The sequence below is a fragment of the Dasypus novemcinctus genome, chromosome 2 (genome assembly GCF_030445035.2).
Source record: "Dasypus novemcinctus isolate mDasNov1 chromosome 2, mDasNov1.1.hap2, whole genome shotgun sequence".
In the NCBI taxonomy this organism is placed as follows: Eukaryota; Metazoa; Chordata; class Mammalia; order Cingulata; family Dasypodidae; genus Dasypus; species Dasypus novemcinctus.
Genome location: NC_080674.1, coordinates 19,685,898 through 19,757,986, shown reverse-complemented (window position 1 = coordinate 19,757,986; position 72,089 = coordinate 19,685,898).

Below are 72,089 nucleotides of genomic sequence, written 5' to 3'. Positions count from 1 at the left end.
ATGTCCCATAGTGAAATACAATGAAATTAATTTGGCAAGGTTTAAATGATTATGTAGGTAGGGACCCCTGATCAAAATGTGATTCTAGGAATAAGTTCTTGAAAAACAATGGAGAAGAGAATTAAAAAAGGAAAACAGTAGTAAAATGAAGAGGAATCAAAGTTTTGAAACAGATATACTAGAAAAAAGTGATTTTAAAGTTTATAGATATATAAAAGAACTATGAGAATATTTATTCAAAAGGAAAAAATAAAAGATTTAATAACTAGTTTTATGATAGATTGTTGAGTATTACTTTGTATTTGATTGGAGGATAATACTATGCATATGTGTATACATTGTGAAATAAATGCTTTGAATCAACACATGGGTATTACAGAAATAATATTTCAGTGGTTTATTTAATACATTCTACAAAGCATGCTTTCAAGAATGCTGCCTAAAGCTTGATTCCATAAGATTAGTCTTCTAATCTTGACCACATACATTACTGCTGAGCCTTCATTTCAGAGAAAATATAGTCATGGTTAATATTTGACTAATATATTTCCTTAAATGTTTTTGCCTCATAACTTTTCATAGCAGTATTTTATATCATTCATAATGATACACCAATTATGAACACTACAACACTAATGTTCCTTACGGTTCCTTAAATGTACAAGATCAGTTACTGAACACTTTTACTAAGGGCAGAAACTGAACTTCACTTCTATACAGGATAATATTACTTACCAATTTGGAATCCTGATTCCCATAAATTTACTTTAACCATCAGTATGTCACATTTCAAATTTACACATTCTTTTCCTTACCAAGGATATCACTGAACCTTCAAGTTTTATTCTACTTCATAAAGTATCGGTCCTGTGTCACCTTGCTTTAGAGGTACTCCTGCATGAATGATAAAGCAAATACAAACTGTCAATGGAACCAATGTGAGGATGATGAAAGTGCCATGGTGATTCCAATTTAATGATACAACATATTAATTACTTCAAGCTGCTGTAGTGTATATTAAATAATATAAATCATCATAGTTTTAATAATCATTTGTGCTTTTATTATAAGTAGTAATTTATCAGTACTAATAGAAATGATATTTATTACAGCATTTTAAGTTAAATTACTTATGTCCATTTTTAAGAGCTTAATTATCTTCCTTATTACTATTAGTAGGAGGGAATGAACATAAATTTGAAGGAGCCTTTCTGGCTAACTTTTATATCCCTTAATATTGATACTGTTTTGTCTTCTTCATCAAATGCTGTTACCAATTCAATGAAAGACAAAGAAAACTCAGAGAGTTGAATCTTAAATTCTATGTAATTTCTAATATTCAATACTGCTTTTTGAATTTTATGCCTCTAACTTGACCAAAGTTATAAATATAGTGGCCATTAGACAATATGATTTTATGAACATAGACAGGTATTGTATATATATTACAAGACTTTATCATAAGTTACTTCTGTTCATATATGTTAGGATTTAGTAAGGATTTGGAAGACAGAGAAAACACAAAGTGAATTGCATTATAAAGCAAAAAAGCAAAAGGGAAAAAAATGCACCCAGAATCCCAGATTACAATATGATTTCATTTATGTAAAAATATATAGGTGTCTGTGTAGATATAAATAAGTAAGAAATAAAACATGCTACATTATACCTGAAAGGACCTGGTTGGAAAATAGAAAGCACAACAAGCATTTCACTGAAAAGATTTAATATAGGGAATTGTTTACACAAGTATTGAAGTACTAAATGAACAAAAGAAACATTGTGATAACCCGGAGATAGTGAATGACAGAAGTACCTACCACAACTTGTACTGAGGAATCAAAAGGTTAAAGTGTTCTAAAAACCTATAGGGAGATGCCCCAAAGATTTGGCATGTTGACCTCTGAGCTGGATACAATCAGGCTGATGCTGGTATCACAGAAGGGGCTCCAAAAAGCTGTTTATGGGATTGTAGAAAGATGTCAGTAGTTAAACACAATAGCACCACCCTACTTCTATCTTCTATACAGCTCCCATTTCAAATAGTTATAATGCTAAATCATTAACTTATATAGTACCAAGCTTTCTAATAACAGCTTTGTTCCTCCATCAAGATTGCTTTTACAATTCCTCACATTTCACTCAGTGTTGGATATCATTGGGACCTCCAGCTGATTGACTAGTCTTCTCTCATCGTAATAAAAATAAATAAATAAAAGTTATAAACTATTTCTTACTTGCCAGCTACTGTTTAACATTCCTTAGTACTACAGTCCTGTTAACTTTTGCAAAGTAATATGAAGTTAATATTCTTACTAGCCTCATGTTACACTTACGAGAACACAAATTGAAATTTTCATAGCACATATATGATGTCAGAGCTGAGATTTTAACTCAGTGAGTCTTCTTCAAATTTCCCATTGTTGAACTCTATATTACCCCTTCTTTATTTACCTTCTTCTGTCCATGTCCCTTTTTATAGTTTAAGTGCCATCATTTCAATGTTCCTTTAATCACTACTAACTTAACCTTGTCTGCACTATTGCAATGACTCCTAGTTTATCTACCCACATACATTCTTGTCCATATGTACTCTTCATATAGAATCCAGAATGAGACTTTAACCATCTCTGTTCTATGGCATTCCTCTTGGCCTTCCATCTCAATCCGATTAAAATCTCAAATTGTTTCAATGTCCTACTAGATCCTAAATATCTGATCTTCAATTAACTCCTCTTTTATCCCTTTCCTCCCTTATTCTGGCTCATTCTTCTTGAGCCGTACTGGTCTCCTTTACACATCACACAACACTTACATCAGACTTTTACACCTGCTGTCCTTTGCTTCCTCCTCTTTCTTTCCTTTACATGCATGATTTGTTCTCATACGTCATCCAAAATTTCTCCTCGAACTCTGCCTTACAGAGGCCATTCCTGAACACTCTCAATAAAATATAATTCCAACCATCCATTTCTTATCTTGTTTTATTTTGATTTGTGGCTTTTATTCCCATCTAAAATAGCCTGCCTAAACATTTTTGTCTGTCTCAATCTGTTAAAATTTGAGCACCATAAGAAGAAAAGTCTGTATTTTCATTTTTATCTATGTAATTTATAAGTTTTCCTGGCACATGGCAGGTGTCCAATTACTATATATTTATCAAGTTTATGTTGAATAAATTTATCCACTAAATCCATCACACCTTTCCCATAATGCAAATAAATCATTATATTCTCCATGACTACCACCAAGGAGCCAGGTTCTACCAGATCAAGTTTCCTCTATACATTTATGGTACTTAATTAGAAATATAAACATCAGATGAAAAATGTTTCACCAACCCACATCTGAAAACATCATATAACCCACATCTGAAAACATCATATAACTCTTTCATTCTATTACAATATTGTAGCTCCTAACACTTAAATAATCCAAAACTTCCTACTAGTATTTTAATTCTTTTCCTCCCATCTTATGATGAACCAACTATCAATTATTCCTTTTCTCACTCCGAGATTCAACCATTCCTTCTCAGTTGGACATTTCTGTTACTTTTAAATGTGTTTCCTTTAAAAAAAAAATACACGCCAAAATACCAAAAGAATCCCCACTCAGCTGCTAAGCTACCACTAGCTAAAAACTTACTCTGTTTTACCCATTACAACCCACTCAAAAATAATTCTTATATATGCTGTCTCTGTTTTGTCAAACCACTTCATTCTGGCATCTGGTCTCAGCATTCAACAGTAACCAGAAAATTCTCACTGAAATGAACCATTATGTATCTATCTGTAAATCCAGACTTTGTTTTATCTTATTGCATTTGAAATTTCAACAGCATCTGCCACTGCTAATTGCTCCCTCCCAGAAACTGCCAATTCCATTGACACATCCTGACACATCCTTTTTCTGTATACTTTCTCTCACATTCTCTTCTTCTTAGTCTGCTCTGCAGAATCATTCTCCTCTATTACCCTAAGGTGCTCTCCTGAGCTTCATGCTTAAGCCTCTTCTGACCCTCTGATATATCCCTGGTGGGCTATGCCAGTGACAATTCTGAACTTCAATACCATCTACGCACAACTGATTTCACATTTATCTTGAAATTTTAACTTAAATCTGAATATTAAGTTTAACTCTCCTTTCAACTCCATCCACACTCATTGCTTTGCTGTTGGTAAAATTCATCAAGTTCTTTCCTGCTGGGGCATTAGTACTTGCTGTTCCTATGGCCAGACTAGCTCTCACAGTGTAGCTGGTGTATTCTCCTTTTCAGATTTCACTTTAAACAATGGTCACATGGAACAGATGATTCTTGCATGTACTCTTTATTACATCACACTGTCCCAAGATATTTATTTCAAAGCACCTACCACAATCTGTAATAACCACATAATATGTTTGTTGGTAATTGTTCTTGTTCTCCACTGAAATATAAGTTCCACAAGGAAGAGTACTTTATAATTCATTGTTGTTACCATAGAATACTTTAGACCCTGAAACATAGTGGGAAGAAAAAGAATAGCTAACAATATTTATGCACTTACTATGTGCTAGGCATAGATATAAGTATAGTTATATAATTAAATACACTTCACAGCAACTCTATGAAGTAGATGCTAAGTTTACAAATGAGGAAACAGGTTAACTAAATAGCTCGATGTCATACTATAAGTGTATACTAGGAGACAAATGATTAAAAATCACCAAACATTTTATGAAAACTGAGACTGAGAACATAAGGCATCAAACTGAACAAAGAACTGATTCCCAAGGAAAGAAGATAATGAAGCAACCAGAAAATGATATGATTTTCATGATGATGGTGATTTCAGGAATGACAGACATTTCTGTACCAGACCAAGTAGCAACACAGGCCATAATTTTTAGTGATATTTCTGTATTTAAAATGGAATTTTGAAATTGATATCTCTGTGAATTATATAGATATGTATTTTCTTACTTGTTGGGAGTTTAAACTGTCCTGTTAGTTATATTTCATTTAACCATATCTGATTTTCAGTATTAAAAGTTTGTGTATCTATTTATACATTTTAATAGTAGTTTTTTTAAAAAATAGGCATAGAGAGACAAAATATTTGAAACATTCTGCTTGAAGTAAAAATTACCAAAAAGAATTGATAAAAGAATTGAATGGGGAATTTTAAAATGGAGAGCATTGTGGTTAATTGCTATTCAAGGAATATATCAAAACTGAAAATATGAATTATTTAGATATGATTATACAACAAAAGTTCAGACACACAATGGTCTAAGATTTACTGTGAAGAAAATTTCTCTCTTTAATGCATTAATTAGAATAAATCCAAATTCAAAATTAATTATCCAAGAATTTTAAAAATATTAAAAAATGCTCTCCCCTAAAATAACAAAAAATAATTTTCTAAAGTTTAAAGCACATATTAAGAAGAAAACTACGCATGCATTAAGTAAAAAAGATAGCTGGTTTTTAAGTGGCCAGTATTAGACATTAACTTGCATGTTTTGCCATAAAGAAATAGAAAACATTTTTTTAAAAAGAAAAAAAGAAAACATTGTAAGGAAAAAGGTATAAAGAACATTTGCAAAAATTAAAAAGAACCCTATGTGAAATGTTCTTCAGATAAAATTTGACAAGATAAAATGTATTATATATCTGAAAATTCAAAATTAGAAACCACTTCACCTAAATTTTTTAAATTAAAAATTAGCTCTTCTTATATAGCTCCAATTAAACTATTAAACTCTGCTTGATATTGTTCCGCTGAACACTGAGGTGAAGCTCATTAATTTTTCAGGTATATTTTTGTGTTTTTTGTCATAGATTGGATTATTGCCTTTATTATGTCTCTAAGTTTACAGACCTTTATTTCTATAATCTACTACCTATTGTTAAAACCAACTAATTATTATTTTTTAAAATTTCATATATATTTTGATTTTGTATATTCATATTTTGGAGAAGTTTATTTTTTATAGATATTCTTTTTCTCTTTAATGTATTCAATATTTGCTTTAAATCTCTAATCCTACCTATAGTAGTGATTTAAAAATCTTGGTCTATAATTGCATTTTTTTTTTTGCTGTTTCTATTTACTTGCTGAATTTTTTCCCTGTTATTGGATCACACACATTTTTTAAATTAAATTTTTATTTTTAAAGAAGTTTTAGATTATGTAAATATTACATAAAATAATGAGGGATTCCCTTATGCCCCACTCCCTTCCTCTCTCATACTTGCCCACATCAACAACATCCCTAACATACCTTGTTAGTGTGGTACATTTGTTACAATTGATGAACACATATTGAGGCATTGATACTAACTATGGATTACAGTTTACATTATACTTTACACTCTGTCTTGCACAATTTTGTAGGTTATGACAAAATATACAATGATCTGTATCTGTCATTGCAATGCCATTCAGGACAAATCCAATGTCCTAAAAAATGTCCCCATATTAGACCTTTTCTTCCATCTCCAATCCCTCAGAAACTCTGGTGGCCACTGCCTTTACATCAATGCTAAGAATTCTTCCATTGCTAGAATAATAATAAGTCTATAGTAGAATAATAATAAGCCTACTTTAGGGGCACATGTTTTTTGTTTTCCACTTATCTAGTAACTTTTTATCAGATGCAATATTGTAAATGTTATGTAATTGGATGTCTAGGTTTTATCGTGTTTCTTTAAATTGCTTCCATTGCATTTTCCAGGACACTTGAAAAAAAAATACTACCTGGCATATAGAAGGAGTGCAATAAATTTGGATTATATTGAATTAAAAATATGAGAACTTTTTGTTATTTTTCTATATATATAATAGCTGTGTAAAGTGTATGTTCATTTTTAAAATATTTGTATTTCTTTATCTGGAATTGTCTGCTAATTTATATTTTCAATTTGACATTGGCATTGGGCTATTTGACATTATTTTCTAAGTATTTTTTCACATAAGAAAAATATTTTCTCTTCTTTTTAGTATACCTATAGTATTTGGCATGTGGTTATTTATTTATTATTGTAAAGATATAATGTAAAAATCAGAAGAAATTAAAAATGTAGAAGATAGAAAATATTAACTTAAATTCTTTTTACTCTCTGTGGCTGTATATAACAATTATATTCGGTGCATATATTCCAGTCCCTTTGTCGATTACCATAAATTTTATTCTGTATACTATTGATCTGAGTATGTAATAAAATTACTTGCTTAAAATGGACTTTTTGATAATATATTTTTTATTTCATTTTTGCCTTTAGAATAGTTTTCTATAAAAAAATACCAGAAAGAAAACTGAAAAATATATGTATTATGACTACAGTACTTGTTTGAAATCAGACTTAGAGGATCTCAAAATAGACATACTGGAACCATCAGGAGCAAATTAAATGATAAAAGAAATAAGGGATTAATTTACTAATATTAAAAGAGAAAAATACATTTTAGTTGTGTTATTTTCTTATTTGATGTTGATCATATGGGTCTTAATAATTTTCCCTACTAGAAAAAAGCACAGTCGTGTGTGAAAAGAAAAATAGAGAGGGAAGAGGAGGATATCAAAATGCAGGTATCCTATTTCCATACCTCTATATGGATCATGGCCAAGTTTCATTCTTGTTTAGTCTATTAAGAATACCTCTGACTTCCTGAACTGCACCTTTTAGTAAAATATATCCTTGATGCTTGGAGCAAGACCATAGTTATGGAAGAGATAACAACATTTGTTACTAGAAACAGTGAACACCACAGAAGGTAATTCAGTGAATATGGACATTGCTATCAATATTCCTCAAAACATATTTCAATATTTCATTAACATAATAAATATATGTAATAAGCATCAAGAAATTAATATGAGCTTCCAGTCCACAAATCTGTACACAACTCTGAATGTCAAGTGGTCTGTCATATGTCAGAGCTTCAAATTTTTCGCATCATTTGAAGTTTTCTCTTAAAACACATAGCAATCGTTGAGTAATGATGCATCTTCACCAATAAACTTGGGCTTCTGGACTATTTTTCAACATATCTTCTATTTTAGAGCACATGTTTCTTTTTTTTCATTTCATATTTTTAACTAAACATTTTAACATTTTAACTAAAATGTTCATTTTTGAAATTTGTAGATTCACCTGCTGTCATAAGAAATAATACAGAAAGCCCCATGTAACCTGACCCAGTACACCCAAATAATAACATCTTGCAAAACGCTAGCACCATACCACATACAGGTTATAATCCATTGCTCTTACTTGGATTTCTCCAGTTTTTGTACATATGTTTAGTAATATGCAGTTTTGTCTCACATGTAGGCTCTCCTATCCACCTCCACAACCAAGAAAGGATCAGTGAACAGTTAGATTACTACCTGGGTCTCTCATGTTACCTAAAACCAATTCAACTCCCTCCTGTCACCATTCCCACTCCTGACAACCACTAATATGTACTCAATTTCTGTGATTTTCTCATTTCCTTAGGAAACTGGCTTTTTTTTACTCAGCACAATTCTCTAGGGCTATATCTAAGTTGTTATCTATAATGGAGAGACACTCCAGTAACTTTTTTAGCAAATTTAAAAAATTTTTTTAAAGATACATAGATCACAAAAAATGTTACATTAAAAGTTATAGGAGGTTCTCATATACCCGACTCCCCACCCCTACCACTCTTCCCACATCAACAACCTCTTTCATCAATGTGGCACATTCATTGCATTTGGTGAATACATTTTGGAGCACTGCTGCTCCACATGGATAATAATTTACATTGTAGTTTACACTCTCCCCCAGTCCATTCAGTGGATTATGGCAGGATATATAATGTCCTTCATCTGTCTCTGTGCTATCACTCAGGACAGCTCCAAGTCCCCAAAATAACTTTTTCACACCTCTTCTTTCCTCTCCCTGCCTTCAACAACTCCCATGGCCATTATATTGACATCAAGACTTGTGAGAGTGGACATACTTGTTTGTTCTCAAACTTGGAATTGAGGAAAAAGGCATTCTAATTTTCACCCATATGATGCTAGTGGCTGGTTGTTTTTGCTTATTTTTGTAGATAATCAATTTCAATATTTCTAATTGACGAGAGTTTTTATCATCATTCATGGGTGTTGGACATTGAATTTTGTCAAGTGCTTTATTATTATTTTATGTTTTTAGAGAAGTTGTGGGTTTACAGGAAAATCAAATATAAAATATAGGGTTCCCACATAACACTCTATTTAGCACCTTGTATTAGTGTGGTACATTTGCTATAACTCATGAAATAACATTTTTATAATTGTGCTGTTAACTATAGTCCATTGTTTACAATAGAATTCACTGTGTGTGCTGTACAGTCCTGTGTTGTTTTAAAATTTTTTATGCTGGTAACATATATACAATCTAAAATTTCCCTTTTTAACCACATTCAAATATATAATTCAGTGGTGGTTATTATATTCATAACTATATGAATGCTACCATCACCAACATCCATTACCAAAATTCTGCTATTAACCCAAATAGGGACTCTGTACATTTTAAGCCTTAATTCCCCATTCTTTATCCCTATCCCATCTCTGGTAACCTGTATTCTATTATTTTATCTTATCAGTGAGGTCATACAATATTTGTTCTTTTGTGTTCAGCATGTTAAGTGAAAACTTAGTATGATGACTTTAAGGTTCATCTATGTGGTTGCATGTATCAAAACTCCATTCCTTGTTATGGTAGACTAATATGCCTTTGTATGTGTATGTAAAATTGGTGTTAATTCTTCTTTAAATGTGTGGTAGAATTTGTCACAGAAATTATCTAGACCTGGAGATTTAGTTTTAAGGAGAGTCTCAAATAAAAATTAAATTTATTTAATGGTTGAAGTCCTATTCAGAGAATCTCTTACATTAATTGAGCTTTGATACTCTGTGGTTTTTGAGATATTGAAACATTTCTCCTCCTTAGTTGAATTTATGAGTGTCATAGTTTGCCAAAGGGCTGCCAATGCAAAGTACCATAGATGGGTTGACTTTTATAAAGAGAATTTAGTTAGTGGAAAATCTTACAGTTCTGAGGACATGAAATGTCCAAATCAAGACACCATTAGAGATGCTTTCTCACCAAGGTCATCTGTTGGCAGATCCCATAATTCTACCACATGACAAGGCAATATGGCAGCTTACCTGAGCTGAGGTCCCTGTCTTCTCCTCAAGACTCACTGAGTCCTGGAGTACAGCAGAGTGTGATCAGGCAAATAGCTTGTCTCTTTCCGTGTCTCGTCTCTAAGCCTCAGCTGCTCTACTTTCTCCCAGAGTTCAGCTGTGTACAGTCAGGCATATGGCAGTGTTTCATCTCCTCAGCTTTGAGCTGCTCCATGAGTGCGGGGCCTCTGGGGTTTCTTTCTGTGCCTCTGTGTTCTGCTGGTTTCAGACTCAAGGACCTCTCTCAATCTGTCAGCCTTCTCTATCTTCGTGTATGCCCCTCTCTCACATGCAGAGGAAGGTGTCTTTTTCTGCATGTGTTCTCAGTTCATATAAGACCCAGCACGAGGGCAGACCCTACCTGAGTCACTCCTCACTGTCATAGTACAATCAAAAGCATTCTAATCAAGTGATTTAATCCAGGTCCATTATCTGAATCTAATCAAAAGACTCCAGGTAACCCATTCCTGTGCATTTTCAGGCACAGGAATGTGTTACTTTAAATGCATAATTTTTTGGAGTCCACAAAAAACAAACCAGGACATTGAGTATAAGGTTTATTATACTATTCCCATATCCTTTCAAAAGCTTCAGAATTGGATTGCTATATCCTGCTTCATTCTCTCTTGAGTGATTTCTGCCTTCTCTCTTCTTACTTTTACCAATCTTGCTGGAGTTTCAGAAATTGTGTTTATCTTTTATAGAACCAATTCTTTGTTTCATTGATTTTCTCTATGCTTATATTTTCAATTATATCATATTTTTCTCTTCTTTTTTATGTCTTTCCTTTTGCTAGCTTTGGGTTTATTTTGCTCATGCTTTTTCCTCTAGTTTCTTAAAGTAGAAACTCTTATTATTTATTTAAGAACATTCCTCTTTGCTAACATATGTAGTACTGTAAATATCCCTCAGAACTGCTTTAGTGGGATCCTACATATTTTTTATATGTAGCTTTTTCTTTCCATTTTCATTGAGGTTCTTGCTTTTCTTTAATTGTATTTCCTTTAAGACATCCCTTGCAATTTAGGTATGATTTCACTTTTTTGCTTTCACGAGGTTTCTTTTATCAGGAGGTAATTACCTTGTTGAAAGATCAATAAGCTCTTGAAATATGTGCTTTCTGCTCTTTTTTGGATGGTGTGTTCTATACATGTTAGTTGACTGTGTTACTCAGATCTATATTCTTCTGATTTTCTTTCTAGTATTTCATTCAGTTGTGTATTTAACAGAATTGTCTTGACATCTCCAATTCTCTTTGTGGATTTGTTTACTTCACATTTATTTTAAACTATTCATTTACTAATTATCTGAACAAAATTTCCCCCATTTCTTTCTACTGGTATTCTTTGTAACTTAATGGTGTTTTACATTTCTGGCCAAATAGTATTTGTTTGTTTGCTTTTTGATTTTCCATTATGACTCTTCTCCCAATTTGTCCTTTCAAATTTGCCTCCATTCAACCTTTATATTGGTTCTCCACATTATAGCCATGAGAAAGATGACGGTTAGAGCATATTCAATTACTACAGTGCAGTTAGTGTCAGTTTAGTGTAAAACCTACATAAATTTTCAGTAGGCTGTATTATTTATATATGCCTCATGCATTTTCACATGATAAGCATGTGTTCAAGCACTGCACATATTCCAAGATACTTGATTATATCAGCATTTATTATAGAAAGTCACTATTCTGATTTTGTTACCACAAAATATACTTATGATTTTTTCAAATGACTTATACCAACCCTAACCACTATAAATACAAAATCAGTGCAAGATATGTGAAAAAACATTTATTTTATTTGAAATATTTGAAATATTACAAATTTTCTATTTACTTTTTTATTGTACATTTTATTACTATGAAAAGTATAAGAATGACAAATTCATAACCTTTGCAATATAACATGTCATTGAAAGTATAACTTTATTTAATTGAACTTTCTACTCTTAATCTTGACCAAAAAACTAAGATAAATTAAATATGCTTTGAAATATTTTAATCATGCTATTTCTCCTTTATATTATTTAGAATGCATGTACCTCAAGGTAAATGACTAAGTAGCAGTTAGTAATACACTGTGGTTATGCCAATTTTACTCCATTAATTTTGAATGAAGTTTACATCATCAGCTTCAAATAAAATGCAAATCCAGACCTGGTAAAGAGAGACTTTATTCAAAGGATTATTTATAAGGAAGAAAGGGACTATTGCAATAGAGGGAGAAACCATTGCAGTATGGAGAATGTTCAGACTATAAGATCATCAAGCAATGCAACAATTAAGCAAAAAGTGTTTTACTTTTATAGAGAGGAAAGTACTGAGTACAAGAATGTGGGAAGAAAGGTTGGTTTGAACAGATGTTAGATCTGAGGATATTTAATGTGGAAGCAGCCTATTTTCTCAGAGGTATTCTTAAGTTCAGGATCCTGGAGGATGGAGAGAATCTTGAAGTTTGCTCAAGAAAAATTTTGTTCCTATTGATCAGTGGGGACAAGCAGTTCAGCTCATCATTGGTTGAGACAAAAAAGGGGAATGTGGAGGGTCAGTGTCTTGCCTTGTCTAGATAAACAAGAGGTCATCCATGAGACTTATGAAAGACATATGGAGAATGGTGATTCTTCACAGTAAATGATTTTCCAGAACACGAAAAATGATGGGATTTCCTAACTTTCACCATTTTCCGGATTCATGGGGCTTATGTAAAATTTAATATAGCCAGATGCTATTTCGCAGCTACATATAAAGACAGATGTGACACATGAAATTAAACACTTAAAATTTAAAATAGAAGCTATAGTACTATGTGATAGTGTCCTACATTTAAATTCACTATTTTCTTTTGTTAAAAATGTTAATATTTAACATTCCAGTCTATGTTTAATGTTCAATGTCAATCAGCTGTTAAAAGAACAAGCCAGATTACAAATCACATTGCTGATCTAATCCCTTACTATTAATATTTTTATTGCATATGTGCATAAATGTGTGTGCCTTACAATTTTTAATTGGAGGCACTATATTTACCATATTATTACCCCAGGTATTAGATGAAGATCCTGGTTGATGTCAACTGATTCTAGGATGTCTTGGAAAGGACAACATATTGCAGAAAACTGTAAACAAGAGGCAGCAACAGAGATAGGCTGAGGGAAACAGACCAAGGCCAGGGTCATAGTGACACCAGCACTATTGCCTAACAGGCTATAAGTGCTGCTTTGAGACAGTTCTAAACTTTCTCTTAATTTTAAAACACTCCTTTACATTCAAAATCCTGATTTAAACTATCAGCTTTCTGGACATGTGGACTAGCTGCCAGGCCACAGAGAGGGAAAGGACACAGTTTCTATGTATTAAAGCTTCTTCGTAACTTATCACCATCGAAGAAATATTCCCTCAAATTAAGGAAGGTTTTAAAATGCTGATTGTCTACACAAGGTAACAGATTTCTAATTTCATTTTTATACTTTATTTTCCTTATCAATGACTGATATTAGTGTTGTAGTTTTCAAAATTCATTTCACATGCTTTATAATTTTTTTATTAAAGATGTGATTCTGAGGGGAGTGAGTGGAAAATAGATGTAAAATGGGAGCATTTTGGGGACATTGGAATTTTCTGATGATGTTGCAATGACAGATACAGGCCATTACATATCTTGTCATAACTGAAAAATTGTGCAAGAGAGAGTGTAAACTATATAATGTAATAAACTATAATCCACACTTAGTGGCAATGCTTCAATATGTGCTCATCAATTGTAGCAAATGTACCACACTAATGAAGGATAATATTAATGTGAGAAAGTGTGAGAAGGGTGGGAGTCAGGCATATGGAAAACCCCTATATTTTTAATATAATATTTATGTAATTTAAGTACCTTTAAAAATTTTAAAAAGGAGGAGTGGGGTGAGGGGGGTGGGGAATAAATGAGGGCCTCATTTTTTGAATGTAACATTTAAAAGAAAATAAAGAAGAAACAATATAATAAGAGCTACTTGAGGACAGAAAAAAAGTATATTAAAAATATGCTGACTGTATGTTTTAAATAAAAATTTTACTTAGATCATATTTGTTCTTAAAATATTTATTTGGGTGCATTTTTTTCTGTTTACAACTTTATAAATTTAGGGATTACGGTGGACAATTGCCCTATAAACAAACCCTGAAACACAGCATTTCTCTTTTCTTCAGGAAAACATCCATGGTTGACACAAGAATGGAGAACCAACTAGGAGGCGGAAGAGGAGGAGAGACGCCTGGAGACGTTCAATGAGGACAACCCCCAATTAGAAAGTAGCAATAAGAATAAACTTCCTGATCCCCGAATCTCAATTAGAAGCACCAATAAAGAGAAGACAAGCTTATGCTGATAGCAACAGATAAAAGCACAGAACAACAGCCTTCGCCGTGAGGCAAATGAGGAAAACTCTCTGGGTTGTGGGACCTAAAGGGCCTCCAGGGCCGCGTCCTGCGCGGTGGAGACGCCAAGATGGCGGCCGGCGGCCACGGGGCTCCGCAAGGGGCGCCGCCCGCAGTTCAGGTGCCGAGAGAGGGGCACACCGGTGGGCGGCCTTGGCCTGAACCCGGCGGGGCGCCTGCCACCCCTTCCCTGCCTAGGGAAGAAGGGGGTGTCTGACGTGGAGGAGGGCCCTGGGCCTGTCGGGGGGTTACAGGCTGAGCCAGGCTGGGAGAGGGGCTCCGTCCCTGAGGGGTCTGACCTCGGCAGGGAGTTGACACCGAGGCGGCACCGGCACCAGCGGTGGAGGGCTGGGGGCACCCGGGAGGGCAGCTGGCCGGGCAGGGAGAGGGGCCGGGCTGGCCAGGGGCGGGAATTGACCCCCTCTCGGGGGGAAATGAGAAGACAGAGAACTGTGAGGGTCGGTGGCAGTGCAGGGAGAGGGGCAGAGACCCACCTGATCCCTGATAGAGCCCTGGGGGTGGGGCTGGGGGCGGTAAGCCATGATGGGGGAGACAGATTTGAATTGGGGGGTCCTGAGACCCTATAGGAGGGTGGGCATCTGGGCCTTCTAGGGAGCGAGGACCCTGAAAAGGGAGAGGGGACTGGAGACCTTGCAACTCAATAGCATAGGTGTTTGGCTATTTAAGAGCAAGGGGAAGGGGTCCCCGGTGTCGTGAGAACAGAGGATAAGAAAGGAGCTTAGAGACAGATGGCAAGTGGGGGGGGGGGCGGTGCTGAGAATCAACCAGGGTAAGAGGGGACAGGCAGTTCACCCCAAGCTGTGCCCATGCACACTGTTCTAGGTTTACTAATCTGAGCAATTCTGTAGGCTCGGTTCTTTGGACTGTCATCCAAATCTCCAGGCCCTATAACGGATGCAGGGCTGGCCACCCCACCCCAAACAGAATATGGGATTTTTCCTTTTAGAGAAATGAAAACATTCTCAAATTGACTAAGGTTATGATAGCATAACTCTGTGATGAAAATGAGAGCCACTGAGTGTATACTTTGAATGGATTTTACAAGGTACGGGACTATATAACACAGGGAATCCAGTGGTGGAAAATGGACTGTGGTTAACAGGACAAATATGAGATTATTCTGTCATGAACTATAACAAATATATAATACTAATACAGGGAATTAATAATAAGGTGGGTTGGGGAAAAATACACCAAATGTAAGATATGGCTTATAGTTAGTAGTAATACATTGACGATGCTCTTTCATAGATAGGAACAAATGTTTCATAACACTGCAAGGTGCTGGTGGAGAGTGATGTATGGGAGCTCTGTATGATGATATGCATGTTTGTTTTGTAAGTTCACGGTTTTTACTAGACAGTTTTTTATGGATGTTCATGGATGAATGATATACTTCCATAAAATTTTATAAAAATAAGTAAATAAATACATAAATGCCTAAAGAAATAAAAGAAGAAAAAACCTAAAGAGACCACTCTGGGATCTTGCTGTCTGTGACAGTTTGGGGCTTTTTATGGATCCCAGATATGATCATGTTTTTAAACCTAATCCATTCCTGTGGGTGTGGAACCCTTTGATTTGATTGGATTCAGTTGGGGGAACTTTGATTGCATTACTTCAGTGAGGCATGGCCCAGGGTAGGTCTTGGTCCTCTTGCTAGGGTCCTTTATAAATGCAGGACTGAAAAGAAACACAGAGAAAAAGTATCAGAGGTGGAGAGAAAGAACCCAGGAATTCAGAAAGGCTCCCAGGAAAAAGGATGCCACAGTGAGAAACTGAAACAGTGAGATCCAGAGAGCAGCTGATGCCTCCATGTGCCTTGCCATCTGAGAGAGAAGGCCAGGATCACCCGCAGCCAACCTTTTGTGATAGAGCATCTCTGATGATGCCTTGATTTGGACATTTTCACAGCCTCAGAACTACAAGCTTTTAAATTAACCTAACAAATTTCCATTATAAAAACCATCCAATTTCTGGTATATTGCTCCCAGCAGCTTTTAGCAAACTAAAATACTGTCTATAAAAATATTTTGCAAGAAACTGACCCAGAAAAACCCAAATTATTCAGTGAGAGCAATATCTAATCAAGGATACAAAATTTGATGAAAAGGAACAGATGAAAAGTTTTAACAAGTGCATCTTAAGGGGTGGAGAGATCTAACTTCTTGATGGAGACCAAGAAAATATAAGAATATATCCTACCAGATGTTTAATAGACATCTCAAAAGTAATGTTGCTAAAATAGAATACCTGATTCTGCTTGTGTTGAAATATACTTTCTCCCAGTCTGAACAGTTCCAAATGTTATCAACATGGCATATTTGATTACATCAGAATTCTTAGAGTCACTCTTGAGCCTTGCCACCTTATTCTTATCAAGACCTACTGCTTTACCTTTAACTTTATCTTTTCTCAGATTCCTCAATGATGAAAGAATTCATAGTTCTTGACAAACTACTAGGACATCTAGTCTTATGGTTAGAAGATATTTGTATCTTGAAATAGAATTTTCAATAGTGAATCATTTTTCAAACAAAGGAATTGAGGGTGAGAAACTAACCCATCAGCAAAATTTTTTGTGCAATGGGGATTTTCTGGTGACCATGAGGAAACTATCCGTAAATGAGCACAAATAATCAGGCATTAATTCCAGCAGATCTATCCTGTTATCATTGCATCAGTGGACATGGAAATAATTGAGAGTATATCATTTCAGTGTAGAAACATACATAAACCTTCATTAATTAACACTATAGGAATCAGTAAGTGGAAGAATTCTGATCCTGGGTGTCATCATACATATACTTTCCTGAATTTGAAGGAGAATCTAAAGATCTTTTGTTATCAAGTTTAGAAGGAAGTATAATTAGCTCAATTAATTTTAAAACATTGGTTAATTTACGTGTTTTCTATAGCCAATATTATTCCTAATTTGTCCAAATTGCAGAATCCAAGATTACTCAAAATATCCAGTTCAAACATTTATTTGGTTGGGATATTCAGCATAAAATATCATTTACTTTTCTTGAGCAGAAGTAATATAGAGATTTATTTCCTGTAAAAGTGGCAAAGTTGCTATTTTTAGATTCATACAACACACACACATCAGCATTTGAATAAATGTAGTCATTTTCTTTCATACTAAGTGACATTAAATCCTCCCGTGCTCAGTTACTAACATGAAGCAACTTAATTAAATGAGTTAAAAATTAAAATATTCTATAGTTAACTTTCAGAAATTTATTTTAATAGTTGTTATATTTATTCTTCTGCAGCTCATGAAAAATGTTAATTTCCAAAGTGTGAATAATCTCTTCACCATGAAATATTAATTATCTCAAGGATATATTAAAGCACTAAAAAGGATATTAAAAAAGGTGCTGAGAAATTCATTTCTTATGGAGTCTTGATCAATTGTATACTTTATTGCAAGAATCAGAATAAAACAGCCACAATTTCAAGGCTATATGCTTCAAAATCAAATAGCCTCCAGAATCTTCTTAAATTGAATTCACCATTAGCTGAAGAATGATGGATAATCAGCACTCCCAGAAACATTTACTATCAGCAAAATAGTTAATGTTAGTGCTAGTTAAATCATATTAAAAAGAAAACAATACATTTTTCCTCTCTAAATCTGCAAACTGGCCTTTTTTCCATATTACATCAAAGTACCATGTGTGAATCTATCAAAACTTCTACTCTCCTTCCTGAATTACTTCACACAGAACACTGATTATGTGAATATCCATCATAACTGGCAGTATTGCCAGATAAAATAAATATAAGACATCTGGCTAAGTCTGAATTTCAGAATGAAAATGAATATTCTAAAGGAGAAGTGTCCCAAATATCACATGGACCATACTTAAATAAACATACTATTGGTTTGTATGTGAAATTTAAATTTAAGTAGGAGTCTTGTAATTCTAGTTGCCCAAACTGGCAAACTTAATCCTAGAGGGATGTTTGGAATTGATGAGTATTTACACAGCAATTTTCATGTAAATACAATGCAATCTCTACAAGCTGCTGAATTGGAATATTCTGTGATCTTTTTAGTCCAACTGTTCTGATTTTCTTTCAAGTTGCTGCCTCATATTCAGTCATTCAAGGAAGAACAAGGAAGGTTTTCTTTCTGCTGTAGCTCGATAAATGTGCTAGGAGACATTTAAAATCCAGAGTAAGACAGCCATCCTCACAAATGATGAGTGTCTGGAGCAGTGAGATTATTAGGTTCTTCTATTTGTCAAAAATATTGCCAAACAATCTGTCTTGAAATAGAGACTAAGAACAAATTGCAATTTAAGAAATAACCAAATAAATCTTGCAGAGGTCTGGTGTTTCAGAGACAAAATATTAATCAAAATAAAGCTGCGTATTCAAACTGAATTTAAAGAAAAGTAGGCAGAGAGGCAATTAAACTTTTGAATCACCACATGTGCCTAAAAGAGGAATCTAATGTTATATTCTACTTTAGGAATTCTCTACTAGTTCATTCACTTATTTAGTCATTTAATTTATTTTATAAAGCAGATGCTAATATTTCCAGCAATGGGCTAGGTGCAAAATGATGGACAAGAAAAACAGGCTGTGGCCCTCATAAAATTTACCATCAGAATTAGAAGAGAGATTGCTGAGCGAGTAATTATAATGAGTGATGTGGTAGCCATTTAATGATGTCTATACATAGGTCATTTTAAACTATAAAATTATGCTGTCTTATTCATTTTTTATGGGTTCTCTCCCTCTATGTAGCCAGTAACTTGAAATTAGTTTGTTAATATAGGACACTAACAGAAAGAAAAAATGAGTTTTTTGTGTGAAAGAAATAGTTTGTCTAAAAACTTGAAAATTTTTCCATTTTTCACTCTTTGTATATCAAAAGCTAGGCTGATGGATTCAGACTTTTACCTGAATCATAGTACAGAAGAGTCAAAGAAGATGATTAAGCAAATATGCCATCAGAAAAAAAGGGAACATGATATAAGGGAAGTTCTCACAAGTCAAAGTGAATGTAAGAAATTATTCCACTTTTCTTGGAAAGAGAGACAATCAAAGTGGTTGAACACATATATATTTTAAATGTTCTTATTTAATTAAGTGGTAGGGAAAAAAAACCAAAATAGCTATTGGTGCTTCACTTTCCACTTGGAACTCTGATAGATATGTTTTGCTGCATGTCTTTGGGCCATCATGGGAAGGAATGGAAGAGTGGTGTGTTTATACAAAAAGGAGCATGGCATAGTTACCCCTGACACTTAATAATGCCCCCACTGAGTTATCTTTATACAATCTATCAGAAAAGATATTTTCAAAGCCCCTTTCTCCTTTCAAGAGTTCCAGGTCAGGACTTAATGAGCGAACACATCTGCTAGGGATTCAATGTGTAAGCTGCAGGTTGGGAAGCCTAAAGTTAGAGAAAAGAGGAGGCACAATCATTTAATAACAAACACCAGCAAAGAGTGTTGTGCAGGAAATTGATAGTGAGATAATATTGATCCATCTCTATATTTTCTCTGGACTGAAAAACAAAAAAGCAAAAACATGTTCCACGTCTACTAATACTTTAAAAAACAAACCAAAAAAGTAGCTCAACCTCTATTTATTGGAGGAAGTGTTATTGAAGTTGATTGAAGTTAAGACCTAACTATTGCTGCTATGAAGATAAAGGGGATGTCACCACCACATTTGCATTTAGTTGGATAACTTTGCGTATACTGTGATGACTAGATAAGAGCTTGCCAAAACTGGATACACAGATACCACTAGGAAAAGACTAGTAGTGAAGGGTCATGCAAGGTTGGTGAAGAAATCTGATGGATATGATATTTATGACTTTGCAGCTGACTATATTGTGCAGTATATGAATGTATAGAATTCCAACAACTCTACAAAAAGACAAACAACTCTATTGAAAAAAAATGGCCCAAGCTTTTATTAAACATTTATACAGAGAAGATATACAAATGGCCAATAGGCACATAAAAATATGTTCAATGTCAGAAGAAGGCAGCAGAGTAAGGCGCTCCAAAAATCATCTCATCCCTCAGTGCAATTAGTAATCAGCTAGAGCTATCTAAATCTCCTGTTCGGGTCCCAGGAGACCAGAAGAGCACCCTGCAACATCCTTGTAAAACAGAAGGAGGAGAATGCCTATCTTCAGTGAAAATTCATGAATAGAGCACTCCATGGCATGGAGGCCAGTGCACATCCCCCACTGGTGGGACAAGCCACCTCAGAGCTATTCCCTGGCAGGAGATGGAAGCTTGATTTTCCAAAAATGGGAGGAAGAGATGGTCATGTGCTAATTTCAGCTACTGATTAGTAAATTTGGCTGGCTAAAGTCTAATCCTAAGAACAGATAAAGTTTGAATCTGTTCAAGTTAGAAAGAGGCTCATAGCCTCCAATTTATCTCCATCGCCAGAATGAGGGGAAGTGGCATGAAAATCATAGGACCTTAGGGACAGACTTTTTTCCATCCAGGTCAAATTGCAGCCTAGCCTGGGCTCTAGCCCCACTTCCAGCAAAGTGGAAGCTGGGAAGACCTGTACCAGCCTCTCCAAGCAACTGCAAGCACTTTCAGTTGGGTACTCCTGTCTATCCATTATTGCCCCTATCAGGAAAGAAGGGACAGACCTCTCTGGATAGCTGCAGCCATTTTCAATCTGCATGGAATAGAAGTTGGAAACATCTCTGACTTCATCCCTGTCCCTTGCAGGGCAGGAGAGAAAGTCTGCCCTAAGCCTTTCTAGGCAACTGCCATTCCTTTTGGCCTGCACAATCTAGATTATTGGACATATCTGTGGCTCCATTCCTGCCCCTGACAGAACAGGAGGAGAGACAGTGCTCCCTCATCCTCACCAGGCAGCAGCTGTTGCTTTCATCTTGCACAGACAAGACTGCTGGTTTCACTGGTAGGCTCCATTCCCACTAATGGCAGAGGAGAAGGGGGATGTAATTCATCAGTCTACCTGGGCAACCATGGTCAATTTTGACTTACATGGCACAGTTTGCTGCTCATACCTGGGGCTCCATCCAAAGTAGGGAAGGAAGGGCATGAAGCTTCATCAGTCTCTCTAGGCAACTACAGATGGGCTTGGCCTATACAGCTTGGATTACTATATATGGGTGTGGCTGCATCCTTACCTCTGACAGGGGAGACAAGTGGAAGAAACTTCGTTGGTTCCTGAGGCAGTGCAGGCAGCTTCAGCCTCCATTGTTTACAGTGCTAACAGCATCCTTGACTCCTATTCCACAACTAGCAAGGGAGAAAGGGCAAGAAACTGATGAAAAGAGCTGAAAAAATTTAGTTTGGCTAAACACAAGTCACTATAAATTTCTAAATTAATTTGAACTGAGGATCAAAGAGAGACTATAGCACAAAGTCATACAAATAGAAAGACCTAAACAAGAGAGAAAAGGGGCCAAGAATGAATACATCTAGGAAATCAACTGCTGAGACACCAACAAAAAATTGCAATCCATACCATGAAATAGGAAGATATGGCCCAGTTAAAGGAACAAATTAAGCCTCTGGATGACATAAAGGATTGGAGACAACTAATCATAGGTGTTCAAACAAATCTCCTTACTAAGTCAACGTATGGCTAAAGAGATTAAGGACAAAGCACAAAGTACAGACAAGAATTTGAAGGCATACATAGAAAAAAAGCAGTACTTATGGGAATGAAAGGTACAATAAATGAAATAAAAAATGCATTGGAGACATATAACAGCAGATTTGAAGAGGCAGAAGAAAGGATCAGTGTGCATCTGATCAGGGCATCTGAAAGCAAACATAAAAAAATACAGATAAAGAGAAAAATGAGAAAAATTGGTTAAGGTCTTGGGGAAATAAATAATGGCAAGAGCCATGCAAAAATATGTGTCATCAGTGTTCCAGAAGTAGAAGAGAAGGGGAAAAGGTGAGAAGGAATATTTAAGGAAATAATGGTAGAAAATTTCTCAAACCTTTTGATGGGCATAGATATCTGTGTCTAAGAAACACATACTCTCATCCAAAAAAATCTAAATAGACCTACCACAAGTCACATATTAATCAGTATGTCAAATGCCAAAGATAAAAGGAGAATACCAAAAGCAGCAAGAGAAAAGTGATGTACCACATACAAGGGATGTCCAATAAGATTAAATACTGATTTCTCATCATAAACCATGATGCAAGAAGGCAGTGGTAGGATACACTTATGATACTGAAATAGAAAAACTTCCAGTCAAGAATCATCCAGCAAAATTGTCATTCAAAAATGAGGGTGAGATTAGAATATTCACAGATAAACAGAAACAGAGATTTTGTAACAAGGAGACCAGCTTTGCAAGAAACACTAAAGGGAGTGCTAGAGTTTGAAAAGAATAAAAACAGGAGAGAGAGTCTTGGAAGAGGGTCTAGAAATGAAGATTATATCAGAAAAAGTAAAAAGATGTGAAAGTTTTAGTAATGGATGGTGTTGATGGTAGCCCAAAATTGTGAATGTAATTAACATCACTGATTTGTATACCTAAAAGTAGTTAAAATGGGAAATATTATGTTGTATATATGTTACCACAACAAAAAATTTAAAAATAAGAAGAGAACAATGAAGAAATGGGCTAGAGAAGGAATGAGGTAGAACATTGGTAAGTTTGCAGGATGTAATTATCTAGATAGGACCTTAGCAAGTCAGCATTTGGCCCTTTTCAAATAACGGTACTTATGGTATATGTTAGTTTGCCAGAGCTACCATATTCAGAGCTACCGTAATGTACCCCAATCTGGTGGCTTAACAAAAATGTATTGTCTCACAATTTTGGAGGCGAGAAGTCCACAATCAGGGCCATACTCCCTCTGAAGTCTGTCAGGTTTTGTCAGTGTCTTGCCCATGACCATGACATAATTCAATCACTGTCTCTGTCACACGGCCATCTTCTTTCTGTCTGTGTCCCACTGAATGTTTCCACATTTCCTTGGCATATTAGGATACCAGTCATTTCATATTAGGACACACCCTAATCCAGTTTGACCTCATCATTATTAATAACGTCTTCAAAGTCCTATTTACAAATGGCATCACATTTATAGAACCAGGGATTAGCACTTGAACATTTTTTTTTAGGAGATACAATTCAATTCCTAGAATGATGATTACAACTTTTTGAAAAAGAGCATTTATATAGAAAGTAAACTCTAGTCTGGAGAGTCCAAGTCAGATATCTCTGCTTCAAATAATCAGATGTATGTATGTATCCTGGCATGTATGTAAGTGTGTATGTATATGTGTGTGTGTTTATTAAGGGGAAGAAATCAGGTTTAGCATTCACATGTTATAAGACAGGTACCTTGTATGAGATGTTCTGCAAACTTTATCTCATTTAAATTATTAAAAAAAACTTTTTCTGTATTTTTTTCTTCCATTTTATGCACTTGAAGATTGAGCCTCAATTGTATAGAGCAAGTAAGTTTTGAAGTCATTCTACTGCTTTACTCAATTTTCTGGCTCTTTCCCTTTGGAGATGCTTACTACTTTTTTGCAGGAAAATATATGAAAATTTGGAGAGAAAAAAATTCCAATCTTCTACCACATTCAAATTCCAAAGACAAAAATAAAGATTATATACCAAGGGCTGGGATTACATGTAATTCTGTTTCATCTGCCCAACACTGAACTCACTACAGTAACAACACTTCTTCTTTTATTTCACAGGATAAATAAATGTATTATGCTTCACAAATTCTATATGTGTGTGTATGTGTTTGCCATGAACTGAACTGATACAATAAACTTGGCAAGAAAAGGACTTTGATTTATTTATTCCAGAAGAAGGAAGTGTACCTAGGAGGTATGCTGATTTCTCCCAGGCTAAAACCAGTCTTGTTTTCTTTCTCTAGGTTCAATTTATGTTAATATTTCCAAATTTTTTAATTTAATTCTTCAATCAGTTTTAAATGTGTAATCTAATGCTAAATAAATAATACAATAACTTTATATAGGAGATGTAATTATTTTGTTCTGTGAGGAAGTTGGTGTTAAAAAAGATGCATATTTTAAATTTGCATACATTTCTGAATTGTGGGTGCATAAATAAGTTTTATATTGTAGTTATTATAAACTTGTGACACATGGCTGTACAACTCTTCATCACTTTCAGAATACATTATATAATTTTATTACATTGGATTCTCATACATTACTTCTATTCCATTATGCAAAATTGCTTCTGTAAATGTCAACACAGAACTATCTAATGGGATTCAAAATATTCTTGTCCTTATCAATGAATATTTAACCTACATCTTCACATACAATTAGAATTGCTTTATTTTTCATGTGGACTTCTTCCACACAGAAATTTTCCTAGTGTTAGGATGCATGTATTTGCTCTTGCAAATTACCTGGAATCATCAAGTTCATTTAATTTGTTTAAGGCTACTTAAGGAAAAGTGAATAAGGCTTGAGCTACAAATTCTATACTAGGATTCCTGCTTTACAGCCTCATCAAATTCACTAGGAAGCACCCTATCAAATTCATTACAGTGTGGATTATTTTTCCAAGGTCATTCCTGTTTATCTAACAGGCATGCTGCCTGATAACAGACCAATCATATGTGGAAACAAGAAAAGAGCCCTATTAAAGGGTGCTTTAGAAACAAGACATTTGATCCCAAATGTTTTACATATCCTGTGTATGAAAGAAATCTTATTGATTCAATGCATTCTCTGCTGAGTACTGAAGTTGGTTAATCACACTAATTGTGTGCCACTTGATGACATTCAGTTACGATCACAATCGTGCAGTATCATAAGCCAAAGTTTCTATAGCTCATTAATGAATTCTGTGTCATCACATCTTAGGAGTCTTTATTATTACCTTGTATTCTTTCAGTTTAATGAGACATTGTTGCTATTGAAAATAGATCTTCCAAGAACACCTATGCTGAAAGCTAAGGTGTTTTTAATCAGTCATCAGTGCTTCACAATTTTTTTCTGTTCCAAAATAACTATTTGAATTACCATGTATTAATTTTTTCTTTTTTCTTTTTGTTTCATTGTTGTTTCCTTTTGACCTACTATTCAAATATTTTGTTTCCACTTCAAATAACATATGAGACAATTGGTTAATGTTAATAATGACTATTGATGTTATATATAATTCAAAGTGATATGCAACAAATTCACCTGCAGAACTTTTAAAACATATACACAGATACCTTGTTTAATATGGCTAGAATTGTACCTTAAGTAAAGGTGTATGCCATAAATTTGAAATATATCATCTTGGTTGTATTTTTGTTTGCCAAATTTAGTAATTCTATAAATACCTTTCTCGTGACTACAATGTCTGATGTGCTTGGGATATTTCATGCTAAAATCTGCTCTCAGAGAATTTAAATTCTAATAGAGGGAGACCTATAAAAACAAGAAAATATAAAAGTAAATTATATAAATATTGAAATAACTGCCATCCTTTGTTTAAGAACAACTATAGCATTAAGAAGAAAATGCAAATTTCAGACTTGCAAAAAATTCACTGGCAAAGGCACTCATACACATATATTTACATATATGTATGTATAACATCCATAACCACATCCATATCCATAACTCTATTTCTGTCACTTTCTCTGTAGCCAAATCCATATGTCTGTCTGTCTGTCTATCTATCTATCTATCTATCTATCTATCTATCTATCTATCTATCTATCTATCTATCTATCTAATCTACCTATCTACTTATACTGCTATCCACTTACCAGGTTTAAATACGATCTATTTGCTTCCAAAGATGATAGCTGATTCAATAAGCTTCATAAGCCAGCTCCAAATCTCTGCTCACTTTCTGCCTGTAAATATATAATTATTTAGATAAATCTATACAAATCAATTATATGATTATGACTATTTAGCCAATATTTAGTGCAGAATCAAATAGAATACTATGATGGGGAGCAGATGTAGCTCAAGTGGTTGAGTGCCTGCTTCCCAATTGCGAGGCCCTGGATTCAATCCCTAGTACCTCCTAAAAAAATTTTTTTTAATTAAAAAAAGATACTATAATATGATAACATTCATTTCTCATGACTGCATTTTTTTCTTAGAATTCTGTTAATGGAGGGTTTTCTTTTTTTCCTTTCACAAAGTCTTCCTTGCAATTCTTGACAGTTTTCACAATAGTCTTCAGTGCTCTGTTGAGATCCTTTTCTCCATCCTTTTATTCTCCTGAGGAGGACACACTGTCAGTTTCTCAAATCTGTGCTATTACATGCCTAATTTTGGGCCTAATTTTGACTTCTTTGCTGGTTTGTCAACATTGTTTTCTGGTTTTCTTATCTTTTTTTCCTTATTTTGCTGCCCACGTTTAATGGATACATTACATGCAATTTCTTAAGAATTTGTATATTATGTCCTCCCATGGCCTACTGGGTGGACTGGGGGAGAGTATAAACTGTAATGTGGACCATTGATCATGTGGTGCAGCAGTGCTCAGAGATGTATTCCCCAAGTGTAGTGAATGTTCCATGATGATGGAGAAGGTTGTTGTTATGGGAGAAGTGGGGTGAGAGGGGTAGGGGGTATATGAGGACCTCGGATTTTCTTTTAGTGTAACATTAAAAAAATAAAGACAAAAACAAAACAAAAAGAGGTAAATCTCTGTTCTCTAATGTCTTAAAACACCCTTTATTCTAGCTACACAATGACTTTCAAGATTTTCAGAATTTGAATTCTGGAGTTAAAGTGATTTTAAGATATTGCTAATTATTCCCTAGTACTTGGGCATCCAATATTGCTAATGAGATAATCATAGCTTTCTTTTGGGAGAAAATGCCCCATGGATTGCAAACAAAGGCACCTACTGCCATTGTTCCAAATTACCTTTTAAAGGTTATTTTTAAACTACTTTGGAATGCAGTGATAACTTTAGTGTGGAACAATGGATAGATGCTGTTACCATTAGAAATCATCTGTTTTTTTGAAGCCCAAATTTCCTTTCCACTAAAACAAAACCCTGTGGGTGAAGTTGTCACATGACCCTCTTTGCCTCACTTCAGTAGAATTAAGACTTATGGAAATATTCAAGAAAATGCTGAAATTATGGTGACTGCTGATGCTATGAGTAATAAAGTCCTTTGCTTCCAACCCAGGAGTCTCACGTTTACTGTCATCATACATATAAGTGTAGCAAGCTTTCCTCTGTCTGATATAGGAAAGGTGTATTTTTCCAAAGCACACATTCTCTCATTTCCTCAATAAGCATCCCTGACCAATGAACTTTTATTGATTATAGGATTGGCCAGTTTCACATTATCTCCGAGAGAATTTTCAGTCCTTTAGAATTTCAATTTCTGAAATAGGAGCTTTAAAATCACTTTAGATGCTCCTAAGTTTTTAACACTTTCTTCTGATATAAGACATTATTGGCAAACTAATAACTGTTTCTACAAATTATCTTTTATGCACACCAGAAATTTTAAATCTTCTGTAATAATTTTCAAAGCCTGTTGTAACCACCATTCACTGGTATTTCTGAGACTGGAAAAGACCACAGAAGTTCTGCCTCCTCTTATCATACTCATTTTACTTCTAGGGTTATGGGCATTTTCTCCAAGTGATGTGGTTCTAATTTCATTCTCGTGTTAGTAAACAATCTGTAGCAGCTATATCCTGTTTAAGGATTATTCAAACTTCACTTGGAGTCCTATACAATGGGTGACACAAGTTACATACCACAAAACTCACAGTGTAAAATATGTAATTGTCTTTATCTCTCTATCCCTCATTTTATTATCTAGTTTAATCACCAATTCTATTCCTTAGCTTGAATCATAATGTAACTGAGATTAAAGAAATATATAGTAGTTTTAAAGATTTAGTATATTTTTTCAAATAGTTCAGCATTTTCCCCACCTTAAAATCACCCTAGTATTTATTTTAAAGATAATAATAGTGAATACGTATGCTAATTATTATATTTCAAGCACTATTCTAAGTGCTTTATTGATATATAACTCCTTTAACTCTTACAAAAATCTTATAAATTTAGCATTTTGGGTTTTATCTTTGACATTAATTTTTCAGAAAAATATTTAAATACATGTCTTAGTTTGCCAAAGGGCTGCTGATGCGAGGTGCCAGAAATCTGTTGGCTTTTATAAAGGGGATTTATTTGGGGTGAAAGCTTACAGTTCCAAGGCCATGAAAAGTCTAAACCGAGGCACCATAAGAAATGCCTTCTTACCAAAGTAAACTGCCATTGTTGAAGCAAGATGGTAGGTGACGTCTCTTTGGTTTCTGCTTCCCTTCTAGGCTTCCTCTCTGTGGCTCAGTTGCTCCATTTTCTTCTCAATTTCAGCTGTAAGCTATCAGGCAAAAGGCTCACCTCTCCCTGGGCCTCAGCTGTTTGAGAATTCTCCTTTCTGTCACATGACAGGATGAAAAATGGCAGAGATCTCTCTTCTTGTGTCTGTCTCAATGTTTCTCTGCTTCCATTTATAACAGACCCAGCAAGGGGGTGGAGCCCAAACTGAGTTAAGTCTGACTGAAGTAGCCTAATCAAAAGTACTGCATCTAACTTATCAAACAATCTAATCAAAGTCCCCTTAGCTGGATTTGATACAATCAAAAGATATCACACCCAGAAGACTGGAGCACTTTACAAACATAATCTTTCTCTTTTGAGGATTCATAAAATAATCTCAAATTGGCACAGTACATATGTCTAATAAGATTATACTTTCAATTAAATATGTTTGAAAATAGTGTCATACAACTTATTGTTCAGCCATTGGGGAGATATTTGGCATAATGTAAACTTATACACATCTTTGAAATTTCTAATCACATATTTAATTTACAAATTTATAGATTTTTGAGTACTTTTAGGCTTCATTAACATAGCAATGAAAATATAAAATCACTGAGATACAAATACAAAGGTAGAATTAACTCTCCTAATATGGACTGGAAAAAAACTATTTGCAATTGGATTAACAAACAGTAAGCTAGAGATGCAATGCTATTCTCCAAATAGCCACCAATGTATATCATGGTTAATTAATTATCTCACTTTACAAATTAGATAGTCATTTACTCATCTCTAGAATGATCATTTAATGTAAGTACCTTTTGAGTTTTATTTCTTCCCAAGGTTCTTCAAGTTTAATTAGTTCAAGTCCATGTTGAAAGCATCAAGAGGCATACAGGAACTCTGAGTAAACCTGTCTCCTAGCAGCAAATAAAATGCCATAAATCGTAAAGTTTTGTTAGGGTAAAATTCTTGGTGGGGATAGGGAATTCTAAGAGATATTAGGGCTTAATCCCAAGGAACTTGAGAAAGCATTTTGTGATCAAGCATTTTGTGATCCATGTTCTTTATTATTGCTCAAGTATAGTATGATATGAAGAAATGAAAAAATTAAGAAAGAAGAGGCAGTACCTAGATCATGAAGAATTTCTGTATCACATGCCTTAGTTTGCCAGAGCTGCTATGACCAATACCACACAATGGATTGTCTTAAATAACAAGATTTTATTGTTTTGAGGTTTTGAAGACTAAAATTCTAAAATCAAGATCCAACAGCAAGGCCATGTCTTCTCCTGCAGGTGGTAGCACTCTGGTGACAACAGTTTTCTCTCTTCCCTGGCTTCTTTTGACTTCTGACTAGTGGTTTCTGGCTTCTGGCTTTTGTTAACTGCATCCAAATTTCCTCTTTACAAGGCCTCTAGTACTACAGATTAAAACTTACCTTGATTTGATTTGGCCATACTTTGCTAATAATACCATCTTCAAAAGATTCTATTAAAAATGAATTGATTCATACCAACAGGAAAGTAAATTAAGATTTGAACATGTTTTTTTTTTAGGGCACATAATTCAATCCCTAATACTATACATAATAGGTTTTATTATTTACATGCAGAAATAAAAGGCTGGAGAGAATTTTGATGGCATGGTTCGAACATCTAAAAGGCAGCCAGAATCACCAAGTCTGAAAATTAATAAATATTTTGTTTGTTTGTTTAAGCTATACCTAGTTTGGTGTTACTTATGAATGAAATAACACTGACTCATAACACTGACTTATATAGGAGGGTTAAGGGAGAGAGGTCTTTTGCAGTGTATTTTTAGACAGAAATCATGCTAAGGGCATTTGACGCACTAAGCTAAATTATTTCTTCAAACTATCCTATTTAATATGTAAAATTAATGCTCCCATTTTAAAAATGAATCCTCAGTCACATAGCTTATTAATGTGAGGCCGGATTGAAACACAGTACAAGCTTTCTTTATTTTCCATACTGAACTACTTTCTATTTCATTTTATATATTAAGCTAGAGAAAATAATGTGGTTTTTTTAAATAAAAATTAAAACAAAAATTTTGGAACACAACAAAAGCTCCAGTGTTCATGCAGCAGTGAGAATCATCACTGCTGCAAAAGCCATGCATTCAACTCATTTTCCCAGTTCAGATATAGTGAAGGAAATGCTGTTCAGCAAGAAAATATCCCAGACAGTAGAGCACCATGTACTTCTTTTAAAGACCTAAAGGAGACTTACAGATTTCTCTTTTAAACCTCCTGAAAAAGAACAAAAGCAGTATTTTCCTAAGCAGGAATGTCAAATGATGTCTTAAGAAGAATTAGTGTTGTTGTTTTTTAAATTTAGGAACAGGGTTTTTTTGCCTCTATTGTGATTTCTTCCATGACACATACAATTTCAGGGCAATATTAACAATAATGATATATCCATCTGAGTGTATAAAGGATAAAATCAATAACAACATTTTTTTCTCCAATTGGGAAGAAAATTACAACATTCCCCAAAGAGGCTACCTTTAGGTAGGAATCATTTTGAAGTTTTCCAAAAAAATCACAGAAACAGATTTTCCAAGAAGTCGCACAGTTAAACTCCCACAGGGGAAAATAGCCATAAGCATGCTGTAAAGTACTATTCTACTCTAACAGAACTGTTTGCAGTTTTCTTTAAAAATTACAGGAATATCTGTTAAAGCCATGCCAAGTCAGGTAATGCTTACAGAGAAGAGGAGAAGGCAAGGGGCACCATTGGGTGGACCATCCTTTGAAACACCAACTCTCGTATGCATAAATATCTGGAAAGAAACTGCTAATGTGGCAATGCTGTTTATATTTTGATTCTATTGAGCTAACAAATGTATTCATTTAAGAATATTTCTATTTCTGAGAAATGAGTCTAATAACTTTCTATCATATAAACACTTGATTATTTATAGAAAGAACAATGTAAGGCCCAATTGATATAAGGAAATTCAGTCACTTTGGAGAATATGCATATTCTGTAAGGGAGTTAACCAGAAAAAAATGAAAAGGGAGTTTTAAGTCCAGAAAAATTCTCTCCTTGGCTTTAATATAGAGGTCACCAGCCAATCTCCCATTTTTCCAACTGAAGTAGTGACATCTGTCTTCCAGCAAGGAACAAACACAATCAAGCCTCTTTACTGTACGTTAATGAATGTCAGAATGTAATGGTCAATAAGTACAGCTGTCTGCCCTTCATGCAGTGACCCAGGATTGTGTGCACATTTTAAAAGTCATTGCTACTCATTATCATTAAGTGAGCTTCTGCTCTAAATCTCTAGGAAGGCTTTTATCCAAATTGCACAAATTTTGTGTGTGGGATGGTTAGGAGAGAGGGTTTGTATAGTACTATTTTTATTTTTGCACTAGCATTTTATGTGCATCTTAAATTAGTTCATTTTTAATCTATAAATTAATTAGTCAATTACTACTTGGGGGATGTACTGTTTGCCAACCACATGGTTTGCTCTTTTGTTTTCCTTTGCTTGATCCTCTTTATCTTCTTGACTTCTAACTGAAGTGTACTCATGATTTTCCAAGTCTAAGTTGTATAATATCACACAAAGGTTTCTTTGTAGTACTATTTTTTCCTTAAAATCAAACTGGTTTTGTCTTTTAAAGACATATAAAATAAGTTGTGTTAGTAAAACCAAAGCAAAACAATAAATAATATATACTAGTTCTAAACTAATGGTCCATATTAAGGGTAAGACTTTCTTTCTCCTAGTTGATCTCATCAAGCCCTTTACTACTCTAAGGTAATAATTCCTAAATTTATGTTCCTTTTCCTAAATCCAGACTTTACAGCTCTACTCAGATAACTAAATAGGCACCTCATCTTTAGCATGTTCAAAATCTAGGTATATGGTTTCTTTATCCAAATCTGCCCCTCATTTCATTGGTCTCACTTCAGTGATAACCATCATATAGTGATTTCTCTACCCCAAAGTCAAAGAAAACCTTATGACATTTAAGTCACATCATTTCTCTCTTCTCTCAGTCCAAATCTTGCAACAGTTTCCTATTTCACTCCAAACAAATGTTTTATAAGTCACCATGCCCTACACAGTCTTGTACAATCTGGCATTGTCTTACCAGCAAGAAAGACTCCCACACGACTTTCTTCTTGCTCTTTTTGAAACGGTCAAAAGGAACTCCTTGATATTCTTTATAAACACTGTTTTAGGCTGCCAATGCAAAATATCAGAAATGAATTGGCTTTTATAATGGGGATATATTAGGGTAGAAGCTTATAGTTCCAAGGATGTGATAATGTCCAAATCAAGGCATCATCAAGAGATGCCGTCTCATCAAGTTGCAGCTGCAGGTGATCATGCATTTGGCTCATGTCTCCGCTTTCATCCTTGCTCCAACTTCTAGCCTTCAGTCTCCCTTTCAGCCTCTCAGGGTTTCTCTTTCTGAACCTATGGGCAGCCCTGGGTGCTCTCTCACAGGGCAGAGTAAAAATGGCAGCTCTGTTTATCTGTGTCTCTCTGCAGGTTTCTCCTGTTTATAAAAGATTCCAGCAAGAGGCTGAGACCCACCCTGGGTCAGGCCACACTGATGTAATCCAACAAAAGGCCCCCAGTTCAATCCAATCTAAGGCTCCCATACCGATAGGAATGGATTAGCTCTAAGAACATGATCTTTTCTAGGATTCACAAAAGCTTCAAACCGTCACACATTAATCACTGTTTTCTCAGAACCTTTCCATCTACCTCTGCCTGTAATGTCTTTCTATCTTAAATATGCATGGCTATCCAAAGCACATCAAGTCGGGTAACATGCTCAATGTCTCCTTATCAGAAAAGACTACCCTACCATCCAACATGGAATAGCATCGCATATATTTGCATACCTTTTGTGGTTGTATATTCTTTAACTTATCAGCAAGTGACCTGTTTTATATTTATTTATCTCCTTACTTTAATTGGAGCAAGACTTAGGAAAGCAGGGATTTGTTGTTGCTGCTACTCAATGCTTAATGGAAAAAAAAAAACAAAACAAAACTGGAAGAGACCTGGGCATAGTCAGCACTCAATAAAAATCAGTTGAGTAAATTGGATGAGAAAGTATTCTAAGACAAGGTTTGTGAAGTGAATGTGATTTCTTCCCTAGGTTACTCATATCCCATGTTCCCAAAAGATTATTTAGCAAATTTCCCCAATAGCTATGTCCTTGCAAAAACTGGTGATAATCAGAAATGAATCAGAATAGGGCATATTATAGTACCAAAACAAAATTGGAAAAGAAACCCCAACCACAAAATTATACTATAAAGTAGAATAAAGTTTAACTCAAACAATGTGCCATGAACTGAACGTTTTTCAGAAGACATGGTACTTTTCAAAAAGGAATCCCTGGGAAGTAGACGTGGCTCAAGCAACTGAGCTCCAGCCTACCACATGGGAGGTCTGTGGTTCACTTCCCAGTGCTGCCTAAAGAAGACAGCAAGCTGGCATGATGGAAAGGCATGGCAAGCTGATACCACAAACTGATGCAACAAGAAACACAAGAAGAAAAACATAATGAGAGACACAACAAAACAGGGAATGGAGGTTCCCAGTGTCTCCTAAAGAAGATGAACAAGGCAGTGAACTGATACGATGGGCACGTGCAGCAAGCTGATGCAATAAGATGATACAGCATGAGACCCAAGAAGAAAAACACAATGAGAGACACAACAAAGCAAAAAATGGAAATGGTTGAAACGATTAGGTGCCTCCCTCCCACATTGGAGTTCTGGCGTTCAGTTCCCGGTGCCTCCTAAAGAAACTAGGGAGAGAAACTGATACAACAAGTGCAAACAATGAGGGGAATGAGAGAAATAAATAAAACAGATCTTGACAAAAAAGGATCTCTGACATAAGAAATATGGGGGAAATTTTACATAGCAACATTCAGTGCTGGAATACTGCAGATCAGTATTTATAGAGGATTTTCTAAAAATCTGAACTCATACATTTAATCTTGTCAAATGATTTGTTAATTATGAATGTGCAATTGATACCTACATAGTCACTAAAAAAATTTTTGGAGAAAAATAAAATAAGACACATTCCAGCCAATAAACTGGCAAAATAAGAGTTGTTTTAATTGGCTAAAAGTATGACAAAGCATAGATGGTGAGCATTCATACAGATCAAAGGTAAGTCTTTCAGTCTTGTTACACATCATAATCATCTGGGGAATTTTTAAAGTACTGATGTATGAATCCCAGTCACAGAGATTCTGATCAAACAGGTCTGGAATGAAGCTTTGTTCTGAGTTCAAAAGTTTCCCTAGAGATTTCCAAACTGCAATGAAGATTGAGATCTACTCAATCTGCTCAGTATCTATATAAATTAATACTGCAGTATATAGCATATATTTATGAGTATTGGCAATTTGAAAACAATGATATGTCAAACAAAAATAATTAAATTAAGGAAAGAGATAAAGAGAATATGTAGAATGTGAAGCTACAGGAATCATTTTAGGTGGAATTCATCTCAAAATACCTAAAAAGAATACTCTAAAGTCAGTTCTCAATTTTGGCTCAAGGCTTTGATTATATATCACATTGTTTGGGACAGTAAAATCAATGATTTAAAAATTACTGATCCTGCCCTTTGAGATTCTTAAGTAATTTTTCTGTGCATAGCTTGGCAACAGCATCTTTAAGCTCTCTACAAATGAATTGTTCATAAATTTTAAACAAAATAATTTAAAATCAATGACTAATAATTTGAGCATTTATTTAAAATAAATACAGTTAGGATAATTAGGTAGACATCTAGATCCAAAAAAATTGCCAGCCGAGAATTTTGTATCCAGAAAAGCTGTCTTTCAAAAATGAGGATGTGTTCGATGTCTTCACAGACAAACAAAAACTGATAGAATGTGACCAAAAGACCAGATAACAGAGGGAGTGCAGCAACCTGAAAGGAAAATAAAAAAGGGGCAAGAGACTCAGAGAACAGTGTAGAAATGAAGATTATTTGGAAGAGTAAATTAAAGTAAAAAGTCAGACGATAGTACAATATGACAACAGAAAGCCAAAAGGCAAAATCAGAATGGATAAAGTAAGTAACGCCTTTACAATAATAACACTGAATGTTAACAGCTTGTACTACCCAATCAAAAGTCATAGACTAATAGAATGGATTTAAAAAATAAAAGAGTCATTGATATGTTCTCTACAAGAGATTCACCTCAGACATAAGGACTCAACCAGCTTAAAAGTGAAAAATATATTCCATGCTAATTATAACCAAAAAGAAGCTGGAGTAGTGATACTAATATTGGACAAAATAGATTTTAAATGCAAAACTGTTTCAAGGGATGAAAAAGGTCATTATATATTAACAAAATAGCAATTCACCAAGAAGAAATATATGAAATACTTATGCACCTAACCTGAGTACCCCAAGATACATGAGGCACACACTGGCAAAATTGAAGGGAAAAATAAATGTCTGTAAAATAATATTTGGAGAATTCAAAACACCACTTTCAGTATTGGATAGGACATCTGGTCAGATTATAAATAAAGAAAAAAAGAGCCTGAATAATATGATAAATGAACTGGATCTAACAGACAGCTATATAGCATTGCACTCCATAAAAGCAGGATATATATTCTTGTCAAGTGTTAACAGATCCTTCTCCAAGATAGACCATATGCTGTGTCACAAGACAAGTCTCAATAAATTTAAAAAGATTGAAATTATACAAAACATTTTCTTGATGATAACTGAATGGAACTGGAAATCAATAATGAATGGAAAAATAGAAAATTCATAAATACATGGAGATCGAACAACAGACTCTTAAGTACTCAGTGGGTCAAAGAAGAAATTGCAAGAGAATTTGGCAAATATCTTGAGAAGAATGAAAATAAGAAAACAACATATCAAAACATATGGGACACAGCAAAGGCAGTGCTGAGAGGGTAATATATAGCACCAATGATAACATTAAAACAGAAGGAAGAGCTAAAGTTGAAGATCTAACTGCACACATAGAAGAACTAGAAAAAAAACAGCAAACTAATCCCAAATAAAACTGAATGAAAGGAATAGTAAAGATCAGAGAAGAAATAAATATAATTGAGAACAAAAAAACAATAGAGAGAATCAATAAAATCAAATTTGGTTCTTTGAGATAATGAAAAATCAACAAAACTTACCTAGACTGACAAAAAAGAAAGAAGATGTTAAAAAAATATATTCAGAAATGAGAGGGGGGACATTACCACTGACTGCAGAAATAAGAGAGATCATAAGAGGATACTATGAACAACTATACGCCAGAAAACTAGACAATGTAGATGAGATGAATAAATTCCTAGAAACACACGAATCACATTCACTGACTCTAGAAGAAATAGACCTCAACAAACCAATCACAAGTGAAGAGATTGAAATAGTGATCTCCCAAAGATGAAAACCTCCCAAAGATGAAAAGCCTGGGACCAGATGACTTCACAGGGTAGTCTACCAATCATTCAAAGACAATCTAATACAAATCTTGCACAAGTTCTCCCAAAAATTTCAACAGGAAAGAATGCCACCAAACTCATTCTATGAAGCCAACATCACCATAATACCAAAATCAGGTAAAAATACTACACAAAAAAGGAAATTACAGACCAATATTTCTAATGAATATAAATATGAAAATCCTCAACGAAATACTTTCAAAATGAATCCAAAAGTGCATTACAGGAATTACATAACACAAACAAGTGGGTTTTATCCCAGGTACAAAAGGGTGCTTCAACACAAAAAAAGCAATAATAAACTATGTTGACAAATTGAAGAGGAAGGAACACATGATCCTCTTGATTAATGCAGAAAAGGCATTTGATGAAATATATCACCCTTCTTTATAAAAGCACCCCAAAAGAGAGGAATAGAAGGAAGCTTTCTCAATATGGTAACGTGCATATATGTAAAACCTACACTGGCATTGTACTCAAAGGTGAAAGACTGAGAGCTTTCTCTCTAAGATCAGGAACTACAAGGATGCTCATTTTCACCATTATTATTCAATATTATGCTAGATGTTCTAACTAGAGCAATTATGCTAGATAGAGAAATAAAAGGCACCTAGGTAGGAAAGGAAGAAGTAAAACTTTCACTATTTGCTGATGGTATGATCCCGAATTCTAGAAAAACCTGAAATGTCCACAACAAAGCTACTAGAATTAATAGATGAGTTTAGCAAAGTGGCAGGCTACAAGAGTAATATGCAAAAATAATTGTGTTTCTATACACTTCTGTTGTGCAATCTGAAGAGGAATTCAGAAAAAAAATTCCATTTATAATAGCTACTAAAACAATCAAATACTTAGGAATTAACTTAACCAAGGACATAACGGACCTGTGTGCAGAAAACTACAAAAACATTGCTTAAAGAAACCAAAGAAGACTTAAATAAATGGAAGGACTTTCTGTGTTCATGGATTGGAAGACTAAATATCATTAAGATTTCAATTCTACTCAAACCAGTTTACAGATTCAATGCAATCCCAATAAAAATCCCAAGGGCCTCTTTTGCAGAAATGGAAAAGCCAACAAATTTATTTGGAATGGTAAGGGGCCCAAAATAGCCAAAAATGTCTTTAAAAAGAACAAAGTTGGAGGAGTTTCACTACCTGAGTTTAAAGCATACTATTTAGCTACAATGGTTTAAAAAAAAAAAAAAAAAGCAGCATGGTACTGGCATAAAGACAGACTGATTGACCAAACTAAGAACTCAGAAATAGACTTTCACATCTACAGTCAGCTGATTTTTGACAAAGCTGTTAAGCCTCCTTACCTAGGCCAAAACAGTCTCTTCAACAAGTGGTACTGGGTGAACCAGCTAGCCATATACAAAAGAAATTTATAGTACTCCTATCTCATACCTTATACAAAAATTAAATCAAAATGGATGAAGGACATAATATAAAAGCAACAACAGTAAAACTCCTAGAAGAAAATTTAGGGAAACATCTTCAAGATCTTGTGGTAGGCAGTAGATTCTAACCTTATAGCCAAAATATGAACAACAAAAGAAAAAAATAGATAAATGTGATCTCTACAAAATTAAACACATTTGCACCTGAGAGGACTTTATTAAAAGATTGAAAAGGCAGGTGACTCAGTGGAAGAAAATATTTGGCAAGCATGTAATGATAAGGGTTTAATATCCATGATATAAAAGATATCATACAACAAACAGTAAACAGGCAAAATACCTGATTAAAAAATGGGTAAAAACTTGAAAAGACAATTGTCCAAAAAAGAAATACAAATGGGAAGAAAACCATGAAAAAAAAATCCAATATCACTAGAGATTAGGGAAATGCAAATCAAAACTACAATAGATATAATTTCACACCTATTAGGCTGGTCACTATTAAAAAGTCAGAAAACTGTAAATGTTGGAGAGGATGTTGAGAGATAGGAACACTTATTCACTGTAGGTGGGAATGTAGAATTGTACAGCCACTGTGGAAGACTATTTAACAGTTCTTAAGGGAGTTTCATATAGACTTGCCATGGGACCCAGCAGTACCATTACTATGTATATACCCTGGAAGAACTGAGAGCAGGGACTTGAATAGACATCTGCTCTCTGATGTTCATAATGATGTTAATAGTCAAAATTTGGAAACAACCAGGTATCCATCAACTGATCGGTTGTTTGTAAATCTTTAGAAATGAATGGAAATGGTGAGAGCACATCATGGTGTTTATGACCAGCAGAGTTATTATATGGTATGACAGTGATTGGAAGGGAGAGCCTAAGGACATTTATGTAAATAGAAGGAAAGCTAAAAATGTAACATTGGACTGTATATCAGTGAAACCTCATGTAAAATACGAATATGGATGATATTGCATATATAATACGAATATGGATGATATTGCATATATAAGGATATCTTTACAAACTATAAATACAAATAAACTAGAAAGAAGGAAACAAATAACAATATGTATGGAAGACGAAGCATAGAAAGATTGAGAGGTGATGAGTTTTGTTTGTTTAGTTAGTTGTTTTTGTTTTTTAGTATTATTATTACTTTTACTGGAATAATGAAAATCTTCTAAAACTGATTGAAGTGATGACTACACGAAAATGTGATGATACTGAATACCATTGATTTCTCACTTTGAATGGACTAATGCTTTATTACCATGTACCAATAAAATTGATTTGTTAAAAAAATTAAATTAGCTGCAAAATAATGGGAAAAGTAGATGGCTACATATGATGAAAAATTCCAATATCTATCATATATACTTATTTATGTACATTTCATAAATGAACCTTAAAAGACTGGAAAAATAAAACCATAAATGCACCAAAATATATTGATAGTTTATAGACATATGAAACAGGTTCACCCGTGTTTATAAATATAGGAAAATTAGAAACAAGAATTTTTTTATGCCATCTGATTGGTAATGATTAAACTTTTGATAGATATAGATTGTAGATAATGTAAATTAAAAATAAATCATTCATTCCCCTCTAGTGGAAGTTCTTTTCAGTAAGCCTGAATGTTTCAAAATGTAATTTATGATGAGAAAAGTCTTCTTCCAAGTTTAGTCCTGCTCCACAGAGAATTCCTGCTCATAATGAATCCACCCTAGAAATTATCTCTGGTCCATCTAGACTCAGATGAATCCTGCCGCCCTGGATGCATTTACTAGAATCTTCCTCTCTTAGCAAATTCTTAGCACTATTCTCGCCTAAGAAAACTTTCCAATGAACAAAAATATCAGAAAATTATTATGGGCTTACTTTCTATATTGGGCATTGTTCTAAACCCTATATATATTATTTTCTTTATATATACTGTGAGTTAATCTGCTTTGTTTTCCTAGTTTATTATGGAGGAACTTAGAAATGTGATTTGTGACATCTTTCTTTTGTAATTCATACAGATTTTCCTGTAAGCACAGCTTTAGCTTCACTCCATATGCTTTGATATGTTGTATTTAATTTTCATTCAATTTAAAGATTTTCTAATTTACCTTGTGATTTAGTCTTTGATAAATTCATTACTTAGATCAGAAATAACACGAAGGATTTACTGTTGTTATCTAGTTTATTTCTTTTGTGGTAAGTAAACATACTTTGTATGCTTTCGGTCCTTTTAAATATGTTACAGTTTGTTTCCTGGCTGAGAATATGTTTTTCTTGGTAAATTTTCCATGTGCCCTTGAGAAAAACACATTGTCTGCTCTTAGGGGATTGAGTATTCCATAAATGTTAATTAGATCTAGTTAGTTGCTAATAATGTTCAGGTCATCTATACCTTACTGATTGTTCTGTCTACTTGTTTTATAAATTCTTGAGAGAGGAAAGTTTCTAACTCCAACTGTGGATTTTTAAAGAATATCATTCCAAGTGGTAATTTCTGTAGTTACCTAAAATCTAACAGAATAATTTACTTCATCACCTTCATGGAAAGATTAGAGTTTATGGAATTCCTGCTATAAAGGAAAAATTTTTTTAATTATGAATGCTTAAATAATGTTATTTGAATGCTTATATGCATTATTCTCCTGTCATAACACCATACCTTAGTCAAAACAAATTGTGCCTGTTGCTAAAGTTTGGGGGATCTCGTAAGATTTTAGAACAAATGTCTTGGGGATTTCTTTCTGCAAACATTAACTTTAGTTTTGTACTATGATGTTTTGTTCTAGAATCTGCCTTTAGCTCCAGAACTTTGAAATTTGCAATTGGTTATGTAAATAATAAGTCCTATGACTAGAGAAACCTGTCTATGCTGCACATGCCAGCTACATAGTTATGAATATTCTTTTGTTTGATTGATGTTTTCTCATATCATGAGAAGTTTTACTCTGAATATGACACTAGTAGATCTACTTGCCTAGATATAAAGCTAGAATTAAAAAGTGGAAAAAAAACCCACAAACATCCTTAAAAATGTTTAAATTTTATTCCCAAACTCCAGACTGATAAATTGTATACCTGGTTTAAAGCAATGGTAGCTGAATACTGCCTTTTACTGTGTAAAGCTCAAAACTGAGAGAATTATCTTCAAGAGTAACCCTCAATATAATAAGGAAAGAGTTGCAAGTCATGAGGTTGAGACTATTGGTTACTAACTATCTGCGGGGGTTTGGGGCTGTCTGTTGCCCAGAAAAACATGTTATTAAACTTTACCCTTTCCTGTGGGTGTCCACATATTGTAAATAGGAACTTTGATGAGGTTTCTTCGATTAAGATATAACCCACTCCAATCAAGATGGGCCTTAATCCCATTAGTGGAGACTTTTATAAGCAGAATGAAATTCAGATAGAAAGCCAAAGGAAGCAAGAAGTCAAATATCCATGGACTCTAGAAGATAAGGGAGAGACCAGGAGACACCACCATGTGCCTTGGCACATGATAAACTAAGGACCAAGGATCGCCAGCAGCCTGTCCCAGATTGTCAGTCTTCTGGAAGAAAGCATTGCCTTGGTAAAACCTTGATTTGGACTTTTTTCCAACCTCAAACTGTAAGGGAATAAATTTCCATTGTTTAGCCCTACTTAATTCACAGTATTTGCTCCAGCAGCCAAGGAAACTAATATACCAACATAGTTTTCCCTAATCTTCATGCACTTTTGACTTCTTTCCTGCAATCGAACTCTCTTCTGGGATACAAGTTATATACCTCTTCCATGAGATCTCTCTCTGTAACATAGCAAAAGTTCTTGTCTAGTCCCAACAATCTGCCATAGAGTTTTCATATTCCCAAAAAAAGTAAGTATGCTGAGGAGGGTCACTTTATACAGATGGAGTAAATCTGATTTTCTCTCAACTATTTTATGGAAACACTATTTCTGGCCATTCTTCTCAGAATCCTAAGCAAAATTTACAGATTTCTGTAAATACAGAAATCCTGTAGCTGAAATACATTTGTTTTATCTCTTTCCATGTAAAGAATATTCTTGTGGAATTTGGCCTTTCTATGGTAATATTGACCCAATGATGTTGCCTCTGAAATTTTGATATGCAACCACATATGCCATATTTCTAAGACCATTTTATTGGTGGGGAGGGATGAGTGGATAACAGGGTAGGAAGGGGATAGAAAAAAGGAACTAAGAGGAAAATGTGTGAGTTGCCTTGCAAATATGTAAAAAATATCTAGTGGAAAAGGGTATTCCAGATTTTTCATTAGATAGGCACACTTTTTGGTCTACAGAATATACCAAATCTCTTATAGATTTTAGAAGATCGTACCTAACACTTCTGTTCTTCATGTGCATTTAAAACATCATAATGCATATTTATAATATGAAACTGCATAAATTTTTCATTCAGTCCACACTATATGTTCTCAGTTGTTCCACACTAACCATCTCAGAAAACGCAGGAATTTTGTATAGAATTTACATGAGAGTAAATATGTTATTGGAAAATCAAGAATTAAATTTTTAAGAAAAATTCTATTCCTTCCCACATGCAATTTTTAAGATCAAAGCTTCAAAATTATCAGGGCTCTCCTCTTAGGCATATATATTAGTTCAACTCCGTTGGATAATATCAATTATCAAAAATAATTTCTACTGTGTTCATTTAATGTACATGAGTTTATCCCTTAATTAACAATAGAGGATTTTTTTTCTCATTATTGGCATTTAGGAATATACTCTAAATCCATGACACAAAAGGCAAGTGCTCAAATAAGATATATTATTTTCCAACTTCTCTACTCAAACTTTTAAAGTGGAGACTTAAGAAAGGTGTTATGGAAGAAAATTTTCTTCCCCAACCAAATTTAATTTACTGGTCTTCACCAAATAATTTTATGCCACAATTTTTCCTACTGAACAGGTATGATCAAAGGAATATTAGGGGTAATTCTGGTTTCAGTCTTTTTATCTCTCTTCCTTCCTTCCTTCCTTCCTTCCTTCCTTCCTTCCTTCCTTCCTTCCTTCCTTCCTTCCTTCCTTCCTTCCTTCCTTCCTTCCTTCCTTCCTTCCTTCTCTCTCTTCCTTTCTTTTCTTTCTTTCCTTCTTTTTTCCCTCTATCTGAATTAGTTTCTTAGTTGTTAAAATAAATATCATACAATGGGTTGGCTTAATAAAAGTAATGTATGGCTCATGGTTTCAAGGCTAAGAAGTCTAAAATTGAGGCATCAGCAAAACAATGCTTTCTCCCTGAAGACTATGGCCTTCTGGGGAAGGCCAGATATGTTTGGGGTTCCTCCTTTCACATGGCAATGCAAATAACACCCTCATAGTTTGGGCACACCTTATCGATCTTCAAAGATCCTATTTACATGTAGATTGACATCAATAAGACAAGGGATTTGGATCTGAACATGCCTTTTTCCCTTTTGGGAGGATGTGATCCAATCCATAACGCTATCATATTTGCCTATATATTTTGTTCACATTTTCAATAACATCAATAATTATTTATTTATTGACTATTTCCAAAATAAAGGAAGAATAGTAGAAGAACAGTATTATGTTTTCTTTATTTGATAGATAATATGTCACTTTTGCACTTGACCAACATGTTAAAGTCAATTATTAGTTTCAATATTTGGTTAATTTTGTTACATGGACAATACTTATACATATATTCACACATGTATACACTTATGTAATATTGCATTACATCAAATGCTTTCTGGCATCTACAGAGATATTTATTGCCCTTAGGCACTTTATCAGAACTTATGATGTCTCTACAAGGAATTTCCACTTGACTTCCTAGGAGGGAGTGTTATCAGGAAAAGAGTCAATTATTTAATTGATAATTTTGCAAGGAATATTTGAATAAACCCAGATTAACCCTTTTTCTCTCTCTTCCTGGGAGTCAATAAGGACAGAGGAAGGAGAAGGAAGAATAAGAAAGATTTAGAAGAGAAGTAAAATAGGGAAAGAGGAGAAGAAAGAGGAAGAGAAGAGGAAGAGAGAGAGGAGAAGGAGTAAGCTAACACATATAGCATTTATAATACACAAAACATAAATTATTTCATTTAATGCATAACACCATCCTAATGAGTAAGGACAATTATTATCCCCATCTGTAGATAAGGAAACCGAGGCACAAAAAGTACAGTGATTATCTAACTAGTAACTGATAAAGCTAGGATATTTATCCAGATAATTTGGGCCAGAATTGGTGCTGTTAAATACTAATTTATATTTATGTTTTAATAGTTCCTTTCATCATCACTATTTCTTGAATTTCATGTTTACTAATCCTTAGTTCTTTTTGGTTTTGCATAAAAGTTTGGAATGCAATTGTAATTCAACTTTCTTATATCATTTATGCTTGAAAGTATCTTCATTTTTGATATTATACCTGACTGTTAAAACGGGATGATAACTCAAATACAGGAGTTTCTGCATTGTATTTGTATTTTATTGATCAGATATCTCCTAGAAATCAATGCTGCAGAATTGTGTTGCCAATCTGATCATATTCCTTTGAAAGCAATCTAATGTTATTCTTGCTAGAATTTTCAGAATTTTGCCTTTTATTTACGTTTATTTTCTGAATCACCAATGTGTAACTGGATGTGGGATTTTTTGTAATTATTAATCTTGCTTGGTATGAGATAGACTCAAATAGAAGACACAAAGCTTCAACTCAATGAGATGTATTTTCTTTATGCTTTATTTTATTTCAATTGAACTGGCAATGTCTCGTAATGGCGTTTCATGACTACATCTCTCAACAATCTTAACACTTAGTGCTAAAGTCACATTTATCATTCTTCAAAATAAGCCCACCCTCCTCACCATTGTGGAGCAGGTTACTACACAGTGCATCATGGGGACACAGGCTCGAGCACAATGAAAACTTTCAGCAAATGACCCCTTTAATATACACACAGCACAAAGGGTCCAAAAGAACAGCGGATGAGATCCCCATTATGGCCAGTAACCTGGGGAAACCAAACTGCTTGGGTGAGGTCAGCGGATGGCAGCTCCCCCCAGGAGGAGAAAGATGCCTGTACTGTCTGAGGGCAGAGTAATTATACAACTCAGGGGAAGAGGGCCCTGCCATTGAGAGTTCCAGCCCTGGTAAGCAACTGGGGCTGCTTGTTTCCATTTTCTGGGTTTAAGGCATGACCAGGCCTTCTCATGAGCTGTAACATTTCCCCTGGACTGCAGAATGAAAACATAATGAAACAGCTGCCGACAGCTGAAAAAGTGGTGGGGTAGGCTAAGACTGGAGAATGGCTGGAAGGCGGTTCCTGACTTCCCCAGGAATCATTTTTTAAAATGCCACCTGCCCTCTATCCTGCTACATTCAAATCCCTTCTTTTCAGCTATTCTTTTTCTTCACCCTCTAAACTTCCATATGGTTTACTGATTTTGTATGTCTATCCTTAATTTCCTGGCTCCTCCCATTTTAACGTAAGCTGCATCAGAGGAAGGGCCATTGTCTTCTGGGTACATTAGAACAATATCTGACATCTAATAAGTGCATCATGAACATTTGTTAAATGAATGAAAAGGCATTGAAGCTTTTATGTCTATGCTTTATGAGGCTTAACTTTTCTCTAATGTTTTCTTTGCATTTTGTTCTATGACTGTCCCCTGTTTTTGGCATTCATTTCCTTACTTCAGTCATCAGGGGTAGCACCTCTGTTAATATTTTGCGGTTATTGTTAGTTTCACTGCTACATAACCCAAATCACATTCTTAGGTTCCTTGGATGCCGAATGTTTCTTTTTTTAATGCAGCCTACTGTTTTTGGTGCGCTATGATAAGCATTCAAATCTCTCTTCATATAAATTGCATGTATCATGTATTTTCTTCAGATTTCCATATTACCTCTTTATTTGTTCTGCTTAATGTGGCCATTTTGGTTGTTTGGGTCGATTTTCCATATTCAAGGATTTATTTAATATCTGTTGACCTTGGATGTCTGTCAATAGTCAGGAGTGGGAAATAGATGAACAGAGTGAGTAACTATGAGATTCTTTTAGAGCGTACCTGAGCATTCGGGCCACATATGCAGTGGATATAGGCTCTGATGACACTGTGGCCCAGGGGCAGAAAGTGTCAGCAAAGAGTGCATATTGCTAGTTCTTTACTTGAAAGTGCCTTGGTTCTAAGGAGTAACCTTAAGCAATCTTGAATTCTAACCCTTTCTCTGTACCCAGATTCTCTTTGTTGAACATAGAGACAAAAAGAGGCAACTGTTCAAAGTTTAACATTTAGTAGGTGTTCAATAAATCCCTGTTGAATATATAATTTATGCAATAATACAACATATGAGAGGTGCCCAGAAGTTCAGCAATTGTCATAACATCTTCCTTGACCCTACAGTACTGTAAGAGATTTCTGTGAATTTTATTGTGCTACAGACTCAATAAAAGTTCCCACTTATTAGACATCAAATTTTTAACCAGTATCTCTTCAGGCCCAACCTGTTCTGGTATGTTGGGCTTTGTATTGCCTGAAAAGAGTTTTAAAATTAGCATGGGGAAAACTATGGACAAAAAAGAAAAATTGACATGAAACAAGAAACAGTTTTTGTTTTATGGGATATATATGTGGTAATTTAATACATTATTATATCAAGAAAATATAATGTATTGAAATATGAATAGGTCACATATGACCTTGTTTAATCACCGAAGTCCTTAGACTGAAGCAACAGCAAAGTCTTTTTAGGTAAAGGAACTTTGATTCACATTCAGTCCTGATCCCATTTTCTGTTAAGAGAAATTTTTTTCCTAACTGTTATTATTTAGAGATTTCCTGCCTCTTTTTGTATCGATGCTCTTGTGGCTGTGTAATGCCTTTTCTCATCCTCTACATATATTAGCATTAGAGTAGCATGCATGAATTCTTATTCTCTTAGGATTCCTTTTTATATTATGCTTGGAAACTACTAAAAACAATTTATCAAAATTGAAACAAAACAAAACAAAACAAAGCAGTATGAGATCTGCATGTTCTTTCAAAATCAAGCCATAATGTTTTCTAACTGGCCTACCTAAGAATTATTTAGTTTTTAAGGAGGAATGTGCCTTTACTTCACATATTATTTACTATTGATTATTGTCTAGATACTTTTGAGTCACTTAATGATCTAAGTCTCATTAACTAGTTTGGCTTCTAAAATAGCAAACTTATTTAAGTTTGCCTTTCCCAAGGGAATCTATAATGGCTCTGGTCCTCAAAAGCTCTTGGATACAGATTTACCATCCTCCTGGTTCCCTCATTTATGAGTTTAATACATTGGGGGCATATATTTGTATGAGAGTTGAGTTTTAACATTTTTGAAAATTTGTGGTTTCAAAAACTCTCAAGTTTTTATGCAACTTTACCCTTGTTCCCACTTAGATTATAACCCAGATCTATCAGTCTTAGAGTTGAAGAAAAGCCTTTTTTGGGATCTATATACCAAGTGTCATTTTTTAGGGACAAAACCTGTATCCTTCCCCCATGTAGCTTTAGAAGCAGGAGAATTTCCACTCCCCAGGAGAGTAGAGACCTTCTTCCTTCCCCCTCACGCTCCTTCAGGAGAGCAGGTGTGACTTATCTGATCCTTGAGAAAGGAAGAAGTAGAGTCTGCCCATTTCAGCCCCTTCATTTCCTCTCCTTTCAATTTTAAAAAATTATCTGTACCGGTGTTACAAGTTACTCAGTTAACAGTTATAATAACAATAAGTCTGCTTTGGTCAGTGGTTAAACTCCCCCACATTGTTGTTATTTCCTCACTCTTGAGGAGGGACGATGTCTGCTCTGACTGCTTCAGGCTGAGAAGGGATGTAGATATTTAGAGGAATAGAATTGTTTTGCTTTCAGTTGAAGATACTCCTCTTTGGTGGTGGGGAGCAGCCCCGTCTTTATTTGGTTGTCCAGGGCAGGCCTGAAGAGCTGGAGCACAGGAGTTGACTGCATCACCCTGGATTTCAGGCCTCATTTCCCTCCCGAGTGTCCCTCCTGGGCAGTGACTTGCTGGGAAACCCTTGCACCTGGCAGCCTTCAAGCACGAAGAGGCCAGCAGCGTGGGAGGCTTTGATTTTTCTTGACTTGTCTATGCTTCCCGCACTCACGATTCACCAAAAAGTGTCCAGTCCCGTGCTACTGGCACTCTACCAAATCTTTTGACCTACAGAGAGTGTTCTTTATTTGTTCTCAGCCATGACTTATGCTTACAAGGGCAACATTTGCCCCTGCAGAGGAGACCTAAAAAGTCCCAGCTTTTCCTGTAACTGGGTAAGTAGGTTAATTCTGTGTGAAGTATCAAGAAACCCATTGTAGCTGCCTATTAAGCTTTTATCAGTAACAAAGCTGGTATTTTTCTCTCCAACTGTCTGACTATTGTGACTTATCTCTCAATTGGTTCTCAACACAAAAGGGGAAGAAAGGGTATGATTTTTATCAACCTATAACTCCCAGGACCAAGGATCTAACAAGTTATTTTATTTTTCTGTTATTGAATTGTTCTACTCCCCGAATGACTCACATTAATCAGTCTAGCCTGTTATCAAGTACTTGTCAGAACAGGATTGGTAAATCTTCCTTTTTAAAAAAATCACTTCCTGCTGTACATTGTGTCTCCTAAACTCAGTCCAGTTTAACTTTACTTATACTTTATGATCTATTCTTTCTACCTTCTATAGGAAAAATTCCTTTACCTCCATTGCTTTGGGTGAGAAAGCAATTACCAGCTGAGGGCCTTTAAGGACACTCTCCTCCTAAGAAGAGATACCTCTTTTTTAAACGTCTTGTAAGATGCTCCAGGAAATTTTACTGCTCATTGTTAAATGTGTGCAAAACTCATTGCTTCTCTTCTTATGGGGAACTGTAATATATATTAGAATATCAATAGTATTAGGAACTCCTACAATAAAGAAACCAATTTAATATTATTTAATATACATGTTTCCAACTTTTATTTTTCACAGCAAAAGTTCTATTTGTGATTTTGTTTGCCTGCTTCCCCCTAAAACATGGCCATCCCCTACCTTGGGGATTTTGCTTTGACTGGTGTCTACACCATAATATTCTTTACTAACCTCCATGTCTCATTCCCTTCCTCCCTTCAGGGCACTGCTAAATCTCAGAAAGTCTGTCAAGCCGTATACAATATCACTCATTCTAGGACTCAATCCCCATGCCTTGACTTGCTTCATTCTCTACTGTAATGATCATCATCTGCTGTATTATACATTTATTGGGTTACTTTTTAAATTTAGCATCCTTCATCACTATACTATAAGCTCTGCAAAAGCAGGACTCTGCAGGATTTTCTGTTTTATCGCTAGTATTATAAACCTTGTTTCTTATAGCAAACCCTGAAACAAAGAAATCAATCTCAAAAAATGCTTTTTTCAATGAAAATGCTTAATAATGATTGAAGTGATGAATGCACAATTATGTCATTATAGCAAATACCATTGATTGTACACTTTGGATGAACTTTATGTTTATTCATATACATCAATGAAATTGGTTTGTTTTTAAAAATACATATTTCATGCATTAGGGAATATTTCATTGATTAGGGAACTCTTCTCTTTCTTATTTTTATATTCAAATGCACTACAATATGATACCAGATTTAGACTATTTAGAGGCAAATTTCAGCACTTAAAAAACTTGCCTGATAGACATCTTAATTTGTAAAATTATTCTTTTACTTTCTCTGCCCCCATTCCCCCTAATATGTAAACTTTACCCAGGTGTCATAATTGAATCTAATAAAACCAATAGTTATAAGAAGACAGAAGCTTCCTAGAATATAATTCATATGATTAGAAAAGCTTCCTGAGGAACTGGATCTGGCTCAAGTGATAAGGTCTCTGCCTACCCTATGGGAGGACCCGGATTCCATCCCTGGGGCTTCCTGGTGAAAAGAAGAAGTGTGCCTGCACGGCAAGCCAGCGACCCCGTGGAGAGCCAAGTGCCCACACAGTGAGCCGAGTGCCCATGTGGAAAGCTGAGTGCCCATGTGGGTGCCTGCATTGCCAAATTTTCTAATTGGTATAATTTCAAAATTAAGAGGATCTGTCCTTTTTTTAACTTTTTGGTTTATTTGTTTATTTTTTTCTTCTTCTTCTTTGTTCTATTTTAAAAGGTGCTAGCAGAAACTTCATCCAATCTGCTTCAACAACTTGCCAAATTCTGATCCAGGCTGAAAAAAAAACAAATTTCCGGATCATATTTCTACCTCGTCGTGCTAATATATGGGATGGGTAGCCTTTAGAGCAGATATGGAATGACTGAAGCACCTGGACATGATATAAAGACTGGCTCGCTGTGAGTGTAGTCCTCTCTAGTTCTCTTCTACAAGCAATATGCCAGGAAGTTAAGTACTCTCATCTGGGCAATCAGTGAGCCTTAGTTCCTGTAAAATATCTCACTTCATATAAAAGCACAATTTTTTCTCTTGAATTTCAAATAGCACTTATTCTTATTGATAAGATTCTTCTGTTGCTCCATAATAAAGTTTTTGATAGAGTTCCTTCTGAAAAGTCTCTGTGCACACTGATAACAAAAGTGTGCACTTTTTGCTAGATTGTCTTTCTATATATTTAATGACTTCTCTAAAGATCTTGATTTGCACAAGAGTTCTGAAGAAAAGAGATATTTCCTAGATTGTTGCCAAAGTCAATGGAGTTAACAAAGATTTCTTCCATCATTTCTATAGAACATTTTTGTGCATCAACATGCTTTCTCTGTCTTTGTCCATTACAGTTTCCAAACCTTCAAGTAATAGTAGGAGAGCAATTTGGATATTAAAGTGTATGTTTACTTCATTGATTTGCTTCACAAAACTTTATTTTACCTCATCTGGATACATTTTGTTTTATTGTGCAAAAAATTCTTCCATGTTCGATGTCTTCCAGTTTAGAGAAATAATGAGGAAAGAAATAAAGATGAAAATATTTATTCCATCTTTTCAAACTAGAAAGTTTCCTGGCTTTCATTTCTTTTTTTTAAGATTTATTTTATTTATTTCTCTCTCCCTCCCCCTCCCCATTCTCTGCTCTCTGTGTCCATTCACTGTGTGTTCGTCTGTGTCCACTTGCATTCTTGTCAGGCAGCACCAGGAATCTGTGTCTATTTTCACTGCATCATCTTGCTTCATCAGCTCTCTGTGTGTGTGGTGCCACTCCTGGGTGGGCTACACTTCTCACACAGGGTGACTTTCCTTGTGGGATGCACTCCTTGCACGTGGGGCTCCCCTATGCAGGGGACACCCCTGCATGGTACAGCATTCCTTGTGTCCATCAGCACTGCACAAGGGCCAGCTCATCACACCGGCCAGGAGGCTCTGGGTATCAAAACTTGGACCTCCTATATGGTAGGCAATGCTCTATCAGTTGAGCCACATCCGTTTCACTCATTTTTTTTCCTTATTAGGAGACTCAATTTTAAATTAATTTCCTGAGAAATTTTATACCTTTCAGCAAAGATGAAATCAGTTTGATTTTGATGAAACATATTAATGATGTGATAAATTGCTTACAATTTAAACATAAATTATATATCATAATTTTATGTAGTCATTTAATAAGAATAAAGGCAAATACCAGACAGAGTAACTCTTAGAACTCTTGTAATTCTGCCTCTAAAATGTTTTTAGATTACTCGTTTTAGAAATATACTCTGACTTGAACTTGTACATAAGGTACCTTCTGTCTTCCATCTGAATTCTGTTACCAACAGTTGCAGTACTTGCTCAGATTCTTGAGGTGATATACTACAGTCTTTACTGTGTGTATGCATTTGCTGTGTGATGCATTCTTGTTTTATACTGTGAGGCAGAAGAAAAATGTGAGAGTTAGTATAAAGTGGAGAACTGCAGTTCACTAGATGTATGAGGAATTAGCCCTGCTTATCAGAGAAAGCTTACAATAAATTTGTAGGTATAATAAATTCTTAACCATAGTACAAAGATCCAGCATTTTAACAATTTACTAACTCAGATATTAAGACTTTTATTTCCTGTAAGTTATGAGTTTGGTAGAGGTTGTCTCTTTTGGTAAACAGACATTGACGTGGAGTTAGAAGTCCACCAGTTTATTGGGGGCTAATATCTGTGGGAGATAAAAAGGACAAGGGAAAATTGGGCAGGGGAGTCCTTCAGACAGTGGCACAGTCTGGGAAAGAGGAAAGTAATAAATATTGGGCAGTGAGGACATTGGACCTTAATGGAGATCTGACAAAGACTTAGTCAATGCAATGTGGTGTTCGAACAAAGATTGCCTGCCAGACAAGTTACGTATGGGACAGAAATAGCCAATCTACTTGACAACATTCCTACCTGGTTATTCAATATTATATAACCATGGTAAATGGTTGGCTGGGGCTTCAAAAGAAAATCTTCTCAGGATCTAAAGAAGATCCTGAAGGCTCTGAGACTGGAGACTCTCAGCTAACTGTAGTACACTGAGAAGGATTTAAGTGTTGATTTTCCAAGGTTGCCACAGTCTAATTCTTGTGCCATGTGGATCAACTCCACACATGTTGAGAGAACATTTCCTCCAGAGTTCCAGTGGTCTTTTATTTCCATGAGGAAACATTGAAGTGCGAGAGTAGTGGGATAAATTCATCACCTTATACCGCCCCCTTTGCCACTATCCATTCTGTATTTCCATAGCTTTCTTGGGGTCCATTGGCTTACTTGGTTGTGAGACTCAAATTCTCCTTCCTGAGGGGTTTTACCCCTGATAAAGACAACCTACTCAGGCTACTGTTACTGCATTTATTTATTCATAGAGTTGGGTAAAGAGTTGATAACAATACAGACCCAAGTGAATCACCTGAGCTCTACATATTTTCCTCCCTGCCTTTATGTATAGTAGTATCACTGCCTCCTCCATCTAATCAGGGTCAAATAGCCTTACCAGAAAGGGGTTCATCTTTTTATCTGGTTCCCTGAACACAAAAAAGTCCAAAGTGTCTGATAAGCAATTCAAAATTTTAGTTTGATTTTACCCTCCTTTTGCCCTTTTGCTAGACTGCACAATCCTTAGGGACTGGATCCTCTAATCCTGAAGCACTTACAGGGTCTGCAGAGATGAGGAGCGAGCAAATATGGCTACTCCTCCTTCCATCCACAGGTCCCAGACCCTTGTGTTTCTTCTACTGGAAAGATGGCACATTTTTAGATTTCTGATTCAATGCTTTCCCTGAATCATCTCCATCTTCACAGGGCATTGTCTCCAAGCTGGTGTGTCAATTGATCCATCCCAATGCTCTATCAAGCCATCTCCATCTGGATAGAGTATGATGGAAAAAAAACTGGTTCCTATTGCAACAGGCCCACATCCGTAAATCTTTTGCTATAAATGGTGTTCTTTGATTGGATTCTATTTTGTATGTGACATCATGCTTTTGCATTAAGCACTCCTTTAGCCAGGATATTGGTGCTCCCCATGATTTTATGAGGAGGAAAGGCAGACGTATGCCCAGAATAAGGGCTTACTCCTGTGAGTACAAATTAAGGCTCTCCAAGGAGAGAAGAATCCCACATGGCTGTTTATTTCCTCAAGGAAGAGTGTCATCATGGAGGCTTATCATAGGTCTCTGTTGCTGATAGACAAGAAAGTCAGAAATTGCAGTTGCAAGTCCATACTATTGGGCCATAATAGTCTCCATGCTGGCAATGCAAACTTCCATGCCATTTGTTGAGTGGAGAACACAAAAGTCTGGATAACATCAACTTACAGTTACTTTGCTTACTTAGTTGTTCATTGCCTTGTCTACGATGGGTGATTTCTGGTAAGCATTAACATAGGATAAAAACATATTAACACACTGTTTTTGTTCCCTTATATCCACACATATACTTTTAACCAAGATCACCATGTCTCTCATGTCTCTGATTTTCCATTCCTTTTATTTTTAGGCCCCAGAGTGGACCACAAGTTGACTACTGCTTTGAGCAAAAAAGATACAAGTATATATACACACAACTTATATATCTGTATGTGAGTATGCATACTTATGTATACACTCATCCTGCTGATCATCCTAATATTGTGGACAGAAAGGATCAATATGATGATGTTCTATGAGATTTCCAGATGATCCAAATCTTTGTGAGTTGTATTATGCTGAGGGGATGATGGTAAATAGACCCCTGGGCCAAACTATATATACAGTAGTCCATGCTGTGTGCATAAAAACATTTTCTGATTATTTCTCCAGAAAAGATATACATTTGCCAAATTGCTGACCATATGCCACATGAAAATGTATTTATCCACTCTTGCATAGTTGGCATGGACTTCTCTTTGGTTAAACTGTGGTTTCTATAACCATTCTCCAGTATCCTTCCAGTTTCTGCTAGTTTCACATTGGTGAATTGGCAGAGATATGATAGGGATTGCCATTTGTGCATTCTTTAGATCTTTAAATATAGTGCTAATTTCTGCCATTTCCTATGCCCCTACCACCACTACAGAGATGCCTCATTGGTTTGGATTCATTGTCAAACTGAGGGTGGGAGCTTTTTTTGAGCCTCGGCCTACTTGACTATCATAATAGCTCTTACCACACAGACCAAGGCCATAAGGAGGTTTATTCCAACTTCTAACAATTTAAACCTCACCGATACATTCAGGGTTTGGGGATATACAACTGAGTGGATCTTCAGACTAGCGAATCCACATTACCTGTTTTTGCCAATAACTGCAATTATTACCTGTCTCTCCCCTAAGCTACTATTTTAACAAGCAAGCCATGATACTTCAGGTCTTTGAGTATCAATACCAACTCAGACCTGTGTTCAATAGTTTTTGAAATGTCTAGGAATTCCCTCTTCCTTACTATATCTGAATGACTACCTGAAGATCCCTTTGGGGAAGGACTGGGGGAATATTTAAGCTGTTTTTTATGTTGCAGGTCCTTCTACTTGGGATCCACTTCTTTCTTCTTTCTTTTTAATATGTATATTAAACAGAACCTGTTTGCCTCCACTTATTTTGTTCTCACATATGCCACATTCTATTAACCATCTGATTAACTCTCTACAGAACAATCCCACTCCCTGCCATTCTTACCTTGCCACTCATTATAATTGTGAACCCCCTGCCTCCCACCTTTGGATCATTAAGGACTGCCACCTGCTCTTTATTGCTTTAGAGTTCCATCATCCCCATTGCTATCAACATGCCAAACCCTGTGACTGGTTCTCCGACAGTCATCTCTAGCCTGGACCTCTGAGTGATGCTGGTGCTCCGCTCAACAGAACATTCCCAATTGCCTTGGGGAATTCTGTGACTTCTAATATTTCCCTTGGAAACTAATCCTTGAGTGGTTTTTGACATCATATAATAAATATAGTTCAGTCTAGGTCTTTTAGCCTCTTTTTCCATCATCTGCCATGGAAATTAAGGATTTTTAACTTCATTCAACATGGACAACATTTTCCCCAGGTTTGTGCAATTTTGCACCAACTCTGGGGCCCTTGATAAAGTGCTAAATTCCATATCCTGAACTCTTGCTCAGACAGTCTTACATTGTGCCCCTCTTAAAAAGTACCCTCAAAATCCAGGGGCTAATTCATGTCGCCCTTTCTTCCCTACTAGACATGGCATGTCATCAACTGTGCTATGCTATGACTTAACCCATTTTATCAAACTGACCACCAGGAAAAAGTGGAGCCAGACATCTGTGGTATCCTCATATGCAAAGGTATTATAAGATTATTGTGAGAGGAGTAGTAGTGTCCTATGAGGACAATGAAGTTTTAGAGTAGTCTGGGATGCTAAAATCTTCAGGAGCACAGATATTGCCATTCCATGTGTGGCAGGTTTTCCCCACCAGGGCTCAATCTTAGCATAACAGACCTGCCTTGGTTACACAATCAGTTGTCTTTGAACTTTGGTAAATATAAGTGTAATATTCTGAGTTGGTCTTCAGCCTTTTTATTATCTCAGTGCAGCTTTTAATGCTATACTGTAAGTTAACAAAGAGATATTCTTGCTTCACAACTAGTTTTTAATTGCTTATCAATTACACACAGTATTTTAATAGACCTCTATAGGAAGTCATTTAGCTTTACTAATAACAGTCAGTATAATTTTCCTTGTTCACATTGTTCTTCCATACTTTTCAAATACCTGATCATTGTACTGGCAAAAACAGTCCTTTCCAATTGAATATCCTCTCAAGTCATCACTAGTGAAATCTTGAGCATTGAACTCACCATCCTGTACTATGAACTATCTGGACCCTACATGCCTTTTGGGATGCGGTCTTTATTTCCATCAGGGTAATGAGAAACCCATTCCTCAAACTCTCCCTTGACACCTGCTTACTTGGGTCACTCTTGGTATCACTGTATTGGTTAGATCCTCTGAAAATATGACACTGTAACAGTTAGGAGTACAGACAGTTTATATGGAGTAACATCTGTAAGAAATGAAGCACAAGGAAGCAGAATTAGTCATGGATAGCTTCTAGACTATGATGAACATTGGAACCCTGAGAAAGAAGAATAGGGAGAAAGAAGTATTGAACAGTGAGAACATCAAACTGAAATTCAGATCTGACATCTTGGCTACCATAACAAGAACATTTAGTAGAAAAGATGGCTTGTTAGGTGAGTCTTACATTAGACAGATAGGGTCTGGTCCTAGTACCTCTGCCATGGTGCCTTGTTGGTGGATAGGTGTTCTAGAAGAACATGGCCTCAGCATAAAAGCTCAGATGAACCCAGCAGTTGATGCAGCTGAACAGCAATTCCATTTTTGAAAGGAAATCCTAGTGGCACACTTCATGGCTGACTCAAGATCTAAGGATAAAACATGGAATGAATAACAGAAGTATAATTAGCAAAATAAAATTATTAAAATGACAATTATTTGGGGATAACTTTTAATGAATTTTTGTAAATAAAATATTAATTATGTTACCCAGTGCTAAGAGGGTAATTTTTGTTTGATATAAAGTTACAACCACTTTCCATTCTGCAAAGAGCATGATATTAGATGTAAGTCTTAGATATCACACCCATGTAAAATTACTGTAATTTGTTTAATTAATCATAAACATGTGCATGAAATATTTAAATCCCCAATGTGTTGCTGATAGAGCTTTACACTAATGGCCCCTCATAACTCATGTCTCCCTTTATGCTACAAGCTAGAAACTCTGATAAAGGAGATATTGAAGCCCTTAGTCTAAATTCTCCAGCAAAGCTGGCAAACTGGAAATCCTAGCAAGAGCCAAACCTGAAATTGAGACTGAAATTCCTCTGAAATCCTCAATTCAGGCTCTTAAGATATCCAGCTAACTGGATGAGGAGATGCCTCATGCTGCTGAGGGAAATCTCCTTTGTCAGATATGAATGAATGATTATAGATACAAATCCCATCTACAAAATACTTTCACAGTGATTAAAAGGCCAGTGCTTGAACAAACAACTGGACACCATAAACACATCAAGTTGACATATGAAATTAGCCATCACAAGGCCACTGCCATTTCAGCTCAGGGACACTGACTAACGGAACACAAGCAAAAGCTTGAGAAGAGCTTGTGCATCTGCTCTTATGAAATGCTGATGCAAGACATCCATGCTGTGGAGAATCCCAAGATTAAACAACATAACGGAGAAAAAGCTGCAGCCAGTCCAGCAGTCTCTGTGAGTCCAGCCCTCCGCCAGTCTGCAAACTGACTGGAGCTGCTTGAGTGAGAGACATGGTGATACCACCCAGTTCAGCAAGTATTTCTTAAGCACTTCACAGAGTTATGAAAAACAATAAATTATTTTTGTTCTAAGACATTTGAGTTTTCCAGTGCTTTGTTATGAGCCAATAGATAAATGATACAAGGTCCAGAAGTAATTCCATTTCAAAATATTTTTAAAATATTAAGGTATCTTTCACAATCATCTCTTCAAATATATAAGCAGAAATGCCAATTCCTTGAAGGAACAGATACTATCTGAGAAACAAAAAGTTGCAACCTGTTTTCCTAAATATAGACTCTGAAGTATTCATAGAAACAGCCTAGTTGTAAATGTCATAGTACATATATTTTCTCTTTCTGATAGAATATAAACATCTAGTCGATATTAATGAAAATGTTTTTTAAAAAACCTTTTGTAGTGACAAGTTTATTTTGCACATGTCATCGTTAATAAAATCTCAATGAACATATGCATAATACTCTGCAGAAAGTCAATAATGCATTAATATAAGCATGAAAATGTGGGCAGAATTTTTGCTTCTCAAAACTGTATTCAAAATGAGATACTTAATTTTATTATATCTTGCACTTTTTCACGTATTTATGAAATACTCCTATTTTCCAGTTTTTATGCTACACTTAATATATAAAATGTAATAAGAAACGTCTCTTGCTTGTAAAGAACTTGAATATATGTAAAATAACAAGTTTAAGACAAGATGGCTATGAGGATAAGAAAATAAGGGCTTTCACATGGGAAAAAGATACTATTGAGGTGAGATGTAAAGATAAATTGGCTGGTGGGTCAAGGTGCTAAAAAGAATTGTGGAATTGAGGTGGGTGGTGAGAGAATATGGTGTGTTTCAGAACTCACAAGGAAGTCCAATGATGGTGTTATATATAAAAACCTCAGGAATGAATCATGTTATGTTAAGAAGGTTGCATTTTCTGATCTGTGTTTTGGTCCCTGTGGTATCTGCATGGCCAAGCTGGGTGAGTGAAGCAAGCCTCCAAAACAAGACTAGACTGAATTTTTAGAGTAATATAGTAATATTGTTTCCTCAAGGTTGGAAGAGTCAATGTGTTAACGACTCTGAAGCAATTTTGAAAATAGTGAAAATTGAACATTTGGATTTCTGTTATTTTTCTTTGTTAACCATGGATGATTAAACAGACTTTAAAGTATTTGTAAGAATCTGTTAACTCTATCTTGACATTTAAATATTCTCTGTTCATTTAAAAGGTACAGTTTGGCTAGAAAGGTTACATTCTCTGAGTGTTTTAGAATTTTAAAGGTGAAACTAATAAAATGAAACTTATTTACATAGCTCCCTTTTCTCCTTCACCAAATTTCAATGGTATTGCTATTTAAAAGGGAAAGTATTTGTATCATTTTCAAACATTTCTTTTGCAAGCTATTTACTGAATAGAAAGATTTAACAATTCTGACAAGCATTTTCATCAGTTTTTTAAAAAATCATAATGACTTATTTGGAGACTAATGATTTTCTATATGAATGTGATTAATAATATAAGTGGATTTTTAAAAATTGGGAGATGCAGAAGAATCAAAATATATTAGCTTCAAGTGCATTCTGAAAATAAATACATATTTATTTGGCCAATAACAAGCAGGATTGATTTAAATATAATGATTTTTAGGTAATTATATTGGCATCTCAGAAAAGTACAGTTCAAATACCCACTTAATTTTTCTGAACTTTGAATGTGATATATTAATCATAGTACTTGACTTTCAGTTTCATATTGCCTTTCAAGAGATAATCTATTTGGTCCAATTCCCTGGCACAGACCTTTGAAATGAGTGTTAAATATGATCCTAATTTCAATGGCAACCATTGTTTATTTCTGCCTTCAAGGTTCTACTGCCATTTCAGAAAGTCTGAGTATGTTTGCTGCCTTAGATAGAAAACAGTTTAGCTAACCTTGATTTAATCTACTTAACTCAGAAAAAAAAAGAAAACAATAAAGAAATGCCCACATGCCAGCAATTATTTCTCAAATTCCCACTACAATAAGCAGGATTATAAGCTTTAAATGGTCTCCTCAGAATTAACATTTCCAGCCAGAGCACTTTGGAACATAGCAGGTGGATCTGATCCAGTTCTAGCACCTTCCATATAAACTTTCTCAGCATGGAGTTTTTAAAAAGATTAAAAGTTCAGTTGCAAGCTCTTCTAAGCTATGTTTCAACTTCCTCCCTCCTTCCTTCCTTCCCTTCTAGAAAACTAGTTTTTACTGAGTTTCTGTTTCTTTTAAAAACATCAGAGGAAATATTTTATAAACATTTCAGTTCCTGACTCCCTCACGACCTCAGCCAGGATGACTTGACCCTGAACTGGCAATATATGTTTGTGTAATCCAGCTTCTAACATGTTGTTATATTGACTGTGGAGTAACCTGCTTTAAACTTCTTTAGCAGGTAAATATAAGTGCACTCAAATTTACACCATAGCAAAGGGTGTTTAGTGTCCAAGGCACCCACTCAGGAATGCCACTTCAGATATGACCACTTAAGTACTTCAAATATCATGATAAAAACCTCCGTCACACTGTTTGTTAATTAATATGTCAGTGTTAGAGAAACATTTCACTGGTAGAATAAAAGATATTCAAAATATGTAGTTTGGTAGAAAGCTAATATATAAAAGAGAGAAAAATATCTACTATGATCAGTAATTAATGGCTTTGAACTTGCAATCTAAATGCAGCGCTCTGTTTATTTCTGTGCACTCTGGTGATTCAGCTCAGTTTTTAGCCAGTGTGTTACTAAGACTGTAATGCTGTTGTTTTCATGCAAGGCATTTGTTGGACTTGATGAAGCAAGAGTAGAATTTACCCAGTACTAGAAATAAGTGTTTTTTTCAATCATTTTTGCTTGTTTTCCAGTACATTGTATTTATTTTGCAGAATTTGGTTTAGAGAAGACTAACTTTCATTGGAACATAGAAACTCCTAGTGAGATTGCAGGAAAATGGATATACACTTCTCTCCCACCTACTGTTAATTTTTGAAGGTTCACAGTATTTAACAAAATATCTTGATGAGGGAAACGGACTTTGGCCCAGTGGTTAGGGCGTCTGTCTACCACATGGGAGGCCTGCGGTTCAAGCCCCGGGCCTCCTTGACCCGTGTGGAGCTGGCCCATACGCAGTGCTGATGCGCGCAAGGAGTGCCCTGCCACGCAGGGGTGTCCCCCTGAGTAGGGGAGCCCCACGCGCAAGGAGTGCACCCATAAGGAGAGTCGCCCAGCGCGAAGGGGGGAGCAGCCTGCCGAGGAATGGCGCCGCCCACACTCCCCATGCCGCTGACGACAACAGAAGCGGACAAAGAAACAAGACACAGCAAAAAGACACAGAAAACAGACAACCGGGGGAGGGGAGGGGAATTAAATAAATAAATAATAAATAAATCTTTGAAAAAAAAAAAGATCTTGATGAATGGTTAATATCAAACCATCAAGTCAGTTCACAACACAAATGGTGCAAGAGGAGATATTTTTTTCTTTTAATAACCAATTGAATAACAGATAACAGAGGGAACTCCAGTCATAGTGTATTTGTCTTTCTGTTAAAACTAAATGTCTTTCTGTTAAAACATATGCACATACACACACACAAATCCATAGGATCTAGGAAAATATTCTGAAATATAAAACACAAGACTTAAAACATAGCATAATAAAAGGAGATAAAGACGATACTAATTGACAAAATAAATGCTAAAGGGAATTGAAGTAAATTATAAACATCATCTGCTTTGCAGTTTTAACTTGAACAAAAAATAGTTTGCTGGCAGCATAAAAATATATGCATTTTTCTATGTTTTACTGTCTCCTTTCAAATCACCTGGTTGCAGACCCCAGTCCCATGGCTTTAGGTGTGAGTGGGTAAGCCATGGTTAAAATTCATTATTCTCTGGCCACAGTGTTTGATCTAAGGATGAACATATAAGTAAAGCATGGGCCATCAGAAGCTTTATTTAAATGTGTTTTTACGTTAACTGGCAGTAAAATTCCTGCGTTCCTTCCTTGGATGCCTGAGGCTTCGTGGGTATGTGCCTCGAACTATCTGTAGTTGTGGATTCATTCTTTCCTGAGCAGCTGGCCAGAGAGAATCAAGCCAACAGGATGAGAGAAATACAGACAAATAAAAGAGAATATCTTGACAGTATTCTAGTTTCATGAACCCCAAGGACAGTCTCTGCTTCCCTTTTCCCTCAATTTCAATAACGTAAATAAATACAAGTCTCGATTTTCTTAAATTAATGTGTAGGGTTTCTGTAAATCAGAAACAAGAAAAACAAGTAAGAAAGGGGGTGTTGCAAATACAAACTATAAAATGAGTGATTAGCTGACTCAGGGGAACTGGGGAACATAGTTCCTCCATGACAATTTGAGATGGAAGAAATCCAGGTTCTGAGGCAGTAATTAGCTTTTATTATATAAGGAAACTCAGACATTATAAACACAGAGTTTCTCCCTTTAGAAGCCTTTGAAAAAATATAATAGCAGAACAAATCAAATATTCAATGCTTTATACTTTGAGTTAAAAAAAAAGAAACAACCCTGCATATTAGAAATAGCTTAAATTCTTGGTGGTCTCTCTAAAATGCAGAAAGAGTAAGCCAAATATACAATATTTTGAGACAGAAATTTTAGGCATGAGCCAAAGAGGAATGTCAAAATATTTTGGCCAGTTACTAACATGAACAAAAATTCAATTTCTGGTGAGAGAAATTTGGGAAATATATGTGGGAATGAATATTAAGGTGGTGTTTTTTTTCACATGGGATGGCTCAATGCAGGGCACACTCCTTGTGCGTGGGCCAAGGGTATCCCCTGCGAAGCACAGCACTCCTTGTGCATGGCAGTGCCACTCATGGGCCAGCTCACCACATGGGCCAGGTTTGAACCCTGGACTTCCCATATGCACAGGGAACCTTCCCTGGGACCTTCCAGAATGGGAGAAAGGCACTCAATCTCTTGCACCACCTCAGCTTCCTAGTCTGCTGCACCTCTTATTGCCTCACCTCTGTGTCTCTTTTTGTTGCATCATCATGCTGTGCCAACTCTCTGTGCAGGCCAGCACTACTGTGAGGGCCAGCACTCCACATCTGCCAGAGCTTCATGTGGGCCAGCTCCCTGCACAGGACAGCTCACCATGCACGCCAACTTGCCTTCACCAGGAGGCCCTGGGAATCAAACCCTGGGCCTCCTATATGGTAGATGGGAGCCCAATTACTTGAGCCACATCCCCTTCCTGTGCTCTATTTTTTTTTTTTTTGCCTCAATTTAACCTGTAAGTTGATATCGTCTCTCAATAAATATTTTGTAGATCAAAAAGCAAGACGTGGGATTCCTCCAGCTATAGACAATGGAGATTTGGTCACATTTCCATGAGCAGAAAATGCTCCAGGAACATCAAAGGAGTATCAATGCCAGTCCTATTATGAACTTCAGGGCAACCCACATGTAACATGTAGGAATGGGCAGTGGTCAGAACGACCAAAATGCTTAGACATGTGTGATCTCACAGGAGAGCATGAAGGAACATAACATAGAGTTAACATGGAAATATGACCAAAAAATATATTCCAAAACACAGGATAATATTGAATTCAGGTGTAAACATGGATATAAGCCAAAGACACCCCCCACTTCTTTTTGAAGAAAGTGTCAGGAAGGGATAGTGATATATCCCACTTGTGGATAAAATTTGGTATATGTACTCAAGTAATTAAAATACATGCATTTATTCTGAAAAAAATATTAAAGATATGGGAACATGGTGGAAGGAATAGATAGTATGATAAAGGTGAATTTATTAATGAAAGTCCACTAAGCAGAAATATTGTGCTCACTGTTTTAGATCAAATGGTTAAAAAGTCAACAGTTTGGCTGATGGGCTGAAACATGGACTCAGGTTTGGTCTGTACAAAATGAAGGTGAAATGCCAGAATTGTCTTGCTACACTGTAGGGAAGTGTATAAAAAGGCATAGGGAATTTGGAACATTAGAATGTATTTATAATGTGACACAGGCCCACCCCACCTGGATGAGCACACATTTTTCATCACCACTATGAGAAATAAATTTATGAGGAAAGCCCCACCATCCTCAAATTGCTCTATGATTGTTCTTATCTGTAGGTCAGAAATTACTGTAGAAACTGCTACCATTAAACTGGGCTCCAAAAATGTCATGGGGATAATTGTGTGCCATGTTGTGATATTAATCATTAAAGATAAGGTAGACAATGTTACTGTAAAGGACATTGGAGCCAAAGCAGTAATCACAATAATCCAACTTGTAGAAAATTGAGGTAGTAGTTGAGCATGTTGTTGCTAGAAAAGAAATAGATGAGAAATCTATTAAATTTTCACTCGATCTGTGTAAGAAGAGTTCCTGATCAAGTGAACAGAAGCCTAATTTGAATCACCGAAAGAAAAACCTGAATATGGTGAGGAGCTGTATAAACAACAACTTCCTGCTGAACTGAGAATGAGTATGTCAGAAAAAGAAAGACACAGACAAGTCCAGCTTGGTGAATAATGAATATTTATTTAGGGGGTCCTCATCATCAGAGGCAGGAGGAGAGACAGCATTTTCAGAACCTGATCATCTGCACTCACTGCAAAACTAGAGGGGTCTTTTATAATGCATGTGCACGTGCAGATGGGGAAGGCACATGAGGGGCAGCAGGACGTCTAAAGAATGCAGTGCTACAAGATTTACTGATCAGTCACCAGTTCACAACCAGTTCCTGAGGCTTTCCTCTTAACTATTTAGAAATGAAATGTTGCTTCAACTGGAAGAGGAAAGAATTTGAAGGGTTGGGGTAGAAAATGCAAAGTCATATAGCCACAATCCACCCTATCCCACGACGCTTACAGTCTTTTCACCACCTACTCTGCGTGAAGCCCTGAGCATGGAGCAGGGAATTTATAAATGGTGATACTGTGATATAAAGCCACAGCTACAATTTAAACAACAGGTAATAATTATAGAAGTTTGTAGTCTCTGGGAACTGCCACTTAAAAGGCAGCTGTTATTTGCAGTCTTTTAGCGAATTACTCCAATTTGTCAAAGATGAGGGAAGGATATTCCAGGAGATACTAGAGCTGCTGGAAGCTGGCACATATCCACCTACCCAACAGTCCAATTGACTGTGGGTTGTTGCCATGGTGGCGGCCCAGTGAAGGAAGACATTAGACAGTCATGTGAATCAGGAAGAGAAGCCTAGGGACGCAAGCACAAATATTTAATAGGTACACGGAAGGGGAGGTCTTCTCCAGTGATTAAAGTAATAGTGGAGCTTTCTCCAATAGGCCCTAGGACATTTGCTGAGAGTGGGAGGTACTTGGGCTTACAATGTCACACTTGTTGACCCACTGTAGGAGCAGGCCGTATTGCCAATGTGTTTCTCTGGGTTACTTACATCACTCTGGGAATTGTTGCCCCTGTTGGTATGTCTTTCGTGAGGTGACATAATGTAGCACCTTTGGTCCTCATGGAAGCAGGAAGGTGGCTCCATGCCCCACCTCCCTGTTGCATAGCACCCTCTGGAGGTAGTGACCACTGTGGGGCATAGGAGACGCAGCCATCACCAGCTGGTGAAGCCACAGGAGTCTTGAGCAGCAACGTGTTTCCGTTCACTTCAAGGCATGGCTGGGTGATGCAGCAGATGCTTTTATTGTTTTAGGAGCTGTACTAAATAGCAGGTAAATAATGCAAATGGAGAGGCACCGTGTGTGGTAATTGGGGCCTGTCTAAATGCACGAATCTAGCACAGCTCTTCTATGGCCACTCTTTTTGTGTAGCCATAGGGTGGCTTCTTCAGCGTCTATAGAGCTAGCTAACTTAAGCTCTGAGTGCCAGGTGTCATACAGGTACTTAAAAATTCCAAGGAGCTATCAGATTATACACAAAGAGTAAAGCATCTCAGGATTTAAAAGTAACAAGTAGAGATCAGATGTAATCAACAGGGAATTAGGAATTTCCTTCAACTTTATAACACTTCACAAACACTTCTCATGAAACTCATAATACAATAAATAAAACAAATTTTATACATATATATAAATATTTTAAGATTCTTGAAAATATTTACTTCAGATTAGAATGAACAGCTTCTACACTGTTCACTGTAAGATACACAATATTCACAAATATATTTTAGCAGTACAGAAAAAAAATCTATTTTCCCAATTATTTTACAAAAAGTTAAGATTCCCAGTGGAATTAAGATTATCTTCCCCCTTCCACCACCTTAATATGCAGATTGAGGTGGCATTTGACAGGTTCTCTCTTAGGAAGTTACATTTTGTTATCAGTATCAACTCATATACTTCTACTCAGTAGTGGCTCCCAAAATTAATCATTTACATTGAAATCCTTCAGTTAGAACATGCTTTTATAAACTTCCTACAACCTCTAACTTCCTATAATCACTTATAACCATTTAATACCATATAAACTAGTTACTTCACCTTAAGACAAATTTCACCTTTAAATAAATTTATTAAATTACAGTCAGCAACAAACAAAATTTACTTTCACAAGCTCTCTACAACTTTTCAAGTCCATTTAGGTTTTGTCCTACATATTCTTGCACTGATTAAAACCAGCCATTTTATCTTAGGAAAAAAAACCATGCTCCCTTAAACAAGCTTATAAAATTTTAGTCAGCAGTGACTGTGAATTCACTTCAGCAAACCTTTTGTTCTTTCCATATCCCTTTAAATCTCATCTTACATTCCTCATTTTGTTCTGTGAGAAATAGCCATTTCTCTTTTAGGACAGAACTACATTATCTTCTTTAATTTCATTAAACACAAATTTATAATTTTCATCATCTTAAAGATCTAATAAATAGAATGCTAGCTTATTTTAATAGTACCTGTATAAACTTAGGGAGATTATATCCAAGTCAAATAAAATCGAAACAATTATAGTTCATGTAAGAAATGTTTTTTGCTCTTCTTCTACAGGAAGCTAAAACCTTTTTTTCATAAAAATTGTGAACAACCTCAAAAGCATATTGACTATCAGGCTCTGGAATACACATATAAATATATATAATTGTTTAATTTGTTTTAATCATAATTTATAAAAACCTACCCATAGCTTTCAAGGACTTTTTCTTTACTTACTGAAATCTGGCAATTGGATTATTAATTACTCTCACCTCAAGGCTATTTAACACTTTAAATTGGGGAACTCACAGGACAAACTATGCAAAACAATGTTTATTCTATAATATTCCTTCTGTCCCTATCATTCTTAATTTCCAGGCCTAGTAGACAGAATTTTAAGCTAAACTCACATCATTACATCTTAGCACACCTTGCCCTCTCCCCATAGCTCTCTCAACCAGTTTTTTTTTTTTAAGATTTATTTATTTAATTTGTTTTTCTCCCCTTCCTCCCCTCCCAGTCCCGCCCCAGTTGTCTGTTCTCTGAGTCTATTTGCTGCATGTTCTTTGCCCACTTCTGTTGTTGTCAGCGGCACGGGAATCTGTGTTTCTTTTTGTTGCAGCATCTTGTTGTGTCAGCTCTCCATGTGTGTGGTGCCATTCCTGAGCAGGCTGAACTTTCTTTCACGCTGGGCAGCTCTCCTTATGGGGCACACTCCTTGTGTGTGGGACTCTTCTACGCGGGGACACCCCTGCGTGGCATGGCATTCCTTGCATGCATCAGCACTGCGCATGGGCCAGCTCCACACGGGTCAAGGAGGCCCAGGATTTGAACCACAGACCTCCCATGTGGCAGACAGATGCCCTAACCACTGAGCCACATCCACTTCCCTCAACCAGTTTTAATGGGAGCCTTGAATTCAGTCCAGGTTAGAAGACCTGGGGTGGGAGTGGGGGTAGGGGGGATTGGAGCACAGGGTAGGAAAAGTAGGATAGGAAATACCTTTTTTCTTCTTCTAAAAGTTTATCTGTTCAGATTTCTATAGGACCTTTTCATCCTCCTCAACTCTTCTATTTTGAGGCTCCAGGAGTACTCATGTACTTACTTAATTTTTATCAATTTGAATAGAGCTTTCTTAGGAATTTTCATTCGTTAATATTACCTTCAAGAGGTTTCAAAACATAGTGAACAGACAGACAGAATTAGTGAGTTAGACACCCAGAGAGAAACAAAAAATTCACTACTTTCACTCAGAAGTGTCACTCTTGGTTTGGTTGTTTCTGGATTTTCCATCATCCTAAGACTCTGGTTTTTACAGCTTTTAAAATCTCCTCTGGGATCAGCAGTTGCTTGCAATATTCAACCTTGCTCACAGAAACATTTGTATATTAAAAATGGAAGAAAAACTATCTAGGCATTAATTTAGTTAACAGGTTTTTAACAAGGGAGGTAGATTCTGAGGCCAAGCTTTAAATATTTTGGTTTTAATTCAGTAGTAAGACTGCCCTCCTTTACTCTCAGGATCTTTCATTTCAAGTTTCTGTTGTTTACTGCCCAGCAGTCCTTGGGGCTTTCTAATTTCTTAAAGAATGTCTCCCATCCCTTGTGGGGTGAGCAAAGGTCTTTATCTTGAAGTTTTAATCATGCTGTGATTGACCTTAGTAGTGATCTTCCCTTTGAAACACCAGCTTTTCTCAACTTGGCCTTGAAGGAGAGCTGAGGGAAAGTCCCTCAGCTCCTCCGCTAGTTCACTTATTCCTTGTAAATTTCAGTTACCTGTCAGAGCAATTAAGCTTTTATCTTCCTTCAGGTCTCCTCTATAGAGTGAGATATATTTTCCCAATTATATAAATCTGAAATGGGGCATGAGGTAAGGATATATACTCACTCTTTATTCCTGGAGGCATTTCTGGGAGTAGAAATTTTGCTGGCTGGGCTGCTGATTTTAGAGAGCCATCCTGACATAATTGAGATATGGGATTCTTCTCTGCAGAACCATACTCCAGCCATTTTCCTATTTTAATTGGTACATCCTCTGTCTTACCCAGTCTGCTGTAGCTAAGTGGACTGTCCACAACAACAGCGAGCCGATTGCTGTGGCAGCATGTGCACCATCTTCTTTAAACTTCCTAATATTTTGTTCCTGGAATAGGTGCTCTGTTCCTTCTGGTCTTTTCAGGCCATCGCCATACTCATGCAGAGGTCCACAACAATAAAAACTATGGGAAACCCCTCCTAACAGAGAGGAAGGAGGCCACCCCAGGACTGATCCCACATATTCCCCACCTCGTCTCATATTTTTGTCTAACATAATCCTCCTGAGTATGGCCAGGAGCTGTGTAAATGAAAGCTTCCTGCTGAATTGAGAATGAATATGTCAAACCAAAGAAAGCCTTGGACAAGTCCAGTTTGACGAGTAATAAGCATCTATTTAGGGGGCTTTCGTGGGGTCCTCATCCTCAGCAATGGGAGGAGAGACAGAATTTTCCAAGCTTGATCATCTGCACTTGCTACAAAATGAGAGGGGTCTTTTATAATGCATGATGTCCATATACAGAAGGGGAAGGCACATGAAGACCAGCAGGGCTTCTAAAGAACGCAGTGCTACAAGATTTACTGATCAGTCACCAGTCCACCCAGTTCTGGAGGCTTTCCTTTCAACTGTTTAGGAATGTAATGTTGCTGCAACTGGGAGGGGAAAGAACTGGAATGGTTGGGGAAGAAAATGCAGAGTCATAACGTTACATGGCCACTTGATAAATTCCTGTACTTGAATCAGTTTACAGAACAAGAACCCCTTGAACAAAGAGTAGACCTGCTTCTCTTGATGAAGAATACTGCTACCTGTCAAAAATTTATACTGCTAATCTTCCTCCCAGTCTTCCCCTCAAAGGACCTAAAGACATCTACTATAGTGACTGTGCAATTAGGAAAAGGAATTAATCAGACTTTTTAAAAATTACTGGGCAATAGCTCTAAACTGACCCTAATTCCAAGAGTCCCAAACATCACTGTGGTCTATCAATCAGAGCAGGGGTTTGTGGATATCAGGTGATCAATAGAATTTTAGCTCAGGTCTGTCTCACAGTGGGTTCAGGGAGCCCCAATCCCATACTGCTATTATTTCTTCATTTATGGAATGCGTAATTAGAGTAGACAAACTCAGCAACTGGCAGAATCCTCACATTGGTTCTTGACCTGTGAAGTGAGGGATCTTACTGTAGGGAATGCCAAGTGGAAGCTACTGGAACGGCCTCTATGAGAAAAATAGTAAACCAAGAGTATTACAACATTTCTGGAGGAACTGCAGAGATTAGTGCCACCATCAAGAACTGGAAGCATACAAGGGTAGTGTTTCCCACAACATCTGCCTTCAACACACCTATTTGACCTTTGCAGAAAACATGTTTTCAGTTATATACAGGACAGTTGCACCATGTTATAAGTGAAGGTATGACTTTGTGAATATCTTTTGTTGGAAATTAAGTGTAGTTTAAGGAGATGTGTATGAGTGTGAGCTTGACAAGGGGTGAACTGTGATGACCAATGAGATTGGGCTATAGTCTCAGTTATTCAATCACATTTATCTTAGTTTTGTTGTGAAGGTATCTTATAGATGTGATTAAAGTCCATAATCAGTAGACTTTAAATAAAGGAGATTATCCTTGCTGCCTAAGGATTCCAGGTAATCTGAATAGGCCTGATTTAAGAACAGAACAGAGACTTGCCTGATGAAAAGGAAATTCTGCCTATGGATATCAGCTTTAGCCACTGACTGAGAGCTCTAGTCTCCCGTCCTGATGGCTACCATGTATTTCAGACTTATTTAGTCAACCCCCAGAATTCCATTAATTTAGTTCTTGTGCTACATCCTACTTTTTCTGCTTCTTTGATTGAACCCTAATGGGTATAGTAATTATCCCCATTTTTCAGAGGAGGAAACTAAGGTAGAGAGTTTAAATGTGTTCTCCGAGGAACCATGATAAAACAGAAGTTCCGTCAAATTCCAATAGTACATGCTTTGAACCACTATGATACCTCAGAGACATCTCAAGTATCCTGACATCCAAAAATTTTAACTTGGACTTTTATAGCTATGAAATGATGTTCTACCAACTGAGCTATTTAGAATGCTAATTTAACATTTGTTATAAATACAATTACTTCAGAGATAGGCGTACTTTTGTATATTCATCTCTTTGCTTACATTAGTTTTCACAGAGTGGTACAAACATGGGAGAGTTTTTGATGATTAGAAGAATGGATGGCACATCATAAAATTTTTCTTGGATACATGTGAGTTTAAGTAGTTATTCATCATTTTGCCATTCTCAACCAGGGAAGGCATGAGTGTCAGATTCCTGATGGTATCTTAAAATTATTAGGAGCCTCCCACTACTTTGAGCTCATCCTTTTCACATGGGTTACCAGCCTTATATTCCCAGATGTTACTCTATTCAAAATTTAAAAAGAAGCAGAAGCTCATATACTATGGGCCTATGAGAATTTTAAAAACGGTTACTTTTGATTATTTTTTACAT